This window comes from Mustela lutreola, chromosome X (genome assembly GCF_030435805.1).
Source record: "Mustela lutreola isolate mMusLut2 chromosome X, mMusLut2.pri, whole genome shotgun sequence".
Lineage (NCBI taxonomy): Eukaryota > Metazoa > Chordata > Mammalia > Carnivora > Mustelidae > Mustela > Mustela lutreola.
In genome coordinates this window covers 81,582,511-81,654,599 of record NC_081308.1, presented here as the reverse complement: position 1 = coordinate 81,654,599, position 72,089 = coordinate 81,582,511, and the positions used below count along the sequence as shown (strand labels likewise).

The following is a 72,089-nucleotide window of genomic DNA, read 5'->3' as shown; positions in this document are numbered from 1 at the left end:
TTTTAACAATTTTTTACTTTTAAATTTCTTTCAACACAGAGATAATAAGACACCAAATGCATTTACATAATAATTTTATTATGCAAACATTTATTATTTTTAATAAAATTTTTTTGAGGTTTAGACAAGAGAAACCAATTCTGGCTAACTTAACTTTTAAAAAGGCAATTTACTGGAATGATATTGAGCTAGTTCATGAAATCAAAAGAATGGAGTAAGGTAGCATCAGGAAGGGGAGCTTCAGAGATCTTAGAAGAAGGCTTGAACTGCTGTTAATATGCCTGACCTTTTAAAACCTCCAGCCTCCATCTTTCAAGTTTCACATTGCTGGGAGAGACAATCTGATTGACTCAGCTTGTATTAGATGGATCAGTTAGCTGTGGCTAGGCACAATGTAACCTCTATGTATCAGAGTTATTCCCAGAGAAGGGAGAATCATCATGAACTAAAAGCCATCTCAATACACCTATCTTCAACATATAGCATCCGGGACAATTGCATGAGATCTTCTGAAGCATAAACATGAAGTTCGATCTATGTATTAATGCTCAGGCAGTATTTCCCAACTACCTGGTTGATAAATGTCATTTACTTGATACTCTCTGGTCTGTCGCAAGTCTTGCGACAAATTCAAAATATGCTCATAATATGATTCAATATTGATTTATTAATAATAAAAATATTTATATTACACTGATTTTTTTTGTTTTGTTTTCGGACCAAAAGAAAGATTTTTCTAATTTTTAATATAAAAAATTTCAAACATATGTAAAAGAGAAGATTTTAATAAATCTCCATGAACTCTCATGCTTTCAATAATTTTCAACATTCTAAAACTCTTCCATTCTTGTTTCATCTATTCTCCTGTTCCACATACCTTTTTTCTTCCCCTGGGGTATTTCAAACAAATTCTCTCACTATATTTCATATGGAAATGTTTCTAGGAATTTTTTTTTTAATTTAGTGATTCATCAATTACATATAGGAGCCAGTGTTCGTCATAATAAGTGCCTTCCTTAATACTCATTACCCACTTAGCCAATACCCCACTCACTTCCCTCCATCAACCCTGTTTTTTCTCTACCATTAAGAGTCTCTTAAAGTTTATTTCCCCCTCTCTGTTTTTCCTTCCCATGTGTTCATGTTTTGTTTCTTAAATTCCACATATGAATGACATCACATGGTATTTGTCTTTCTCTAACTGACTTATTTCGCTTAGCATAATACACTCTAGCTCCAACCACATCCTTACAAATGACAAAATTTCATTCTTTTTAATGGCTGAGTAATATTCCATGATAGAGACATATCACTTCTTCTTTATCGAAAGGATGTTTGGGTTCTTTCCATAGTTTTGTTATTGTTGATAATGCTGCTATAAACATAGGGGCGCATGTACCCCTTCAAATCTATATTTTTGTATCCTTTGGGTAAATACTTAGAGCAGAATAGCTGGATCATAGGGTAGTTCTATTTTTAACTCTTTGAGGAAACTTCATACTATTTTCCAGAGTGACTATACCAGTTTGAACTCCCACCAACAGTATAAGAGTGTTGCCCTTTCTCCACATCCTTGCCAACATCTGACATTTCCTGTGTTAATGATTTTAGCTATTCCGACAGGTGTCGGGTGGTATCTCATTGTGCTTTTTTGTTTCCTTGATGATGAGTAATGTTGAGCATCCTTTTGTTTGTCTGTTAGTCATCTGGAAATCTTATTTAAAATGTCTATTCATGCATTCTGCCCATTTTTTAACTGAATTATTTGGTTTAGGGGTATTGAGTTTGATAAGTTCTTTATAGATTTTGAATACTAACTCTTTATCAGATAATTCATTTACAAGTATCTTCTCCCATTCCATAAGCTGTCTTTTAGTTTTGTTGATTGTTTCCTTCTCTGAACAAAAGCTTTCTATCTGGATGGAGATGCAATATTTCAAAAGCAATAAATAAATAAATAATAAGTTTTTACTTTTATCTCCTTTGCCTCTAATAATGTGTCTTAAGAAGTTGCTGCAGCAAAGATCAAAGTGGTTGCTGCCTGTGTTCTTCTCTAGGATTTTAATGCTTTCCTGTCTCAAGTTTAGGTCTATTATCTATTTTGAATTTATTTTTGTATATGGTGTAAAAAGTCATCTGGTTTCATTCTTCTATATATTTTTGTGTAGTTTTCCCCACACCATTTCTTAAAGAGGCTGTCTTTTTTCCATTGGATATTCACTCCTCCTTTGTCAAAGATTAGTTGACCATATAGGTATGGGTTCATTTCTGGGTTTCCTATTCTGTTCCATTGATCTATGCATCTGTTTTTGTGCCAGTACCATAGTGTCTTGATTACTACAGCTTTGTAATATAGTTTGAAGCCCAGAATTGTAGTGCCTCTAGCTTTTTCTTTTTCAAGATGGCTTTGGCTCTTCGAGGTCTGTTGTGGTTCCATAAATATTTTAAGATTGTTTCTTCTGGCTGTGTTAAAAATGCTGTTGATATTTTGATAGGGATTGTATTAAATGTGTGTATTGCTTTGTAGTTTTGACATTTTAACAATGTTTGTTCTTACAATGAGGTGGAAAGCCCAAAATGACCACCTCACTGAGATGAGGAGCCACTGAGGATGACTTGGCGTTTCCCCACCAAGTCACTTCCACATAGCTTTAAGAACTGCTGTGAGATCCCTGAGCCAATCAGCTGTGAGAAACCGTGAAAAATTCCTAGTTTGCCTATAAATACCTGTCCCAACAAAGGCCGGGTGCTCAGACTTTGGGAGTGATCCTGCTTGGCTTGCTGGTGATAATAAAGCTAAGTTTTCTCTCATTTCCTATGTGCCACTTGAGTTTCCTCAGTCACTTCAGATTTTCCACAACAATAATACATGAGCATGGAAAGTTTTTCCATTTCTTTGTGTCGTCTTCAAGTTCTTTCAACAGTGCTTTATAATTTTCACAGTACAGATCTTTTACCTCTTTAGTTAGGTTTATTCCTAGCCATCTTATTTTTTTTTTGGCACAATGGTAAATGGGATCAATTCCTTGATTTCTTTTTCTGCTGCTTCATTATAGGTGTGTAGAAATGCAAGAGAACTTCTGTACATTGATTTTATATTCTGTGACTGTGCTGAATACCTGTGTTGGTTCTAGACATTTTGTGATGGAGTCTTTCAGGTTTCCTACATAGAGTAGCATGCCATTTGCAAAGAGTGAATGTTTGAATTTTTCCTTGCCAATTTGGATGTCTTTTATTTCTTTTTGTTGTCTGCCTACTGAGGCTAGGACTTCCTCTACTATCCTAAATAGTAATGATGAGTAGAGATCCATGTCTTGTTCCTAACCTTAAAGAAAAAGTTCTCAGTTCTTCCTCATTGAAGATGATATTAGCAGTGGGTCTATCATATGTGGCCTTCATGATGTTGAGGTATGTCCCATTTATACCTACTTTGTTGAGGATTTATACCAAAAATGGATGTTACATTTATCAAATGCTTTCTCTGCATCCCTTGATAGGATCATATGGTTCTTAAATTTTCTTTTATTAATATGGTATATCACATTGATTGATTTGTGAATACTGAACTACTCTTGCAGCCCTGGAATAACTCCCAGTTGATTGTGGTGAATAATTCTATTAAAGTACTGTTGGAATCAGTTTGCTAGTATCCTGTTGAGTATTTTTGCATTCATATTCATCAGAGGTATTGACCTGTAGTTCTCCTTCTCAGTGGGGTCTTTGTCCGGTTTTGGAATCAAAGTAATACTGGCCTGGTAGAATGAGTTTGGAAATTTTACTTCCATTTCTATTTTTTGGAAAATATTGAGAAGAATAAGTATGAACTTTAAATGCCTGGTAGAATTTCCCTGGGAAGCCATCTGGCCCTGGACTTCTGTTTATTGGGAGATTTTAGGTTACTGATTTTTAATTTCTTTGCTGGTTATGAGCCTGTTCAAATTTTCTATTTCTTCCTGCTTTAGTTTTGGTAGTTTGTATGTTTCTAGGAATTTGTCCATTTCTTCCAGATTGCCCAGTTTGCTGGTATTTGATTTTTCATAATATTCTTTTATAATTTTATTTCTGTGGTGTTGGTTGTGATTTCTCCTCCTCCATTTGTGATTTTATTTATTTGTGTGCTTTCTCTTTTCTTTTCGGTAAGTTTGACTAGTGGTTTATCAATTTTATTAATTCTTTCAAATAACCAGTTTAGTTTCATTGATTTATTCTACTGGGTTTCTTTTTTTTAGCTTCTATAGCATTTATTTCTGTTCTAATCCTTATTCTTTCCCTTCTGCTGGTTTTAGTCTTTATTTTCTCTTCCTTTTCTAGCTCCTTTAGGTATAAAATTAGGTTGTATATTTAAGACTTTTTCTGCTTTGTGAAGTAGGCTTGTATTGCAATATACTTCCCTCTTAGGACCACCTTTGCTGCATCCCAAAGGTTTTAGACTGTTGTGCTTTAATATTCATTGGCTTCCAAGTTTTTTTGTTTGTTTGTTTTGGGGTTTGGGGGGTTTTTTGTTTGTTTGGTTGGTTGGTTGGTTTTTGTTTTTTTCCCATTCATTCCTTGTAGGATGTTCCTTAACCTCCATGTACTGATGGTCTTTTCAAAGTTTTTCTTGTGGTTGACTTCAAGTTTCATGGTGTTGTGGTCAGAATATATGCATGGTATGGTGTTAATCTTTTTGTACTTGCAGAGACCTTGATTTGTGACCCAGTATGTGATCTATTCTGGAGAATGTCCCATGTGCACTTGAAAAGAATGTGTTTTCTGTTGCTTTAAGATGAAATGTTCTGAATATATCTGTGAAGCCCATCTAGTCCAGTGTGTCATTCACAATTATTGTTTCCTTGTTAATTTTCTGCTTAGGTGATCTGTCCATTGATTTAAGTGGGTTGTTAAAGTCCTCTACTATTATTATATTATTATTATTATTATTATATTATCAATGGGTTCCTTTTTGTTTGTTATTAATTGTTCTATATATTTGGAACCTTTCAAGTTGGGGGCATAAGTATTTTCATTTGATTATTGTTGTGTAGTCCTCTTTATTATGATACACTATCCTTTTTCATCTCTTATTACAATCATTGTTTTAATATTTAGTATTTCTGATATAAGTATGGCTACTCTGGCTCTCTTTTCACATCCATTAACATAATAAATGGTTCTCCATCCCTTCACTTTATTTTTATTTTTTTTTGAGATTCTTTTATTTATTTGAGAGAGGGAGAGAGAGCAGAGTGAGAGGAAGAGAAAGAGAATCTCAAGGAGACTCCCAACTAAGGACAGAGTTGGATGCAGAGCTTGGTCTCATGACCCTGAGATCACTGACTGAGCTGAAATCAAGAGTCAACCACTTAACTGACTGAGCCATTAAGGTGCCCCTTCATCCCTTCACTTTCTTTTTTTTTTAAAATAAATTATTTTAAGATTTTTTACTTATTTATTTGACAGAGAGAGACACAGTGAGAGAGGGAACACAAGCAGGGGGAGTGGGAGAGGGAGCAGGCAGCCTGATGTGGGTCTCAATCGCAGGGCCCCAGGATCATGACCTGAGCTGAAGGCAGCTGCTTAATGACTGAGCCACCCAGGTGCCCCTCATCCCTTCACTTTCAATCTGCACATCTTTATGTTTAAAATGGTCTCTTATAGGCAGCATATAGATGGGTCTTTTTCTTAAATCACATTTTGATACCTTATGACTTTTGATTGGAGCATTTAGTCCACTTACATTCAAAGTGATTGTTAATAATAGATATTAATATATTGCCATTGTGTTACATGTGTTACATGTAATGGTGGTATTTCTGGTGATGTTCTCTGTTCCTTTCTAGTGTTTGTTGCTCTTGGTCTTTTTTTCCCCAAAGTGTCCCCCTTATTATTTCTTAAAGAGCTGGCTTAGTGATAACAAACTCCTTTGTTTTTGTCTGTCTGGAAAGCTCTTTATCTCTCCTATTCTGAATGAGAGCCTTGCTGGATTCATGCCATTCTCTTCTAACCTGCCAAGTTTCTGTGAGCAGATATCTATGAACCTGATCTGTCTTCCCTTTTAAGTTAAAGACTTTTTTTTTTTTTCCCTTGTTGCCTTCAGTATTCTTTTCTTGTCTGTGTTTTGTGAACCTGACTTTGATATGTCTTGGTGAAGACAGGTTTTTTGTTGAATTTAATGGAAGTTTTCTGTTTCCTGGATTTTGATGTCTGTGTCCTTCCTCGGATTAGGGAATTTTTCAGCTATAATTTGCTCAAATAAACCTATTGTCCTTTTTTCTCTCTCTTCTTCTGGGACTCCTATGATACAAATGTTGTTATGCTTTATGGAGTAACTGAGTTTCCTATATCTACATTCGTGATCCAATGCCTTCCTTTCCCTCTTGTTTTCAGGTTCATTAGTTTTCATAATTTTATCATGTAAATCACTGATCTGTTCCTCTGCTTCATCCATCCATGTTGTCATTGCATCCAGTCAGTTTTGTATCTAGTTATAGCATCTTCTATTTCAGACTAATTTTTAGTTCTTTAATCTCTGCAATCAGGGATTCTCTAGTGTATTCTAGCTTCCTCAAGCCCAGCTAATATCCTTAAATAGTTATTTTAAATTCTGCTGTAGGTATGTTACTTATATCTATTGATTAAATCCTGGCTGTTACTTTTTCTTCTTCTTTCTTTTGGGGTGAATTCCTCTGTCTTTTCATTTTTTCTAGGTCACTGTTTTGTGTGTGTGTGATTATTAGGAAAGCTGTTATGTTTCCTGCTCATTAGCATAATGGTTATATTAAGAAGAGATCCTATACTGTCTTGGTCCTTGTGCCTCAGAAGGTGTTTGTGCAATCTGCTGTTGTGTTTTGGCTGCTCCTTCCCTCAGGTCAGTCCTCTACAGTTTTTTCTTGCCTGCAGTGAGGGATGTTTGGACTTTGTCTACTGTGTGGCAAGTTTTAACTAAGTATGTTTTGTGCTGCTTGTTAAAAGAAGGTACTTCATTCCATAAGGTAGACGTTTTCCTACCTGTAGATGTGCAGTTTATTCTTTCAGTCTTTAGATTGATTTCTTGAGTGTTCAGAATGATTTGATGTTTATCCAGCTATGTTCCAAGAATGAAGAAAACTTAGGGTTTCCCTACTGCTTCACCATCTTAACTCCTCCCTTAGGTGCTTTTCAAAAGGCACAATAGTAACATAACAAAAGACACCTATATTGCTCTCATCACCTAGTAAATTCCAAGGATTTTAGAAGCTCCATGCCAGAAATGGGTATGAAGACCAAATATATATTCCTTGCTATAAACCATTGTATCCCAATTGATGAAGAGTATAGGGAAAAGTCTGGACCTCACTTTCCTCATCTAAAAACATTACAAGTTGTTGGAAGTTTTTCAAATCTTCAAAAACCACGGGAAAGTCAATGTTAATCTTACCAATACCTTTTAGTTCAACAAAGATTTCCAACATTTTGGGGCTGGGCCACAGAAAGCCACAAAAGATGTGTAAGCTACTTTAGGCAACATACCAAAGAAGGTGAAAATGTTTGTATTTCCTGATTATGTTCTCCCTGGTAAATCTGTGTCATCCAACTACAGACAAATATTTGGAAGCTGTTCCCCTGATGTGATGGAGGACCTTGGATTTATCCATCACCATTATTTGGTCATTTAGAATAACTCAAGTAATCAAAGAAACAGGTGGTTATACTCACTGGCCTCTTTAACTCTCCTTCATGTGCCATCCATCACACACCTTCACTAACACATACCATGTTTATACATACAATCACCCTTGACAAATGTAATGGAGGGAAAATTCCTCTCCATCCTCTTTGGTCTCTGAGTGGGCCTAAGATTAAACTTACACAAGAGTGATCAACAGGAGAAAAGCATACAAATTTTATTGAATTTTTACATGTATATGTGGGTCCTCACAAGAGAATAAGGACCCAAAAAAGTAACCAAAGCAGGAAGCTTTATACCCTTTAGATAATGAAATAAATCTGTGAAGAATTGAAAAAACAAAGGAGTTTGGGTTATGCATAGGAAATGGTGAGAAAGTAACTAGGTTTGTCTATATAGCTTTTTTAGCCTTAAATTCCCTGTCTCTGATGATAAGGATATCTCCTGTCCTCCTGATACAGTAAGGGTAACTTTTGCATAAGAGAATGTTGTAGAACCTGGACTGGATCCTGGCAGAAGAACAAAGTGGCACTCAGAGACTTTAGAGGATTGGAGGGTTGTGGTTTTTTTTTTTTTGTTTTGTTTTTTGTTTTTTGTTTTGTTTTTTTTTAACACAGGTGGTCTCAGACGAGGTTGTTCTCCAAAGGTCTGAGCCCCAAGCACAAGCAGGGAGGGGGATTTATACACTCCTCTGCTTCTGCATACTTGGTACTTTTGGTGTGCATGGGAAATGGGGTAGGAAAGAAGAACCCAGAAGGGCTTTGAGACAGGGACTGGAATTCCCTTGCTGTCTTGGTCAGCCATATTAGAGTAGTTTTTTCCCTATCATTGCACCCTTTGATGCCGCTTTAAACACCTAGTTTAGAGGGCATCATTATCATCTATTACCATGGCCCTGCAAGGCTAGTATTTGGGCAGTGGCTCGCCTGGTAATAATGTTTTCTATGATCTTAGCAATCCATCTTAAGGTTCCTAAGGCTGCCCAATAAGCAATAACAATAACAAGTTTCTAGGAGCAAGTCCAGTCAGAAGGGGGAGCAATGTAAAGTCCAGCTCATGAGGTGAGGGTGTCAGTGTCATGTTGACAATAACCAGGGACCATGGTGAACAGATGTCCATCAGTCAGTGGGGTCTCATCAAAGGTGGAGCCAGAGCAGGTCCATAGGATCTGGTTGGGCTTTCCACAGTATGATTCATCCAACCGGTGAGGCCCTTCTTTACTCTAGAGCAATGGTCCCATCTGGGGACACCTAAGACCATGAGGGCAGTAGGGGTGATTAGAACAACAGTGTGGGACCCTGTCCACCATGGTTTGAGGGGGTCCTTTCTAAAGTTTCTCAGGAGATGTGCTTTCAAGTTTTTCCTGGGGCTTGGAGGTGTTGGGACACCTCTAAGTTTCTAATCTGTTTGAGGTCTCCTCTAAGCCTACTTACTATGGGGGTGGCCTGCCATAGAGCCTTTGAGATGAATTATAGCTGTGACAGTCTTTTAAATCCAGTTGACTAGAATAAACAATATCAATGGCCTCCAACAGTTATGCTCTACAGAAGTACGACGTTCAGGTCCAGGCATAAGGGTAGATGGATTTTAAAGTCTGACAGGTTTTAGGTATTATTTCAGGTATCTCTATCAGTGTAGCCTGGTATTTAATAAGTTGGCCTCCATCATCCATCGGCGGTCTTTGGTTTCTAAGACAAATCTGGACCTGATGCGAAGTCATTATAGTCAGGGACTGTCCCATAGTGAACTTTGAGGCTTCTTTTATGAGGAGGGTTGCTCTATACTTAGCTAAAGCCTTTGTAATCGTACATCAACAAAGGTGGCTTCTGCGATACATATGACTAAGGGATGAAACCATTAAGAAGCCCTTTTCTTGAGTGCTCTAGACTTAAAAATATCCCAAATACAAAGCATCAGTGGCAAGTGGGAGAAAACTTGACAAGAGATAAGGGGAGTCCCACATGCATCATCCGATCCAATCATAAAGAAAGTGGGTTCATCTATTACCTCCACAAGTTCACAGTTAATCCTATGGGGTGGGGTATTCTTCTGGCTTTTAGGCAATTTCATTATCCTAGCTCCACAGAATTATCTAAGGTGATAGTTAAGTTATACAATTGTTGGGGAATCAATCCCAATTTCCAGTTGTTTAAATAATTATGTGCCTATGGGGTTCTGTTATTGTCCCCCCAAAATAATCTGCAGAAGATTGTCTATATATGAGTCACTGTGGTAATTTCTCTTAAGTTTACCTCTAGTTGTCTAGCTTAGTAAACAACTAACATTTAAAGACAGTCAAATCTAGAACTTAACATCCACAAAGCTGTGTTATTGAAACGTATTTTTTCTCACTAAAATAACACTCATTTCCAGAGATAGCCAAATTAGGAATAATTTATTTGAAAAACAAGTCCAGTTTAAACAGACTTGGCCTAATTATTTACATAAGCTCAGCAAGAACAGTAAGTGATCTTATAGAGCTTTTATAATCTGCTTTAATTCTTTTAGAATCTGCTTTGCTTAAACTTCTTATAAGGAATCTCTAGGTTGAACTTTCAGTAGCCTCTCCAGACCAGAAGTCAAGGAAGTCTTTGCCATCAGACATGCCTGCAATACCTGCAGATTTAGGCAGATTACTCTTCATGCGATCCCCAAAGTATCCTGAGGTTCCTGCACCTGCCAGGAATTGACATTCTTTACTCACCTGGTGAGGCTGCTGGGAACTCTGTAAACAAGGTGTCAGGCCAGAAGTTCCAAGGTTTCATAAAGTCAACCTTAGTTCCTTAAAGCTGTCTGGTCATATCTGAGTCTATGCATGTCTTTCTCAAATATGACATTCCAGTCAAAGTCTTGGTAAAATAACCAGTTTCCAATAGTGTCCTGTTACAAGGAGAACAGATTCTTCTTCTTTTTTTTTTTAATATTTATTTGACAGACAGAGATCACAAACAGGCAGAGAATGAGGGGGGAAGCAGGCTTCCCGCTGAGCAGAGAGCCTAATGTGGGGCTCAATCCAAGGACCCTGAGATCATGACCTGAGCTGAAGGCAGAGGCTTAAACCACTGAGCCACCCAGGCACCCCCAGGAGAACAGATTCTTATTGAACTTATGGAAATTACTAAGATTGCCATGGAAGAATACTTACTGAGGCTTTTTGAGTTTGAGGGTTCTGGTAGAGAGAAAAATTGAATGCTTTGATTTGTTTACAAATAAGTATTTTTACATTACTGTAAGTCACAGATAACTTTTTTATTTTTTATTTTTCATTAATTCTTTCTTGGTCATCAGCTCCAGACCTCACCTCACTGGACCTCACTTATATTCTAAAACTTCATCATTTCATGCCCGAACATGGGGCTGTGACTCTTTACATTTGAACTCTGAGCTTCAGTGCAAAAATTGGTGAGTACTTTCTCTCCTTTTCCTTTAGTCTCATTTCAGGGGCTTTTCAAGGAGTCTAGTCTTATTGGAACACTTTCATGTCGATTGCTCAGACTGCAATCCTCTAGCCTGTGGCTACTCTATGGGGAGGAAAATGTCTGACTTTGGGCTGGAAGTTAGTACCCTGGCTAGAAAGGCAATAATACATAGAAACTCAATGCCCTATCTTTATTCCTGTTCTTATATACAGTTGTCTGTCTTGGGCACGGGACAGCCACCTAAGTCATCAAGACGGCTGCCAATCTCAAGACTCCCATGTGAGGTTTCCTCCTGATTGATCTAATGTGATCCTCTCCACATCCCTGGTTTAGCCACTTCTGATGATGGGACCTCCACTGAGAGCTGGCTGAAATCAGTACCTGATTGAATTAAAAACGCAACTGGGGACAATTTCCTAGGGAAGTTGGCTGTAAAGACCACATGTGTTGAAATGTCGCTTAGACCATGATGGACTTCCGTCTTTACTGTTTCTTGTCAGTGTCCTCTACTAACTACATAGAGCTACAAAATTGGGTAATTTTACCTTGCCAAACTTTTGTAGTATTTCCATGGGTTAAAAGGGCAAAACAGTATGCAACCTTCAGGGCAGATGATGGCATGGCATGGCACGTTATTTTAGTCCATTCACCAGGCACCCATCTGCAGCTAGGATGTGATGGGGTAGGGGAGGAGTGGTGGCACCCCTCCAGAGTATTTTACTGCAGGAATGCCTTCACAGGAAGGCAGGATCATAAACATTAGCAATGTTTTATGTGAGGGACACCTCCAGTTGCTTTTGACATATGAGAACTTCTGACATATCCTACATGGGACACCACCCAGGAGTCAGGGGGATTTGATAATGGACCTTCTTTACTTTTCTGGGAGCATGGCCTCAGTAGGCTTCTTTGGTTCCCAAGGACTCTATCTTCTCTACTTTGGAGTGCCTTTTAACCCACTGGAAACAAACTGCATCATAAAACTTAGGGAAGGAAGAAAGGGCGTAAAAAGAAGTTCATTAAAAAATTTAAAAAGAAAAAAAAACTAAACAAAAAAGTATATAAAAATATAGATAGATATATATAGATATATTAAACTGGTGAATAGAACAGGTTCACCCACTTAATTTTGGGAGTATTTTGGTCTCTTAGAAGAAACTACCTCCCCAAATTATAAAGAATGTAAAACATATATAAGGGTAAAACAATGAAGGGATGGAATATGACTATGAAGATGAAAAAAATTTTTTTTAATCTTCCAGAAGAAGAAAGAGAGAGGGAAGTAGAAGGTATATTGGAGAGAATTATTGTAGGAATTTCCCTAATATGCCAAAGGGAACAACCATCAAAATCCAGGCCATGCAGAGAAGCCCCCTCAAAATCAATAAGAATAGGTCCATACCCCATCATCTAATAGTAAAATGGACAAGTCTTACCAACAAAGAGAAAATCCTGAAAGCAGCCCAGGACAATAAGTCTGTAACATACAATGGTAAAAATATTAGACTAGCAGCAGACTTATCCACAGAGACCTGGTGGGCCAGGAAGAACTGGCATGATAGATTCAGAGCACTAAATGAGAAAAACATGCATCCAAGAATACTATATCCAGCTAGGCTATCATTGAAAATAGAAGGAGAGATAAAAAGCTTCCAGGACAAACAAGAACTGAAGGAATTTTCAAACACCAAACCAGCTCTACAGGAAATATTGAAAGGGGTCCTCTAAGCAAAAGAGAACCTAAAAGTAGTAGATTAGAAGGGAACAGAAACAATATACACTAACAGTCACCCTCCAGGCAATACAATGGCACTAAGTTAATATCTCTCAATAATTACCCTGAATGTAAATGGGCTAAATGCCCCAATTAAAAGACACAGGGTATAAGAATGGACAAAAAAATAAAACCCATCAATATGCTGTCTACAATAAACTCATTTTAGACCCAAAGACACCTCCAGATTTGAAATGAGGAGGCGGAAAGCAATTTAACATGCTAATAGACATCAAAAGAAAGCTGGGGTGGCAATCCTTATATCAGATCAATTAGATTTTAAGCTGAAGAGTACAATAAGAAATGAGGAAGAACACTATATGATACTCAAAGTGTCTGTCTAACAATTTTAAATATCTATGCTCCTAACATGGGAGCAACCAACTACATAAACCAATTAATAACAAAATCAAAGAAACTCATCAACAATAATACTATAATAGTAGGGAACTTTAACACTCTCTTCACTGAAATGGACAGATGACACAGGCAAATGATCAACAAGAAAATAAAGGCCTTAAATGACACACTGGACTAGGTGGACATCACAGATATATACAGAACACTCCATCCCAAAGCAACAGAATACACATTCTTCTCTAGTGCACATGGAACATTCTCCAGAATAGATCACATCCTGGGTCATAAATCAGGTCTCAACTGGTATCAAAAGACTAGGATCATTCCCTGTATATTTTCAGACCACAATGCTCTGAAGTTAGAACTCAATCACAAGAGGAAGTTTGGAAATAACCCAAATACATGGAGACTAAACAGCTTCCTTCTAAAGCATGAATGGGTCAACCAGGAAATTAAAGAAGAATTGGAAAAAATTTATGGAAACAAATGATAATGAAAACACAGTGGTTCAAAATCTGGGGGACATAGCAAAGGCAGTCCTGAGAGGAAAATATATAGCTGTACAAGCCTTTCTCAAGAAACAAGGAAGGTCTCAAATACACAACCTAACCCTACACTTAAAGGAGCTGGAGAAAGAACAAAAATGGAAGCCTAAACCAAGCAGAAGAAGGGAAATAATAAAGATCAGAGCAAGAACCAATAAATTAAAAAAAAAAAAAAAAAGACAATAGGACAAATCAACACCCAGAAAGACCAGGCACTCCCAGCCCCAGGCCAGCAGGAAAATATCAGTGTGCCATCACTGCCTGGAACCTCTCTGGTGGTCTGGAGCTGCCCAGACCTACTCCCTTCTATTTAGTTCAGAGTGACATATATACCTCATTTTGCCTGACCATCTTTGGAATTTCCACATCTGTGTGTGATTTCCCCATATATGTGAAATTAAGTTTGGTTTTCTCCTGTTAATCTGTCTCATGTCAACTTGATTCTTACTCCAGCTGGAAAGACCTTAAGGGGCAGAGGGGCAGAAAGCATATGCTCCAAGTTATCACACATATACAAACAACATTCAAGGAGAGGAAACAGTGATGTCACATCATCATCAATCTTTTTATTTGTTTACATTTTGAGTCTTTCTTGACTTGCTTACTTTTCCAACTCATACAGTACATACAGTATGGCATAGCATGGGGATAAAGGGCATGTGTCTTGTCCAATTCCAGTTTCTCCTTGTCCCAACCGTTAGACTTTAAGCAAGTTACTTGATTCTGTGTTACTTAGTTTCTCCATCTTTAAAACAATGAATAATAATGATAATGGGCACGTAAGGCCATGGTGGTGGTCAAATAAAATAATATTAGTCTGGGCTTAGCAGAGAACCTAACACTTGCTAAGTTCAAGAATACTAATCATTATGACCCACAATATGGATTCAAAAATTGAGGAGAGCAGAAGTCTAGAAGAATCCAAAGATGATCTAATTCAGACCCTTTTAGGAAATAGAAATGGAGAATTTATGTGAGGCATCCACAGTTAAGAAGCTAGTTAGCTACAGCATGAGACTAAAATCCAGGTCCTTGACCCCTAGATCAGGGTTTTCTGATACAGTGACTCTGATACAGTGGTTGGGGAAGAGGTTAATTTTTCCCCTGTGGGATATTTGGCAACATCTGGAGATATTTCTGGTTACGATATTGGAGAATGCTTCTGGTATGTAGTGGGTAGAAGCCAGGGATGTCACTAACATCCTGTAACCCACAGCGTAGCCTCCCCTAAGACAAAGAATTTTCTGACCCCAAATGTCAAGAGCATGGAGGTTGAGAAACCCTGTCATTGCAATGGAAAGACAGAGAATACCAACCTAAACTGAATATTCCACAAACAATTCATATAGTACCACAACTTTATTGACCTGGCCAGATCTGTCAATATAACTGATCTATAATGTAATCACTGGACTGCTATGAACTGTAGGCGTGACATCAGCTATGATATACTTCACTAATTTACACAGTTGCCTATGCTAGCTGCCCAGAGAACCGCCACTGCCGTGGTTTGGGGTACAAGCAGAAGATCCTGCATCCCCAGGGACTGCGACTCAGAACCTGCTCTGCCAGTGGCCAAGGGGGAATTTAGATGGGCTCTACAGCACCCACAGGGGACCAGGCTGAGGCTTATCTCTGAAAGGGAGGTCAGGGTGCAGTTTGCTTTCCTCTAAACCTACAAAAATCATCAAAAGTGGTCAAGGCGAGAGAAAACAAAAAGAAAAGTGAGCAAACATAAAAACCTCCAGAGAACAAAAGCCTGAAAAAAACAGTTTCCTCAGAGCCCAACCCCTTGAGGAGGGTGGGAGGACTTAACTCAGAGAACATCATTGACTGAAAACCCACGTGGCAGACCCCTCCCCCAGAAAACCAACCAGGAAAGGAAAAAAAAAAAAAAAAAGACTACAAGAGAACCACCACCACTACTTCATAGGACAACTTTAATTTTTAACTCGTTCCCACTATTCTGGTTCATTTTTTTTATATAGATAATTTTTAACCTATTTACCATCACACTGAGATGTCCAGTACATCAAATTCCATAATAACCTTCTAACCAGAACTTTTTTTAAAATATTTTATTTATTTATTTGACAGAGAGAGAGAGAGAGATCACAAGTAGGCAGAGAGGCAGGCAGAGAGAGAAGGGGAAGCAGGTGCAGGGAGCCCGATGTGAGGCTAGATCCCAGGACCCTGAGATCATGACCTGACCCGAAGGCAGAGGCTTTAACCCAGCTGATTTTGATTGCCTGATATAATGCTAAAATATATAAAAATAAAAGAATTATAAATATAATAAAATATATTTTATTTATTTATTTGACAGACAGAGATAACAAGTAGGCAGAGAGGCAGGCAGAGGGGTGGGGGGGAGCAGGCTTCCCCCTGAGCAGAGAGCCCGATGCAGGGCTCAATGCGGGGCTTGATCCCAGGACCCTGAGATCATGACCTGAGCCGAAGGCAGAGACTTAACCCACTGAGCCACCCAGGCGCCCCTAACCAGAACTTTTTGATACATATACCTGTGTTTTTCTTTTGCATTTCTATTTTTAAATTTTTTTTAAATTTTAGGTTAGTTTAGTCTAGTTTATTCCTCTTTTATTTTTATTTTCTAATATTCATACAGCATTAAACTTCAAGGTAATCCCCTTTCCCAGTCAAGGCTACCTCTATAGGTAAACCAATTTTTAATCCCCTTTTATCTTGGGAAAGTTGACTCCTTTAACAAAGATATCAAAATACATCCAGGGAGAATCAAAACAAATTTCCTCGCCCACACTGAGAATTTAAAACCACTCTCCCATCTTTTCTACTGCCACTGTTTATGTGTATTTGTGTCTGTCCTGATAATATATAAATCTTATACTTGGGGTTCTTTTTGACGAGGTTCTTCCTTTCTTTGCTTATATGTATGTGTATATATACATATACATATATATATAATTTTTTTTCTCTTGTCATATACTTTTATCAGTCTTTTTATTTGTCTCCTTTTGTTTGTATACTTCTTCAAAGGTACCTTGGGGCCCACTTGGGCTGAACCTTCTTTTTTATCTTCCCTTTTTTTCCTGTCTCTATCTCTCTTTATTTTCTTTTTCTTTTCTTTTTTCTCTTGTTTAGGTGGGTAATCCTGATTGCGCAGAAGTGTTCCAGGGTGCACCTTGACTGTACTGCGGTCGATACACCCAGCTACATCCATTCAGTCATCTCTCACCAAAATGACTAGGAGGAGGAATGTCCAACAGAAGAAAAATACAGAGGATGGGGCTTCTTCACCAGAGCCAATGGCTATCAACATAGAAAATATGTCAGAAAGAGAATTCAGGCTGACAATTATCCAGGAATAGCTAGGTTGGAGAAAGCCTTGGGTGACAAAACAGAATTGATTAGGGGAGAACTGAGAGTGACCAGAGATGATGTTCACAATGTTAGGGCAGAACTAAAAGCTACCGGGGATGAGGTTCACAATGCTCTCAATGAGTGCCAATCTAATCTAAATTCTCTCAAAGCTAGGGTAACTGAGACAGAAGATAGAATTAGTGATCTGGAGGACAAACAGATAGAAAGGATCAGGAGGAAGCCTGGAAGAAAGAGCTTAAAAGCCACAAAAACAGAATCAGGGAAATAAATGATGCCATGAAACTTCCAACATCAAAATTATTGGAATCTCTGAAAGGGAGGAGAAAGAAAGAGGTCTAGAAGATATAGTGGAACAAGCGCTTCATGAAAATTTTTCCCAATCTCCCAAATGGAACCAGCGTTCATGTACTAGAGGCCGAATGGTCTCCACTAAAGATTATAGATTCCAAAAAAAACATCAAGGCACCTGATAGTCAAATTGAGGAATCATAATTGTAGATACAATCTCTTGAAAGACGCTAGGACAAAGAGGCTCCTGACTTACAGACGAAAGCCCATCAGAATAACGTCAGACCTATCCACAGAGACCTGGCAAGCCAGAAGGGTCTGGCAAGATATATAAAGGGCAATAAATGAGAAGAACATGCAGCCAAGAATACTTTATCCAGCAAGATTGACATTCAAAATGGATGGAGAGATAAAGAGTTTCCAAGACCAGCAAGGCTTAAAAGACTATGCAACCACCAAGCCGACACTGCAGGAAATATTAAGGGGAGTTCTATAAAAGAGGAAAAATCCTAAGAATAGCATTGAACAGAAATAGAGAGACAATCTACAGAAAGAAAGACTTCAAAGATAACACGGTGTCAATACAAACGTATCTATCAATAATCACTCTCAGTGTGAATAGCCTAAATGCACCCATAAAACAGCACAGAGTTGCAGATTGGATAAAACGACAGGACCCATCCATATGTTGTCTACAAGAGACCCATTTTGAACCTAAAGATACACCCAGACTGAAAGTGAAGGGATGGAAAAGCATCTTTCATGCCAATGGGCCTCAAAAGAAGGCTGGGGTAGCGATTCTCATATCAGATAAATTAGACTTTAAACTAAAGACTGTAGTCAGAGATACAGAAGGATACTATATAATCCTTAAAGGGACTATCCACCAAGATGATCTACCAATTGTAAATATCTATGCTCCCAATATAGGAGCAGCCAATTACTTAAGAAAACTGTTAATCAAGATAAAGAGTCATATTGATATGAATACAATAATCGTAGGAGATCTTAACACGCCTCTCTCAGAAATAGACAGATCATCGAAGAAGAAAATCAATAAAGAAACAAGAGCATTGAATGACACATTAGACCAGATGGACCTCATAGATATATACAGAACATTCCACCCGAAAACAACAGAATACTCATTCTTCTCAAGTGCACATGGAACCTTCTCCAGAATAGACCACATACTGGGTCACAAATCAGGACTCAACCGATACCAAAAGACTGAGATTATTCCCTGCATATTCTCAGATCACAATGCTTTGAAACTGGAGCTCAATCACAAGGAAAAGTTCAGAAGGAACTCAAACACCTGGAAGCTAAAGACCACCCTGCTTAAGAATGCTTGGATCAACCAGGAGATCAAAGAAGAACTGAAACAATTCATGGAAACCAATGAGAATGAAGACACTTCGGTCCAAAACCTATGGGATTCAGCAAAGGCTGTCCAGGGGGAAATACATAGCCATCAAAGCCTTTCTCAAAAACAATTGAAAAATCCAGAATACAACAGATGTCTCTAAACCTTAAAGAACTGGAGAATCAACAACAAATCAAACCAACTCCACACATAAGAAGGGAAATCATCAAGATTAGAGCTGAGATCAATGAGGTAGAAACCAGAGATACAGTAGAACGTATCAATGAAACTAGAAGCTGGTTGTTTGAAAGAATCAATAAGATCGATAAACCATTGGAGACACTAATCCAAAAGAAAAGAGAGAAAGCCCAAATTCATAAAATTATGAATGAAAAGGGAGTTATCACAACGAACACCAAGGAAGTAGAAACAATCATCAGAAGTTATTAGCAACACTTATCTGCCAATAAGCTAAGCACCTAGATGAAATGGATGCATTCCTGGAAAACTATGAACTCCCAAAATTGAACCAGGAAGAAATTGACAACCTGAATAGACCAATACAAGTAGTATCTAGTAACAAGATTGAAGCAGTGATCAAAAACCTCCCAAAAAACAAGAGCCCAGGACCTGACAGATTCCCTGCGGAATTCTACCAAACTTTCAAAGAAGAAATAACAGCTATTCTCCTGAAGCTGTTTTAAAAAATTGAAGCAGAAGGGAAACTTCCAGACTGTTTCTAGGAAGCCAGCATTACCCTGATCCTCAAACAAGGCAAAGACCCCACCAAAAAGGAGAATTTCAAAACAATATCATTGATGAATAAGGATGCTAAGATTCTCAGCAAGATACTGGGATACAGCATCCAACAGCACATTAAAATGATTACCCACCATGATCAGGTGGGATTCATCCCTGGGCTACAAGGATGGTTCAACATTCTCAAATCAATCAATGTGATAGAACAAATTAATATGAGATGAGAGAAGAACCACATGGTCCTCTCAATTGATGCAGAAAATGCATTTGACAAAATCCAGCATCTGTTTCTGATTAAAAGTCTTCAAAATATAGGAATAGAGGGAACATTCCTGAACTTCATCAAATCTATCTATGAAAGACCCACAGCAAATATCATCTTCAATGGGAAAAAGCTTGTGTTCTTCCCTTTGAGATCAGGAACATGGCAAGGATGCCCACTCTCACCACTCTTGTTCAACATAGTATTAGAAGTCCTAGCAACAGCAGCCAGACAACAAAGAGAAATAAAAGGTATCCAAATTGGCAATGAAGAAGTCGAACTTTCTCTGCTTGCAGATGACGTGAATCTTTATATGAAAAACCCAAAAGACTCTCCCTCAAACTACTAGAACTCATACAACAATTCAGCAACGTGGTAGGATACAAAGTCAAGGTACAGAAATCAGTGGCTTTCTTATACACTAACAATGAAAATAAAGAAAGGGACATTAGAGAATCGATTCCATTTACTATAGCATCAAGAACCATAAAATACCTTGGAATAAACCTAACCAAAGAGGTAAAGGAACTGTACTCGAGGAACTACAGAACACTCATGAAAGAAATTGAAGAAGACACAAAAAGATGGAAGACCATTCCATGCTCTTGGATCAGAAGAATAAACATTGTCAAAATGTCTATACTGCCTAGAGCAATCTATACCTTTAATGTCATTCCGATGAAAATTCCACCACATTTTTTTTTTCAAAGAGCTGAAACAAACAATCCAAAAATTTGTATGGAATCAGAAGAGACCCCAAATTGCTAAGGAAATGTTGAAAAACAAAAATAAAACTGGGGTCATCACGTTACCTGATTTCAAGCTTTACTACAAATCTGATCTCCAAGACAGCATGGTATTGGCATAAAAACAGACAGATAGACCAGTGGAACAGAGTAGAGAGCCCAGATATGGACCCTCAACTCTATGGTCAAATAATCTTCGACAAAACAGGAAAAAATATACAGTGGAAAAAAGACAGTCCCTTCAATAAATGGTGCTGGGAAAACTGGACAGCTATAAGTAGAAGAATGAAACGCGACCATTCTCTTACACCGTACACAAAGATATACTCAAAATGCATAAAAGACCTCAATGTGAGACAGGAATCCATCAGAATCCTAGAGAAGAACATAGGCAGTAATCTCTTTGATATCAGCCACAGAAACTTCTTTCAAGATATGTCTCCAAAGACAAAGGAAACAAAAGCAAAGATGAACTTTTGGGACTTCATCAAGATCAAAAGCTTCTGCAAAGCAAAGAAAACAGTCAAGAAAACAAAGAGGCAACCCACGGAATGAGAGAAGATATTTGCAAATGACAGTACAGACAAAAGGTTGATATCCAGGATCTATAATGAACTCCTCAAAGTCAACACACACAGAACAGACAATCATATATAAAAATGGGCAGAATATATGAACAGACATTTCTCCAATGAAGACATACAAATGGTTATCAGACACATGAAAAAATGTTCATCACCACTGGCCATCAGGGAGATTCAAATTAAAACCACATTGAGATATCACCTTACACCAGTTAGAATGGCCAAAATTAGCAAGACAGGAAATAACGTGTTTGGGGGGGATGTGGAGAAAGGGGAACCCTCTTCCACTGTTGGTGGGAATGCAAGTTGGTGCAGCCTCTTTGGAGAACAGTGTGGAGATTCCTCAAGAAATTAAAAAAAAAAAAAAAAAAAGATTCCCTATGGCCCTGCCATTGCACTCCTAGGTATTTACCCCAAAGATATAGATGTAGTGAAAAGAAGGGCCATCTGTACCCCAATGTTTATAGCAGCAATGGTCACAGTCCTCAAGCCGTGGAAAGAACCAAGATGTCCTTCAAGGGACAAATGGATAAGGAAGATGTGGTCGATATGCACTATGGAGTTATGCCTCCATCAGAAAGGGTGAATACCCAACTTTTGTAGCAACATGGTCAGGACTGGAAGAGATTATGCTGAATGAAATAAGTCAAGCAGAGAGAGTCAATTATCATATGGTTTCACTTATTTGTGGAGCATAACAAATAGCATGGAGGACAAGGGGAGATGGACAGGAGAAGGGAGTTGAGGGAAATTGGAAGGGGAGGTGAACCATGAGAGACTATGGACTATGAAAAATAATCTGAGAGCTTTGAAGGGGTGGAGTTGGGAGGTTGGGGGGAACAAGGTGGTGGATATTAGGCCAGGCAAGTATCGCATGGAGCACTGGGTGTGGTGCAAAAACAATGAATACTGTTAGGCCGAAGAGAAATAAAAAATTTTTAAAAATAAAATAAAAATTAAAAACCAAGGACTTTATGGGGAACAAAAGAATTAATAACGTTGATAAGCCCCTGGCCAGACTTTCCAAAAAGAAAAGAGAAAAGAAAAAGAGAAAATGACCCAAATAAATAAAATCATGAATGAAAGAGGAGGGATCATAACCAATACCAAAGAAATACAAACAATTCGAAGAACATATTATGAGCAACTATAAGCCAGCAAATTTGACCATCTAGAATAAATGGATGCATTCTTAGGGACATATAAACTACCAAAACTGAACCAGGAAGAAATAGAAAACCTGAACAGACCCATAACCAGTAAGGAGATTGAAGCAGTCATCAAAAATCTCCCAATAAGCAAGAGCTCAGGGCCAAACGGCTTCCCAGGTAAATTCTACCAAACATTTAAAAAAATAATTAATACCCATTTTCCTGAAACTGTTCCAAAAAATATAAATGGAAGGAAAACTTCCAAACTCATTTTATGAGGCCAGAATCACCTTGATTCCAAAACTAGACAAAGACCCCATCAAAAAGGAGAATTAGAGACCAATATCCTTGATGTACATAGATGCAAAAATTCTCACCAAAATACTAGCCAATAGGATACAACAGTGCCTGAAAGGGATTATTCACCACAACAATGTGTGATTTATTCCAGGGCTGCAAGTTTGTTTCAACATCTGCAAATCAGTCAGTGTGATACGATATGTTAATAAAAGAAAGAACAAGAAGCATACAATCCTCTCAATACATGCTGAAAAAGCATTTGACAGAGGACAGCTTCATTTCTTGATCAAAACTCTTCAAAGTGTAGGGATAGAAGGTACATACCTCAATATTATCAAAGCCATCTATGAAAAACCCACAGCGGATACCATTCTCAATGGAGAAAAACGGAAAGCTTTTCCGCTAAGGTCAGGAACACGGCAGGGATGTCCATTTTCACCACTGCTATTCAACATAGTACTAGAAGTCCTAGCCTCAGGAATCACACAACAAAAAGAAATTAAAAACATCCAAATCGGCAAGATGATATGATACTTTATGTGGAAAACCCAAAAGACTCCACTCCAAATCTGCTAGAATTAGTACAGGAATTCAGTAAGGTTTCAGGATATAAAATCAATGCACAGAAATCAGCTGTATTTGTATACACCAACAACAAGACAGAAGAAAGAGAAATTAAGGAGTCAATCCCATTTACAATTGCACACAAAACCATAAGATACCTAGGAATAAACCTAACCAAAGAGGCACAGAATCTATACTCAGAAAACTATAAAGTACTCATGAAAGAAATTGAGGAAGACACAAAGAAATGGAAAAATGTCCCATTCTCATGGATTGGAAGAACAAATAGTGTGAAAATGTCTATGCTAACAAAAGCAATCTACACATTTAATGCAATCCTTATCAAAATCCCATCCATTTTTTTCAAAAGAATGGAACAAATGGAAGAAATAATCCTAAAAGTTATATGGAACTAGAAAAGACTTCGAATAGCCAAAGGAATATTGGGAAAAAAAAAAAAAAGAAGCCAAAGATGGTGGCATCACAATTCCAGACTTCAAGCTCTATTACAAAGTTGTCATCATCAGGACAGTATGGTACTGGCACAAAAACAGACACATAGATCAATGGAACAGAATAGAGAGTCCAGAAATAGTCCCTCAACTCTATGGTCAACTAGTCTTCGACCTGGCAGGAAAGAATGTCCAGTGGAAAAAAGACAGCTTTTTCAGCAAATTATGTCGGGAAAGTTGGACAGCCACATGCAGAAAAATGAAAATGGACCATTTCCATACACCACACGAGAATAGACTCCAAATCAATGAAGGACCTCAATGTGAGAAAGGAATCCATCAAAATCTTTGAGGAGAACACAGTCAGCAACCTCTTTGTCCTCAGCCACAACAAATTCTTCCTAGGAACATCGCCAAAAGCAAGGGAAGCAAGGACCAAAATGAACTATTGGGATTTCTTCAAGATTGAAAGCTTTTGCACAGCAAAGGAAATAGTCAACAAAACCAAAAGACAACTGACAGAATGGGAGAAGATATTTGCAAATGACATATCAGATAAAGGGCTAGCATCCAAAATCTATAAAGAGCTTGGCAAACTCAACACCAAAAGAACAAAGAATACAATCAAGAAATGGGCAGAGGTCACAATTCCATTTTTATATATTGTATAGATATTATCATAGATTTATAATTATTGTTATACTTGTCTCTTAAATCCTATAGAAAAAATAAAAAGTAGAGTTATATAAAAAAAAAAAAAAAGAAATGGGCAGAGGACATGAACAGACAGTTCAGCAAGGAAGACATCCAGATGGCCAACAGACACATGAAAAACTGCTCCACATCACTCGGCATCAGGGAAATACACATCAAAACCACAATGAGCTACCATCTCACACCATTCAGAATGGCTAAAATTAACAAGTCAGGAAATGACAGATGCTGGCGAGGATGCAGAGAAAGGGGAACCCTCCTCCACCATTGGTGAGAATGCAAGCTGGTGCAACCATTCTGGAAAACAGCATGGAGGTTCCTTAAAAAGTTGAAATTAGAGCTTCCCTATGACCCTGCAATTGCACTACTGGGTATTTACCCCAAAGATATAAATGTAGTGATCCGAAGTGGCACGTACACCCGAATGTTTATAGCAGCAATGTCCACAATAGCCAAACTATGGCAAGAACCTAGATGTCCATCAACAGATGAATGGATGAAGAAGATGTGGTCTATATATACAATGGAATACTATGCAGCCATCAAAAGAAATGAAATCTTGCCATTTGCAATGATGTGGATGGAGCTAGAGGGTATTATGCTGAGGGAAATAAGTCAATTGGAAAAAGACAATTATCATATGATCTCACTGATATGAGGAAGTCGAGAAGCAACATGGAGGGTTTGGGGAAAGAATAAATGAAACAAGATGGTATCAGGAGGGAGACAAACCATTAGAGACTCTTAATCTCACAAAACAAACTGAGGGTTGCTAGGGGGAGAGGGGTAGGGAGAAGGTGGTGGGGTTATGGACATTGGAGAGGGTATGTGCTATGATGTGTGTAAACCTGGTTATTCACAGACCTGTGCCCCTGGGGCTAATATTACATTATATGTTAATAAAAAAATAAAATTTTTTTAAAAAATAAATAAATAATGCTTAACATTATGGAACTAAATAAAACCACTCAGAAAGGGAATGTAGATAGAGAAGTAAATTGAAGTTGACCTCTGTGATACTCAATATTTTATTTATTTGTTTATAAATAAATAAAATATTTATTTATAAGGATTTTATTATATAAAGATTATATTTATTTATTTGACAGAGAGAGATCAGAAGCAGGCAGAGAGGTAGGCGGGGGGAGAGAGAGAGCGGGAAGCAGGCTCCCTGCTGAGCATACAGCCCAATGCAGTACTCAATCCCAAGGACTCTGAGATCATAACCTGAGCCAAAGGCAGCAGCTTAACCCACTGAGCCACCCAGGCACCCAAGGAGTGATTTCATATTTATGAAAGATTAAATGTTTATTTTTTTAAGTTTTTTTTATGTATTTGAGAGAGAGATTGAGAGAATGAGAGAAAGAGAGCATGAGAGAGCACAGGTCAGAAGGAGAAACTGACTGCCCGCAGAGGAGGGAACCTGATGCGGGACTTGATACTGGGACTCCAGGGTCATGACCTGAGCCAAACGCAGTTGTTTAACCAACTGAGCCACCCAGGTGTTATTCAGTATTTTAGAAGTTAAGAAGACAAAGACAAAGCAGGTAAGGAGAACCAGAGATATAGGAGGAGAGCTAATAGAATGGTGTTTAGGAATCATGTGAAAAAAAATAGGGTTTCATAAAGTAGCGATCAATTGAGCCAAATGCTATTGATAAGTAGAAAAATGAGAACTCAGAATGATCTTTGGATAGAGCCAGCTATATAATTTTCTGAGTCTAGTGAAAAAAATAAAAATTTGAGATCTCTTGTTCAAAAGTTTCCAAGAATTTCAGGATGGCAATAACTGAACATTAAGCCAAGCCTTTGGTTCCTCTAAGTACGTAGTCTCAGTGTGACTATGCAAGTCACAAGCCATAAAACAAGACCTGCCTCAGGACTGTACATGTGGGGGTTATTGATGACAATTGCTAGAGCAGTTCTGATAAAGTTGTAAGAACAATAGCTTAACTGGATTGGTTTCTAGAGAGAATGGAAGAAGAAAGGATCTACATATCAAGGTAGATAACTTTCCAGATTTTTTTCTCTTTTTCTTTTTTTTCTTTTTGAAATTTTAGTAGAGAGATGGGATAGAGGCTGAAAACAGTGTTGTGCTCAAGGAAAAGTTTTAGATGAGAGAACAACAGAATACGAAGAGATACTAATTAGAATGATCCATTAGAGATGTAAATTTTGATCCTAGGGAATAGCTGGATCGATTATTAGAATGATGTCCTGAAAGAGGATGAGATTCAGGATACACATGAAGGGGTGAACAGGCCTTCCATTTTAACAGAATGAAAAGCAGAATAAATAGTATAGGGTGTAGAGAGACTAATAAATTTGAAAGTGGAACTGTGATTAAGTTCTTTTTGGGTTGTTTCTGTTTTTTCCCAGACCATCAGTTGAGAGTAAGAAAGAATGAGGTGTTGGAGGTATGAAGAATGAGGAGAAGGTATATTTTCTTTAAGGTTGTACAATCTATATTAGCATAGTGTGTGGTATATATTAACCATAACTACACATAAGATGTCATCAAATTCTGTTCTTTGTACTCTCAGGATTTCTCTTGACTGTTCCTTTCTTCCCATTCTCATGCTAACTACCTTGTTTTAGGAATGCACTTTTCCTTTCCTAACTTTTCTCCAATCCTTAGTTTTCTCTCCTCTAAATTATCCCCCCAAATGAGATATTATTATACTTGTTTTCCTCAATAAGATAATGTGGAATGAATAAATAAATAAATGGTTATACAAACATTAACATTTGACAATTATACACACAATGGGTTTCTTTACAGAGAAAAGGCAAACTTAATGTGAAAAGGGAGATGTCAAGCTTGGGTTTTCAGAACTGTCAAGTATAAGGGTCATATACCTTGAGAGAGGAGATAAAAAGTGTAAAAAAAGTAAAATTCTGTCACTCTAAACTCTTGACAAAGTAATTTTTGTTTGTCTCTAGAAAAATAAACATAATCGATATATGTCAGCATATGTTCTTCATCTGAAAATAAGCAGAAGTTTTAAACTTTAACATGTTAAACAAAAGTTTGTTATTTTTTTTTTCAATTTAATTTAATTTAAGTAAGCTTCATGCTGGGCTTGACATGGAGCTTGAACTCATGACCCTGAAATCAAGACCTGAGCTGAGATCAAGAGTTGGATGCTTAACCAGTGAGCCACCCAGGCGCCCCTTATTATTTTATAATAACAAAACAAATATATGTTTATTGTAGAATACTTGAGAAATACAAAAATGTGTAAAGGACAAATTAAAACCACCACCAGAGATACTTATTAACATTAATGTTCATCATTTTTAGTTATTTATTTTAAATTGTGTTCCAAGTCATCATAGTTTTGTATTCTGTGTTTTTTATTTGGTTATTTTATAAACAATTCCTCTGTTATTAAGTATTCTTTTAAAGCACTTGTTATAGTGGTCACATCATGTTCTATTATACAAGTATATCATAATTTAAGCATTTCTTTATTGTTGGTCATTTATATTAAATATTTTTTTAAGATTTTATTTATTTATTAGAGAGAGAGAGTACACAAGTGTAGGGGAGGGACAGATGGAGAAGCAGATTCCCCACTGATCAGGAAGCCCAATATGGAGCTTGTCCCAGGACCCTGAGATTATGACCTGAGCCAAAGGCAGAACTTAACCAAATGGCCACCCAGGCACCGCTATTAAATCTTTCTTTTTGGATAAGCTAAAAATATCATGAGACAAAAATGCATTCATGAGATGTGTTCAAGATGGTATCATAGGGAGATCCTGAACTCATTCCTTCCCATAAATATAACAAATATAAATATATAAATAAACATATAAATATAAATATAAAAAATATACAACTACATATGGAATAATTCCTCCTGAAAAAGACCAGAAAACCAGATGAACATAACCTCTATAACAAAGGACAAAAAGGGCAGCATTAAGATGGGTAGGAGAGGCAGAGACATCATCTTGTCAAATATACCCACTCCAGGTAGAGCAAACCACAATTAGGAAGGATCCCCAAAATATGGAACTTTTTTCTGAGTAGTGAGGGGTTCGTGCCACCACAGGCACCCAACCCATGGATCCTACACAAGAGGGATAAGTCCCCTAACTGCCAGGCTTTGAAAACCAACAAAATTATGTAGAAAACCCAAAGAATAACAGGGGATAGAGAACTTCCTCTTAAAGGGTTTGCACACCGACTCACTTACCCTAGGACCCAGTGCAAAAACAACTCCTTGAGAAGCACCTAAACCATATGTGAAGGAGACTCACTTACTAATATTAAAGTGCCTATTAGAGAGGCAGGAAACCATTGGTACTTTCTCCAAGGAGAGCAAAATATTAGCAACCTCATTCTACCTTGCTAATATTGACACTGGTGGGTACCATTTACAACTATCCCTCTAACCTATTAGAACTGGGGTGGGCACACAACACACAGCACAATGATGCATCAAAGCCAGGCCAGATTATAGCCCAGCCCAGCACTATGCCCCAGTGGAGTCAAATGTTGCAATTGTCCAGGCAACAGCCCCACTAATCCCCACGCTCCAGCAAAGATGCATGTTGCACCCAGGGTGGGTGCCAGCCCTATCCACCCCTACACTGTAGCCACACTGTGTAGCTGGGCCAGGTGCCAATCCCACCCATTCCACAGATGCAGCTCTGCCACAATCCACACAAGGGGTGTTTTTGTGCATCTAACTTCAGTGGTCAGAAGGGATTGCACTCCTGGGCTCAAATGTCATCTCTTACACAAGACCATAACTTGAAGACTAGAGAGGCCATTGATTTGTCTGATACATATAAAGAAATAAAGAGTCAGGCAATATGAGGAGACAGAGGAACATATTCCAAATGAAAGAACAAGACAAAATATCAGGAAAAGAATAGAGATAAGCAATCTATCTAATAAATAGTAATGGTCAAAGTGGTCAAAATAATGGTCAAAAAGATAGTCATCAAACTTGGGAGAAAAAAATGGATAAACACGGTGAGATTCTTGATAAAGAGATAGAAAATATGGGAAAGTTCCAAACAGAAGTTACAGAGCTAAAGAATACAATAACTGAACTGAAAAAGGGGCTCAATGGCAGACTGAATAAAGCTGAGGATCACATCAGTGATCTGGAAGACAATGTGATAGAACTCACCCAGAGAGAGCAGCAAAAGAAAAACAAACAAACAAACAAAAACAAAAAAATGAAGAAAACTTAAGAGAACTTTCAGACATCAAGCAGAATTTTCATTTACATTATAGAAGTCCCAGAAGGAGAAGAGAGAATAGAAGGGCCAGAAAAGTTATTTGAAGACATAATGATTGAAAATGTCCCTAATTTGTGGAAGGAAATAGACATTCAAATCCAGGAAGTTCAGAGAGTTCAAAATAAGATGAACCCAAGGATCTAAACTAAGACATATTATAATTAAAATGGAAAAAGTTAAAGATGAAGAGAGAATTTTTTAAAAAGCAAGAGAAAAACAAATTATTCCATAGAAGGGAAATCCCATAAGGCTATCACCAGATTTTATATCAAAAACTTTGCAAGCCAGAAGAGAGTAGCATGATATATTCAAAGTGATGAAAGGAAAACAAAACAAAACAACACAAAACAAAAAACTTCCAAGCAAAAATTCTCTACCCCACAAGGTTATCATTCAGAATCAAAGGGGAGAATAGGAGTGTTCCAGATAAGCAAAAGCTAAAGGAGTTTGTCTCCACTAAACTGTCCTGACTGGAAATATTAAAGGGAATTCTATAAACTAAAAAGAAATAGCACTATTAACAAGAAAACATGCAATAGTAAAAATCTCATCAGAAAAGTAAATATATAGTAAAAATAGTGGATCGATCACTTACAAAACAAGTAGAAGGGCAAAAAGTAAAAGTCACTAAAACTACAATAATTATGTAAGGGATGCATAACATAAAAGCAAAATATGACATCAAAAATATAAAATGATGAGGGAGAGAAAAATATAAGTTTTTGAAATGTGTTAAGATTTATTAACTCAAAACATACCATTATATACAGGGAAGTTATATGTGAACCTCAGAGCAACCACAAAGCAAAAACTTATTGTTAATACACAAAAGAAAGTGGGAAAGAAATCTAGACACAATAGAGAAAGTCATCAAACCATAAGGAAAGAGAGACAGAGAAGAAAGAAGGAACAAAGAAGAACTACAAACACAGCCAGAAAACAATGAACACCATGGCTATAAGTACATACCTATCAATGATTGCCTTAAATGTAAATGGACTAAACTTTCCAATTAAAAGACATAAAATGGCTGAATGAATTTAAAAATCCATCTATATGCTGCCTCTAAGAGATTCACTCTAGAAGTAAAAACAAACACAAACTGAAAGTGAAAGAATGAAGAAAGATATTCCATGGAAATGAAAAAAAGGTGACGTAGCTATACTTCTAACAGAAAAAATAAACATTAAAACAAAGACTGTAATAATAGACAAAGAAGGGCATTATATAATGATAAAGGGGCCAATCCAACAAGAAGACATAGCATTTATAAATATATATACAGCCCACATAGGTTCACTTATCAATAGCAAATATCACTTATCAAAAGCAAATATCAATAGACCTAAAGGGAGAGACTGATAGCAATACAATAGTAGGAGATAGTAAGACCCCAATGGTATCAGAGAATTGATCATACAAACAGAAATTTAATAAGGAAAGACTGGCCTGATATAAATGACACACTAGACCAGATGGACTTAATACATTATATAGAACATTTGATCCAAAAGCAAAAGAATATACTTTCTTCTTAAGTGCACTTTTAAAATTCTATAGACTAGATCACATGTTGGGTCACAGAACAAGTCTCTATGAATTCCATAAGTTTGAAATCACATAAAGCATATTTGCTGACCAAAAAGGTGTGAACTAGAAATCAATTAAAAGAAGAAAACTGGAAAAACAAAACAAAAAGACACCCAGAGACAAATGAAAACAGAACCATGACATGCCGAAATCTTTGTGATGTAGCAAAAGTAGTTCTAAGAAGGATTATCATGGCACTACAGGACTATCTCAACAAATAAAATCTCAAATACACAATCTAACTTTTACTATAAAGGAAGTAGGAAAAGAGGAACAAAGAAAGCCCCTCAAGACAAAACAAATGAATAAGCAACAAAAACAAACAAGAAAACAAACTCACAGATTGGTGGTTACAAGAGGGGATCAGGACTGGGGAATGGACAAGTGGGTGAATGAAGTCAATTGTATGGTGATGGGTTATTCCTTTGTAGTACATGCAGATGTCAAATTATAATGTCATATACCTGAAACTTATATAATGTTATATACCAATAAAAATAAGTACAATTATAATCTTTATCTTTCTGTCAAATTTCATTCAGAGGAATGGAATTCAGTGGTCAGTTATGAGCTTTATTTTTACCTCTTGATCTTATTACCTTTTTATCTTCTATCTAATATAAAGCTTATACCCTTTCTTCTAAAAAATATTTCCAGGGAAGCAGTCAGCATTTTTTAAAACATCCGATCTCAAGAGCAGATGGTTTTGCTACTCTCATCCTTTCTTTTTTTTAATCCTTTAAGATAACAGAGCAGGGACAATACACTTGAAATAAAAATAAGGGCCATCTGTACCCCAATGTTTATAGCAGCAATGGCCACAGTCACCAAACTGTGGAAAGAACCAAGATGCCCTTCAACAGACGAATGGATAAGGAAGATGTGGTCCACACACTATGGAGTATTTTGCCTCCATCAGAAAGGATGAATACCCAACTTTTGTAGCAACATGGATGGGACTGGAAGAGATTATTCTGAGTGAAATAAGTCAAGCAGAGAGAGTCAATTATCATATGGTTTCACTTATTTGTGGTGCATAACAAATATCATGGAGGACAAGGGGTGTTAGAGGGGAGAAAGGAGTTGGGGTAAATTGGAAGGGGAGGTGAATCAAGAGACTATGAACTCTGAAAAACAATCTGAGGGTTTTGAAGGGGCAGGGGGTGGGAGGTTGGGGGAGCCTGGTGGTGGGTATTAAGGAGGGCACATATTGCTTGGAGCACTGGGTGTGGTGCATAAACAATGAATTCTGTTACACTGAAAATAAATTAAAAAAAAGAAAAAAGTATTGGTACAAAAGCTACACAATCTTTTTTAGATTATGCTCCTAGATCTCTTTTGAAATTAGACTCCACTTGTACTTTACATTTTGTTGTAGCTGAATTAATTAAGATCCCATGAGGTTGGAAGTAATATGGGGAGCTAACAGTAGATATTTCTTACTTTCCTTGTCTTTATTTTTATTGCAGGTGACTTAGAACTCTGCAAATTTAGAGAAATAAAACTTTGCATTACAGAGGTTCTGAATCCCCAGAACACCTGTTTTAAAAACGTTATTCTGTTGATGAATCACCCAAGCTTTATAAAATGATTTATCATTAATCATCACTAAAAATAGGCTTAACAATTCATAAGCTCAAAATAATACTATTAGCAATATATTTATTAAAACTATATAACAGGGGTGCCTGGGAGGCTCAGTGGGTTAAAGCCTCTGCCTTCAGCTCAGGTCATGATCCCAGGGTCCTGGGATCAGCCCCCCATTGGGCTCTCTGCTCAGCGGGGAGCCTGCTTCCCTTCATCCTCTCTCTCCCTGTCTCTCTGCCTACTTGTGATCTCTGTCTGTCAAATAAATAAATAAAATCTTTAAAAAAAAAACTATCCATAGTTTGGCTATTGTGGACATTGATGCTATAAACATTCGGGTGCATGTGCCCCTTTGGATCAGTACGTTTGTATCTTTAGGGTAAATGGATAAAGAAGATGTGGTGTATATACACAATGGAATACTATGCAGCCATCAAAAGAAATGAAATCTTGCCATTTGTGACAACATGGATGGAACTAGACCGTATCATGCTTAGTGAAATAAGTCAAGCAGAGAAAGACAACTATCATATGATCTCCCTGATATGAGGAAGTGGTGATGTAACATGGGGCTTATGTGGGTAGGAGAAGAATAAATGAAACAAGATGGGATTGGGAGGGAGACAAACCATAAGTGACTCTTAATCTCACAAAACAAACTGAGGGTTGCTGGGGGGAGGGGGGTTGAGAGAAGGGGGGTAGGGTTATGGACATTGGGGAGGGTATGTGCTTTGGTGAGTGCTGTGAAGTGTGTAAACCTGGCGATTCACAGACCTGTACCCCTGGGGATAAAAATATATGTTTATAAAAAATAAAAAATTTAAAAAAAACTACATAACAGACTGAATCTGGAAACAGAAAATTCAAAAGTTTACTCCTGGAAATGACAGACCTTTTTATTCCTTCAACGCTTTATTTTGCTCTATCTATCAAGATGATATTGATTAGCAAGAAAAATCTGTTTAATGGATTTTTTTTTTTTCCTGAAGGGGAATAACATTTCTAGGTCTTTGGTCCACGTTCTTGCGTAGAGTATATATTTGACTCCATAGAGAATTGTGCTTTGCTATACATCAAGTATGAGAGTCTAGATTCTTAAAGTTTCCTGATACCTGGGTATGTTTTGAAGTATTACAAGTCTCCATTTCTAAGTCACAGATAAGAAAACCGAGGCCAGCATCTTTCATTAAGTGAGATCAAGGTCACATCTACGATTGAACAAAGCTCACAACTCCTGAGTTCCCAAACTCTTGCTGAGACAGTGAATAACTCTGTGTTTTTCCAGACACATTATATTTCAACTCTGCTCTGCCACACCTCTGCCACACCTGCCTGGGGCTTTTTCTAATCGGTGTCAGACCAGGAGTTTTAATGTTAATTCCCACAGACTAGCATATGTCTTTACTTATGTGACCCAGAAGCATGTTACATACAAGGGAAGCTGTATACTGGGGTGAATATATAGGACTCACTGAGCTTTGTAACCACATTGGAGTAGCTATACCACTTAATGGGAACAAAACGCTTAACCTCTTGGAGACTTAGTTGCCTCATATTTAAAATGGAGTTGTCTAAGTTCCAATGTCTGACTATTTTGTAGTACTTAATAAGTTAACATTTTTATGACAACTAACACCATGCCTGGCACATAAAAAGTACTCTGTGTTTGCTCTAAAGGAATATGCATACTACTGTGCTGACAATGCTTTATACTGCAAATCCATCTTTTTTGTTGTTCTGTGATCAATTTATGAAGGTTATTTTGGTGTTTTCTATCATATGAATTGATGAGGAACTTAATTCCAGGATTAACATGGGAGGAGTAAGAATCTTAAATGCAGTTATTATTCCAGGAGCTTAATGTAATTTTCAAAATTGATTTCAAAGTTACCCTGGGTGGGGGGGAATAGTAATTGTAGAGCTTCTCTCTCATGCTTTTGTTTCATTAAGCATGAAACTAGAAATATAGGAAACTCTAGGAGAAAACACTCACTCATTTTATTGAAGCTCCCACGCCCTGCCCCAGGTTGGCTTCTAACTGTTTCTTGAATAGCTCTAGTGAATTGCTTTTAAAGATGTGACTTTGTCTTTATAAAGGAATTTTCCATATCTGTGACTGTGAAGGATATAAGGTTATACCAATTTTATACTGGCTTTTTGCTTAAAGCATGAGCTTTGCACACAACAGATATACATAGAAAGAAAGAGCAGGTCCCAAATCAGAGGGAGCTCAACCACTTTATCACTGCACCTTGCTGTTAGCTGCCTTGGACCCTGGGTAATTTCTCTTAAGGGAGAGAACATCAGAGCTACAAGACATAGGATTAATTACTTTAACCTACTTCTATTTACAAATGTACAATTCCTGTGGACTGCTTTCAACCCCACTGCTTCTGAATAACAAAACAGCATAATTTAGGTGCACCCAATTAAGTCCTGTCCTCATTACTTCAAACTGGACCAAGAACAATTCTGGTCCCAATGATGGCCTTTTCTTGGTCGTTTTGGTATTGTTTCAAGAAGATATTAAGATAATTTTTCAGTAATTGTCAAAAGACACTTTATAATTATTTCAAATTCTATACTAAAAAGAATGTATCAAACTCTTCAAAGGAATGGAACCTTAGAGTGTATAGCTACTGAAGATATAAATTAGTAAGTATGTGAAGGTGGCAAGGAAAATTCCCTTGCCAAGCAGATCAGTAAGGATGAAGTTTTAGAATATAAGTGAGGTTCAGTGGGGTGAGGTCCAGAACCGATGAACAAGAAAAAATTCTTGAGACATCATTGGTGCAAAATTGTGGTTTATTAAAACATGGGGACAGGACCCAAGTGCAAAAATTTCTGCTGCCCCAGGGTTCTGAAGGGTGGCAGGTTATGTACAATGGGGATAGAGGAGATAAGGAAAAGGGAGGTTTCAATAGAACTTACTTTTTTTCTTTTCTTTTTAGCTTTGGCGATATCCCAAAATTTTTATATGTTGTGTTTTATTTTACTTCAGTTTAAGATACTTTTTAAAAATTAACATATAATTTATTATTAGCCCCAGGGGCACAGGTCTGTAAATAACCAGATTTACACACTTCACAGCAATCACCATAGCACATACCCTCCCCAATGTCCATAACCCCACCACCTTCTCCCTACCCCTCTCTCCCTAGCAACCCTCAGTTTGTTTTGTGAGATTAAGAGTCTCTAATGGTTTGTCTCCCTCCTGATACCATCTTGTTTCATTTATTCTTTCCCCAAACCCTCCATGTTGCTTCTTGACTTCCTCATATCAGTGAGATCATATGATAGTTGTCTTTTTCCAATTGACTTATTTCCCTCAGCATAATTCCCTCTAGTTCCATCCACATCATTGCAAATGGCAAGATTTCATTTCTTTTGATGGCTGCATAGTATTCCATTGTATATATAGACCACATCTTCTTCATCCATTTATCTGTTGATGGACATCTAGGTTCTTTCCATAGTTTGGCTATTGTGGACATTGCTGCTATAAACATTCGGGTGTACGTGCCACTTCGGATCACTACATTTATATCTTTGGGGTAAATACCCAGTAGTGCAATTGCTGGGTCATAGGGCAGTTCTATTTTCAACATTTTGAGGAACCTCCATGCTGTTTTCCAGAGTGGCTGCACCAGCTTGCATTCTCACCAATGGTGGAGGAGGGTTCCCCTTTCTCCGCATCCTCGCCAGCATCTGTCATTTCCTGACTTGTTAATTTTAGCCATTCTGAATGGTGTGAGGTGGTAGCTCATTGTGGTTTTGATGTGTATTTCCCTGATGCCGAGTGATGTGGAGCAGTTTTTCATGTGTCTGTTGGCCATCTGGATGTCTTCCTTGCTGAACTGTCTGTTCATGTCCTCTGCCCATTTCTTGATTGTATTCTTTGTTCTTTCGGTGTTGAGTTTGCCAAGCTCTTTATAGATTTTGGATGCTAGCCCTTTATCTGATATGTCATTTGCAAATATCTTCTCCCATTCTGTCAGTTGTCTTTTGGTTTTGTTGACTATTTCCTTTGCTGTGCAAAAGCTTTCAATCTTGAAGAAATCCCAATAGTTCATTTTGGTCCTTGCTTCCCTTGCTTTTTGGCGATGTTCCTAGGAAGAAGTTGTTGCGGCTGAGGTCAAAGAGGTTGCTGACTGTGTTCTCCTCAAAGATTTTGATGGATTCCTTTCTCACATTGAGGTCCTTCATTGATTTGGAGTCTATTCTCGTGTGGTGTATGGAAATGGTCCAATTTCATTTTTCTGCATGTGGCTGTCCAACTTTCCCGACATAATTTGCTGAAAAAGCTGTCTTTTTTCCACTGGACATTCTTTCCTGCCAGGTCGAAGACTAGTTGACCAGAGAGTTGAGGGACTATTTCTGGACTCTCTATTCTGTTCCATTGATCTATGTGTCTGTTTTTGTGCCAGTACCATACTGTCCTGATAATGACAGTTTTGTAATAGAGCTTGAAGTCTGGAATTGTGATGCCACCAACTTTGGCTTTTTTTTTTTTTCCCAATATTCCTTTGGCTAGTCGAGGTCTTTTCTGGTTCCATATAAATTTTAGGATTATTTGTTTCATTTCTTGGAAAAAAATGGATTGGATTTTGATAGGGATTGCATTAAATGTGTAGATTGCTTTAGTTAGCATAGACATTTTCACACTATTTGTTCTTCCAATCCATGAGCATGGGACATTTTTCCATTTCTTTGTGTCTTCCTCAATTTCTTTCATGAGTACTTTATAGTTTTCTGAGTATAGATACTTTGCCTCTCAGAGTGTGATGGTTTAGCTATAAAATTTTGTGGCTGTCCTACCTTTAGATATCTCAGATTTAGGATTTCCAAAAAAATGAAATCCTGATACTCTTGTACATGCCTCCCACACTCTTCTTTATCTCAGTAAAGGACATCACTGTTCACATAGTTTCTCAGAAGCAGAAGTGGACTTACTGTGTAGGTAATAAAGATTCATGGTTTCTTATTTCTATGGGTCTTCCTAAGACTTTTGGTTTGTCCAAATATAAAAAGTACTCCTTCTGTCATGTTAAATTTATTTATTAAAGCACAGAGGAAAAAATCAGATAAAAAATTAATAAAATATGAAGCAAAATTCATAAAGATGAGTGACAAAATCAAAAGAAATTATTCTGACATTGAGAAGTGAATAAAAAATTTTTTTCCAGATTATTTCCAAGCCTGTACCTCATTAAGAGGAAGAGATATATGTTAAAAAGAAGTAATGAATAGGCTATTGGATTCTTTAAGAATAAATAGGCAAAATAAGGAAAAGATTTAAATTTCTTGCTGATTTGATACAAAATACTGAAATTGGTAAAGATAACATAAAATCATCATAATAATGTTATTACAATGAGTACATCAATGCAAAACTTATTAATGAGTATTTTCAATTCAAATAGTATTTAATATTAGTCAAGAAAATTTTAAATACTCTGAAATCTTACAGCTCAATACATAAATAAATTTGATAGAAGTTTCCAGTTTTATAAAAATCCTAAAACTGTATATAACATTACTAATAAAATGTTTGGAAGATGAAAGAAATGTGTGAAACTGTCATTTAAACATCGATTAATCATGCTACAGAAGAATGACTTCTCAAACAATTTGCAGATGGATACTATAGGGAAAAAATTAATATAATAGTGTACCAGGAGATTAATTGAGGATGTTATTTTCCTGATTTTTTAAAAATTAAATTGATTTATTTATTTTCAGAAAAACAGTATTCATTATTTTTTCACCACACCTAGTGCTCCATGCAATCCGTACCCTCTATAATACCCACCACCTGGTACCCCGACCTCCCACACCCCCGCCACTTCAAACCCCTCAGATTGTTTTTCAGAGTCCATAGTCTCTTATGATTCACCTCCCCTTTCAATTTACCCCAACTCCCTTCTCCTCTCTAACTCCCCTTGTCCTCCATGATATTTGTTATGCTCCACAAATAAGTGAAACCATATAATTGACTCTCTCTGCTTGACTTAGTTCACTCAGCATAATCTCTTCCAGTCCCATCCATGTTGCTACAAAAGTTGGGTATTCACCCTTTCTGATGGAGGCATAATACTCCATAGTGTATATGGACCACATCTTCCTTATCTCTTCATCCGTTGAAGGGCATCTTGGTTCTTTCCACAGTTTGGCAACCGTGGCCATTGCTGCTATAAACATTGGGGTACAGATGGCCCTTCTTTTCACTACATCTGTATCTTTGGGATAAATACCCAGGAGTGCAAAGGCAGGGTCATAGGGAAGTTCTATTTTTAATTTCTTGAGGAATCGCCACACTGTTCTCCAAAGAGGCTGCACCAACTTGCATTCCCACCAACAGTGGAAGAGGGTTCCCCTTTCTCTACATCCTCTCCAACACATATTGTTTCCTGTTTTGTTAATTTTGGCCATTCTAAGTGGTGTCAGGTGATATCTCAATGTGGTTTTAATTTGCATTTCCCTGATGGCTAGTGATGATGAACATTTTTTCATGTGTCTGATAGCCATTTGTATGTCTTGATTGGAGAAGTGTCTGTTCATATCTTCTTCCCATTTTTTGATATGTTTGCCTGTTTCATGTGTGTTGAGTGTGAGGAGTTCATTATAGATCCTGGATATCAACCTTTTGTCTGTACTGTCATTTGCAAATATCTTCTCCCATTCCGTGGATTGCCTCTTTGTTTTCTTGACTGTTTCCTTTGCTGTGCAGAAGCTTCTGATTTTGATGAAGTCCCAAAAGTTTATTTTCGCTTTGGTTTCCTTTGCCTTTGGAGACATATCTTGAAAGAAGTTGCTGTGGCTGATATTGAAGAGATTACTGCCTATGTTCTTCTCTAGGATTCTGATAGATTCCTGTCTCACATTGAGATCTTTTATCCATTTTGAGTTTATCATTGTGTATGGTGTAAGAGAATGGTCGAGTTTCATTCTTCTACATATAGCTGCCCAGTTTTCCCAGCACCATTTATTGAAGAGACTGTCTTTTTTCCACTGTATATTTTTTCCTGTTTTGTCGAAGATTATTTGACCACAGATTTGAGGGTCCATATCTGGGCTCTCTACTCTGTTCCACTGGTCTATGTGTCTGTTTTTATGCTAATACCATGCTGTCTTGGTGATCGCAGCTTTGTAATAAAGCTTGAAATCATATAACGTGATGCCCCCACCTTTATTTTTGTTTTTCAACATTTCCTTAGCGATTCGGAATCTCTTCTGATTCCATACAAATTTTAGGATTATTTGCTCCAGCTCTTTGGAAAAAAAAAAAGCGGTGGAATTTTGATCAGAATGGCATTAAAAGTATAGATTGCTCTAGGCAGTATAGACATTTTAACAATGTTTATTCTCCCAATCCAAGAACATGGAATGGTCTTCCATCTTTTTGTGTCTTCTTCAATTTCTTTCATTAGTGTTCTCTAGTTCCTCAAGTACAGATCCTGTACCTCTTTGGTTTGGTTTATTCCCAGGTATCTTATGGTTCTTGGTGCTATAGTAAATGGTATCGATTCTCTAATTTTCCTTTCTGTATTTTCATTGTTAGTGTATAAGAAAGCCACTGATTTCTGCACTTTGACTTTGTATCCTGCCACGTTGCTGAATTGCTGTATGAGTTCTAGTATTTTCCTGATTTTGTGTCATGTTTGTGATATTTTTTAGCTTTAAAAAAATGTGATTTATTGTTGTATCTTTTCTTATCCTGCAACATATCTCTTTTGCTGCATAACTATCTTCAAATTTAGTGTCTTAAATAATAAAAAATGTGTCATTTTATAATATCTCTGGGTCAAAAATTAAGAAGTGTCTTAGTTTGGTAGTTATTCCTTGGGTCTTTTATGAGGTTGGAAATAAGATGTCATCTAGGGCAATAGTCATGTGAAGGCTTATCTAAGGCTGGAATATCCACTTCCAAGATGGCACACTCACGTGGCTGGCAAATTATGTTGGCTGTGGGTAGAAAGCCTCAGATTGTCCCCATGTGGACCTCTCTATAGGGTTTCTCATAACATGATGACTGATTTCCCCCAGAGTGAGTAGTCCAAGAAAGAACAAGGTAAAGTCACAATGACTTTTATAATTTAGCCTCAGAAATCACATACTACCATTTCTGCACTTTTACTGTTTACACAGGTCAACCCTGTCTAGTATGCAAAAGGACTATTCAAAAGCATAAATATTAAGAAGCAAAAGTCTTTAAAGATCCTTCCTTTACAAAAAAATGTACTGTTTCTTTTTCAGGTCCCCCAAATTTTAATAGCATTCCAGCATTAGCTCAGTGTTTAGAATTGCCTCATCTAAATCATTTTCTAGTGTGGATGTGGCTCCTTTATTATAGTTTCAGAAGCAGAGCTCTCATAAACAGTTCCTCTTGGTCCAAAGACCTGTGATATTCTACTTGTTCTCCAAACACCTAATATACAACAGCAAGAGACGCATAGCTATGATCACTGCTATAGACACTCTCATTCAGGAGGGGAGAAAATGGGAGGCAAAGTCTCCCATTACATTTGGAAATTAAGCTAGACAAATATTGGACATTATCTGATTAGGCCTAAATCCCACTCCTGCCCAGGAATTAGTCTGCATGGCTTTAACTGTGTATCCTGCATGTGTCATTGGTGCTACCCTGTGAGTCCATGTGTGGAGCTGCATAGTTCTCTCAAAGTGTTTCTTGCTTGTAAATGTTTTGGGGGCCCAAATTCTTGTTTTCTACTTTTCTGTCCTTTTCAGTATGAACTAGCAGTATTTCTTCCAATATAATTCTTTTTAAAATTCTGTGTATATACTGTGAATCTTATCAAGGGTTCACACCATTAAAATCTTGACATAAGCCTTTTTCTAACTTGGGCTTTTACTGAGACTGCTGAGAAACAACACTCTTAGGTTTCTTACAAGCCTTATTGTGTAACTAAATGAATCTGTGAAACACTTTTACATGTTTCTGAGGTGTTAACAAAGAATTTTACAGCTAGACTCTGATCTTCATCTTTTTATCTTGTTTATCTAACAGTGATCTCGATTTGATCCTTGCCATTCTTCAATTTTAGCAGTATCTACCATCTAGAGAGGGGAAATTTTCAGAACCTGTAAGACTGGCTTCTTTATCTCACCAGTTTTATTGAGATATAATTGGCATGTATTAATCCAGTGTATTCAACATAATAGTTTGATATATGTATATATTGTGAAATAATTACCACAGTAAGTTTAGGTAACATCAACTACCTCACATAGTTATGAATTTTTTTCTTATGGTGAAAACTTAAAATTTACTCTCTTAGCAATGTTTAAGTTGCAAGACTGTCCCCTTTTTGTTAACAGTCTTTCCTTAAGCTTACCAATGTCTTGTTGCATTTTATTATCAACAGTAAGAAGAAGCCAGGAGGCACTCTCAACACTCTTCCTAGAAATCTCCATAGCTAGATAGCATTGTTTATCTGGCTTATTTTCTAATTTCACCATTAACACAGGTGACAGTGTTGCTAAATGTTCAGCCCCTATACAACAAGGATCCCTTTTCTTCAGTTTTTAATAACACTTTACCACTCTTTTAAGCCTTCATCTGCAGCTTCTTTCGAGCTCAGCAGGATTTTAGTAACAGTTTTGCCAATGTTCTTTAGGCTTTTTCTAACATCTCCTAAAAATCCTCTACTTTCTGCTAACTACCAAGTTTCCAAGCTTTTCTACATTTTAGGGTTTTATTATGCTAGCACTACATCCCTAGCACCAAAATCTGCATTACATACATTTTCTGGAAAACAAATTAGCCCAAAATTTAGGATCTTAAAATAATAAACATTTATTACCTCACACAGATTCTGTGGGTCAGAAATTCAGGAATGGCTTAGCCAGGTGGTCTAGCTTAGGATCTCTCTTGACATTGCAGTTAAGAAATTATGAAGGCAGGCTATAACACATTCAAATAAATATTTACCTTCATACAGTACCTTCATTTATAATTTTATATTCTTAATATGTGTAATTTTGTGTTTCCACAACATCTGTATCTCCAATAACTCAGACCAAAAATCTTGATTTATCTCCTTGTCTCATACCCACAGTTGGTCTGTTAGTAGATCCTGTCAGGTCAATCTTAAAAATGTATCCCCAATTCAGTCACAATCTCACACTGTTACCACACTTTTTTTTTTTAATTTTTTTTAAGACTTTATTTATTCATTTGACAGAGAGAGATCACAAGTAGGCAGAGAGGCAGGCAGAGAGAGAGAGAGGAGGAAACAGGCTCCCTGCCGAGCAGAGAGCCCGATGTGGGACTCGATCCCAGGACCCTGAGATCATGACCTGAGCCGAAGGCAGCGGCTTAACCCACTGAGCCACCCAGGCGCCCCTGTTACCACACTTTTTAAAATCAGTAAATACTGAGATTATTACAATTGTCTTTTCATTGGTCTTTCTGATTCTATGTTTCTCCTCCTATAGTCTACAGGCAACATAGAAAATGATTATATAGAATAAAAGCCATATTGTTACTCTTTTGCTCTGTGAATATGCTTTTGAGAAAGAGAATAATGAAAGAAAGGGAGGGAGAGGAAGAAGAATGGGAGGACAGAGGAAGGGAATAAAAGGGGGTTGGAGAGAGAGACAGAGAGAGAGAGAAAGGGAGAGAGAACTAGGAGAGAAAAGCTAGTGCCAGTGTAGTGGTTAAAATCTTAGCCTTTGGAATCAGATCGTTATGGATTCAAGTCCCAGCTTCACCACTAAATACTTGCATGTTTTTGGAGAAAGTTACTTAAATTCTGGAGCCTCAGTTTTCTCTGTCTATTGGAAATAGTAACATTACCTACCTTATAAAGTTGATGTAAGGATTAAATTAAGTAATTCATGCAGAGTTGAGTTTGGTAAACTTTCTGGAATACAGTAAGAGCATAGCAAGTTTCAGCTTAAGAATAAGTGCCTTTAAAAATGTTACAGGGTTGAGAAGGGAAGTTTTGATATTTTGGTGTTATTTGAGATATGGGGAAACTTGACCATGCTTAAAAGCTAAGGGAAATATGTAAGTGGTAGGAAAGATGTTAAGAAGTATGCAGGTGAACAGAAGTGGACAATTATAGATAGTCCTAAAAAGTGTGGAATTGAATTAAAAGGGTTTCCTTCTAACATTGAAGTATGTAAGGATGAATGGTTGACAGGGATAAATTTAAAGGAAGAAGTAAAGGTGTCTTCTATTTCATAAAATAGAAGGGATCAGGGCATCTGCTGAGTAAATGAAGACGTGGGGTTCCAAATTTCACCTCCCAAATTTGTCTTTGCTTTAAAGGCTCAGACATTATTTCTGCTAAAATGTACCCACTTATTCAGTGTTTTTCAAAGTCTCCAACACAACTGGATATTATCTTATACCTGTCTTTGCAGGAGAGAAAACATTTTAATTACCCTTTTAAAAGATAATGCCTATAATCTGGCAGATATATATGTACAAAGTGTGAATTGCTCAGAATGAATCTCAAAAATAATTTTAAGAGGTTTTTATGTCTTTCACATTGGGCTGTTGATAAATCACAAATGGATAGGTAGATTATTGGGCGTTGTACTGCATCAATCAACATGGTGATTGTATGGTAAACATTTTCTATTTGGGTTGCTAAAGTTAGTCTATCTACCACTTTGTTGTTGTTTGTTTGATATTAATGGAATGAGTTTCTCCTGGATTGAGACTGGAAAAGTATTAAGAGCAGAGAGCACTGGTAGTCACACTGTCACTACAGAAGGGTAGTCACACTGAAATGATGACATTGAACAGAACTGCCACTCTACATATGACACTGAAGGTTGGTTTAAAAAAAAAATTAGAGCTCCCTGGTGACAATACTTTACTCCAAAATTAAGTAGCTCCATTTGTAGCTTTGAATAAACTCAGGGAATTAGGAGGGGGTGAAGAGGAGAAATGGTGGGTCAATCTTCAGATTTAAAAATTTTTTTTGATCTGAAAAGACCATCATATTAACAATAACAAACACTTGTTGAATACTTAGTACTTTGAAAGTAGCTCTAAGATTAGCAGAATGATTTTGAATGTCACTGCTTATTGTTGGGAGATTTATCAAGAGAAAAAGAAGACACTACTTGAATATTACTTGGATGGATTTTTAAAAACAATTGGATTGTCTAAGTCATTTCATCAAGTCTCTTCTAAATTCTAAGAGGCCAAGAAAATATCATTAATTTAATATGGAATATGTATTGTATGTTTTAACACCTTTGACTTCAATAGGATAGAAATACTTGCAGTTTTTAGAAGTTAAAAAAAGATTCCAAAAACATTTAGAAGACATAATATTGATTATGTGTCATTGCTTAAAGCAATCACTTTATTGCTATTGAACCATTAGTAATTGAACCTCAATAATAATTGTTTCTGTAGAAAATTTAATTGATTTGATGATATTTTAAGGAACAGAATGCTACAAATGATAAGGAGAGCATATATTGTGTTTCTATTTCAAAATTTGTCCTAAAATCCCCACCTTAAAGTTATTTACCAAACCAAGTGTCTTGATTGGAATCAGCTGAAGAATGGTACCATCCATGAAGGCAAAGAGTCAAATACTAGACAAGTATAGGCTTATTATAAGCTCTGGTACTTAAGAGATTTGCTTGGGGAACATGCTGCAGAAAGACTCTCATAATGAAGCACAATGCTGGGGGGGAAAGTGCTAGAAAGGAGGTCATATTTCAACAATGGCTTCTTAAAAGGAGGGCCCTTCAGAATGTTCCAGGAAGAGATTATTCTGAAACGTTGTAGAAACTGCTGACCCTTCTGAATGAATCTCAACAGAGTGATGAACAAGTAAGTAGTATTAAATTTGATTCATAAGAGACATATGAGTGGCTGAACTACCCAAAGCATGCTCTGTATGGTAAAGTGGCCCCAAGTATGCATGCTACATAGAATTTGACTTAAATTTCAGTTTTGTTTCCTGTTTTTTGGCTCTGTATTTTAGTGTTTAGATTATTTATTTGGGGTTCATAAAGTGAGTGAAAGAATTAATATAACTAGTTCACTGAAAGTTTCAGAGAAGAGAAATATTGGGTTGGAGTAGAAATTAGTAAACCTTTCTGCAGGAAATTTGCACTGATTTTCGATGACCTTAAAAATATTTGTAGGCTTCCAGCTACAAGAAATCTTAAAGAAGGACACCCTAGAAGTGGATAAATTCCCAGAAGCATATAACCTACCAAAACTGAAGCAGGAGGAAATAGAAAATTTGAACAGACTGATTACAGCAAAGAAACTTAATCAGTAATCAAAAGACTCTCCCCCCAAAACTCAAAAATCCAAGACCACATGGCTTCATAGATGAATTCTGCCAAGATCTTAAAGAAGATTTAACACCTATTATTCTCAAACTATTCTAAAAAACAGAAGAGGGAGGAAAACTTTCCAATTCATTTTAAAAGGTCAGTATTACTCTGATACCAAAGCCAGATAAAGACACCACACACACACACACGAGAAATAAAGGCCAATATCTTGATGAATATAAATGCAAAAATCTTCAAAAAATACAAGCAAACCAAATCCAACAATACATTAAAAAATCATTCACCACAATCAACTGGAATTTACTTCTATGATACAAAGGTGATTCAATATTTGCAAAGCAATGAATGTGATAAATCACATCAATAAGAGAAAGTGCAAAACCATACAATTATTCCAATAGATGCAGAAAAATCATTTGACAAAGTACCATATCTATACATCATAAAAACTAACAGCAAAGCAGATCTAGAGGAAACATACTTCAACATGATAAAGGTCTTATATGAAAAACCCACAGAAAACATCATACTCAATAGGGAAAGACTGTGAGCTTCTCCCCTAAGGTGAGGAACAAGACAGATGTCCACTCCTGCTGCTTTTATTCAGTATCAATCAGACAACAAAAAGAAATAAAAGCAATCAAAGTTAGTTAGAAAGAAGCAGAATTTTCACTATTTCCAGATGACATGATACTCTATATATAAAAAAAAAAAAACCCTAAAGACTCAACAAAAAACTGCTAAAACCGATAAATTCAGCAAAGTCTCAGGATGTAAAATCAATATACAGAAATCTGTTGCCTTTCTAAACAGTAATAATGAAGCAGCAGAAAGAGAAATTAAGCAAACAATTTGATTTAAAATTGCACAAAAATAATAAAATACCTAAGAGCACATCAAACCAAAGAGGTGAGAGTCTTGCACTCTGAAAACTATACAACATTAACAAAAGATATTAAAGAAAACATAAAGAAATGGAAAGACATTTTTTGCTCATATGTTGATAGAATTAATAGTTAAAATGTCTATATTACCCAAAGCAATCTGTACATTAGAGGCAATCCCTATCAAAATACCAACAGCATTTTTCAAAGAAATGGAGCACATAATTCTTTTTTCCCCAATATTATTTATCTATTTACTTATGATTTATCAGTTGCATATAACACCCAGTGCTCATCACATCACGTGCTCTCTTTAATGCCCATCACCCAGTTACCCCACAACCCCACCCAACTCCCCTCCAGAAACTCTGTTTGTTTCCTATAGTTAAGAGTGTCTCATAGTTTTTCTCCCTCACTGATTTCTTCCCATTCAGTTTTCCCTCCCTTCCCCCATTTCCCCTTTTCTGCCCTGTTTCTTATATTCCACATTTGAGTGAAACCATATAATAGTTTTTCCCTGAATGACTTATTTCACTCAGCATAATACTCTTCAGTTTCATCCACATTGATGTAAATGTAATATCCATCTTTTCTGATAACTAATATTCCATTGTATTTATAACCACATTTTCTTTATCCATTCATCTGCCATCATGGACATCTCACCTTTTTCTGTGGTTTGGCTATTATGGACATTACTGCTATGAACATTTGGGTGCATGTGTTCCTTTGGATCACTACATCTGTATCTCCGGGGTAAATACCTAGTAATGCAATTGCTGGATATTGGGGTGGCTCTATTTTTAACATCTTGAGGAACCTCCATACTGTTTTCCAAAGTGACTGTACCAGCTTACATTCCCACCAACAGTGTAAGAGGGTTCCCCTTTCTCCAGAGCTAGGGAGTATAATGCTAAGTGAAGTAAGTCAAAGAAAGATCAATACCATATGATTTCACTCATGTATGGAATTTAAGAAACAAAACAAGTGAACAAAGGAAAAAGAGAGAGATAGAAGCCAAGAAGCCAAGAAACAGACCTAATTATAGAAAACAAATGGAAGGTTATCAAAGGAGAGGTTGATGGGAGGATGGGTGAAAGAGGTGTACACTTATCATGATGAGCACTGAGTAACATATAGAATTGTTTAATCACTGTATTGTATATCTGACATTGGGTATATTGGAATTAAAGCAAAAAAAAAAGAACTTTAAAAAATCATCCATACAAATTATAATCAAACTGATAGATTAATTTTGAATGTTTTTCTCATTATGCAAATGAAGTTATACAGAATGTGTGCATTTGTATCTGGTTTCCCTAATGCATTATAAGATTCATATAGCTGGAGATTGTTCTTTTTCCTACTATATAGTATTCAATTGTGTGACTATACCACAATTTATACATTCTACAATGGGTATTTAGAAACATCTCATCTGGGGGCTGGTGGACATATGAATACAGTTTGTTATAAAGCTCAGAGAGGAATTGCTATGTCATAGAGCATACATATAATTTGTTTAAGTTGATACTGCCAAACCATTTTTCTGAGATGATTGTAACTATTTCAGTCCAACCAGCAATACAAGTGAGAATTTCACATCCTCTATATATTTGTTGCTCTATAGCTTTGTCAAGACTTGTTATTTTCTATCTTTCTCATTTTAGAAATTTTGGTGGGTAGACTAATAATTTTTTATACATTTTTACCTGAAGTATAGCTGACATACAATATATTAGTTTCAAATATATGATAAAGTGATTCAACAATTATAAATTACAAAATGCTCATTGTGAGAAATGTAGATATCATCTGTCTCTTTACAAATGTATTACAATACTATTGACTATATTCCCTATGCTGTACCTTCATACCTATGACACCTATTTTATGACTGGAAGTTTGTACCTGCTAATTCATTCACATATTTCTCCTATCTCCCCACCCTTTTCCCCTCCGGAAATCACGTTTATTTTCTGTATTTATGAATCTGTTTCTATTTTTTGTTTGTTTTGCTTAGATCCCACATATAAGTGAAATTATTAAGTATTTGCCTTTGCTGACTTATTTCACTTAGCATAATAACCACTAGGTCCATTTATGTTGTTGTGAATGGTAGGATTTCATTCTTTTGTATGGCTGAGTAATATTCTATTATATATATACCACATCTTCTTTATCCATTTTTCCATGGACAGAGGCTGCTTCCATATCTTAGTTATTATAAATAATGCTGCAGCAAACATAGGGATGCATATAACTTTTTAAATTAGTGTTTTCATTTTTGAGAAAATATACAGAAATGGAATAACTGGATCATACGATATTTCCACTTTTAATTCTTTGAGAAACTGCCAAACTCTTTTCCATAGTGGCTGTACGAATTTACATTCTCACCAACAGTGCACAAGGGTTCCCTTTTTTCCACATCCTTGCCAACACTTGCATTTCTTGTCTTTTTCATTCTAATCATTATGACAGGTGTAAGGTGATATCTTATTGTGATTTTAATGATGATGAGTAATGTTGAGCATCTTTTCATGTTTGTCATCTGTGTGCCTTCTTTGGAAAAATGGCTATTCAGGCTCCCCACACATTTTTAAATCAGATTATTTGGGGTTATTTTGGTATTGAGTTGTATGAATTCTTTACATATTTTGCATATTAACCCCCTTTCAGAGTTATCATTTGCAAATATCTTCTTTCATTCTATAAGTTGCCTTTTTGTCCTATTGATGGTTTCTTTAATTATGCAAAAGTTTTTAGTTTAATATAATCCCAATTCTTTATTTTTGCTTTTGTGTCCTTTGTCTATGGAGACAGATTAAGAAAAATATTGCTAAAGCTGATGTCTAAGAGATTACTATGTTTTCTTTTAGGACTTTTAAGATTTTGCATATCACATTTAGTTCTTTAATCACTTTTGAGTTTATTTTTGTATATGGTGTAAGGAAAAGGTCCAGTTTCATTCTTTTGCATGTAGCTGCCAGCTTTTCCCAACACTTTATTAAAAGACTTTCTTTGCCTCAGTGTGTGTTCCTTCCTCTTTTGTCATACGTTAATTGACCATATAAGCACAGTTTATTTCTGGGCTTTCTATTCTGTTCCATTGATATAATGTGTCTATTTTTGTGCCAATAGCATATCTTTTGATTGCAGTAACTTTGTAGAATAGTTTTAAATCCAAGATTCTGATTCCTCCAGCTTTGGTCTTTTTTCTCAACATTGCTTTGTCTATTAGGGGTCTTATGGGATTCCACAGGAATTTTACAATTACTTGCTCTAGTTCTGTGAATAACACTATTGGTGTTTGATAGGGATTGCATTAAATCTATGTACTGCTATGGGTTGTATTGACATTTTAACAATATTAATTCTTCTGATCCATGAGCATGTTATATCATTCTATTTATTTGTGTCATCTTCAATTTTTTTCATCAATGTCATAGTTTTCAAAATACATGCCTTTTACTTCCTTTATTAAATTTATTCCTAGGTATTTTACTTTTTTTGATGCAGTTGTAAATGGGATTGTTTTCTTAGTTTATCTTTCAGCTACTTTTAAAATTAGTGTATAGAAATGCCATAGATTTTTGTATATTGACTTTGTATCCTGCAACTTTACTTATTAATATTTATTAGAATTTATTTATTAGTTTTAATAGATTTTCTTGGAATCTTTAGAGTTTTCTCCATAGAGTATTGTGTCATCTGAAGATAGTGACAGTTTTACTTCTTCTTTATGAGTGTGGCTACCTTTTATTTATTTTTTTTTTCTTGTCTGATTGCTGTGGCTATGACTTCCAGTACTATGTTGAATAATTGTGGGGAGAGCTTGTATCCTTATCTTACTCCTGATCTTGGAGGAAAAGCTTTCAGCTTTTCACTATTTAGTATGTTAGCAGTGGGTTTGCCATATATGGTCTTTATTAAGTTGAGGTATCTTCCCTCTATACCCACCTTGTTGAGACCTTTCATCATGAATAGATGTTGAATTTTTTCACATGTCTTTTCTGCATCCACTGAGGTGATTATATTACTTTTATTCTTCATTTTGTTGATGTGATTAATTGATTAGTGAATATTGAAACATCCTTGAAACATCCTTGCATTCCTGGAATAAATCCCACTTGATAAGTGTGAATGATCCTTTTAGGGTATGGTTAAATTCAGTTGACTAACACTTTGTTGCAAATTTTTGCATCTATATTTATCAAGGACATTATTCTGTAATTTTCTTTTTTTGTGTGTGGCATCCTTTTCTGGTTTTGGTATCAGGGTAATGCTGGCTATATATTTAGAAGCATTTCTTCCTCTTCAACTTTTTGAATCATTTGAGAAGGACATGTATTAACTCTTCTTCAAATGTGTGGTTGACTTCACCTTCAAAGACATCTGGTCCCGGAGTTTGGTTAGTAGGTACTTTTTTGATTACTGATTCAATTTCATTACAAATAATTAATCTGTTCAGGGTTTCTATTTGTTCCTAATCCAGTCTTGGAAAATTGTATGTTTCTAGGAATTTATCTATTTCTTCTTGATTGTTCAATGTGTTGGCTTACAATTTTTTGTAGTAATCTCCTATAATGTTTTGTATTTCTGTGGTGTCAGTAGTAACTTCTCCTTTTTCTTAATAAGTCTGACCAAAGGTTTATCAATTTTGTTTATCTTTTCAAAGCTCTTAGTTTCATTTTTTTTAGTCACTATTTCTTTTTTTTTTTTTTTTGTCACTATTTCTGATCTTTATAATTATAGCTACAATAATAATTATTTAAGAAAGTGTTTTTTATAGCAGCAATGTCTACAATAGCCAAACTATGGAAAGAACCTAGATGTCCATCAACACATGAATGGATAAAGAAGATGTGGTATATATACACAATGGAATACTATGCAGCCATCAAAAGAAATGAAATCTTGCCATTTGCGATGACATGGATGGAACTAAAGGGTATCAAGCTTAGCGAAATAAGTCAAGCAGAGAAAGACAACTATCATATGATCTCCCTGATATGAGGAAGTGGTGATGCAACATGGGGGCTTAAGTGGGTAGGAGAAGAATAAATGAAACAAGATGGGATTGGGAGGGAGACAAACCATAAGTGACTCTTAATCTCACAAAACAGACTGAGGGTTGCTGGGGGGAGGGGGGCTGGGAGAAGGGGGGTAGGATTATGGACATTGGGGAGGGTATGTGCTATGGTGAGTGCTGTGAAGTGTGTAAACCTGGCGATTCACAGACCTGTACCCCTGGGGATAAAAATATATTATATGTTTATTTAAAAAATAAATAAAAATTTTTAAAAAAAGAAAGTGTTTTTTAAAAATATTCCCAGCTGGGGCACCTGGGTGGCTCAGTAGGCTAAAACCTCTGCCTTTGGCTCAGGTCATGATCCCAGTGTCCTGGGTTCAAGCCCCGCATCAGGCTCTCTGCTCAGCGGGGAGCCTGCTTCCCCCTCTTTCTCTCTGCCTGCCTCTCTGCCTATTTGTGATCTCTGTCTGTCAAATAAATAAATAAATAAAATCTTAAAAAAATAAATAAAATAAAATAATTCCCAGCTGTATATTTTTCTTTAAATTTTTATTAAATCCTAGTTTTATCACATTCTGATTATTTAATATGGTCTTTTTGGAATTAGTTTTTTTTTAGAATCTAATACATGATCAATTTTGTAAAAGTAAAAGGATGGTTGGGAATAATATATATTTTCTGTAGTGTTTTGTTTGTCATGATAACCTGCTTAATATTAAATTATATGCTATTTTTCCACTTAATCTGGCTAAAATAGAAAGGTTTGATTAAAATTCAATTCGTTCAATTATGTTTTTCTGTTTTTCTTGGAGGTAGTACACATAATTCAGTGATTCTCAAATGTTAGCATGTATAAGTATCAACTGGAATACTTACTAAAATGCAAACTTCAGAGCTCTAGAATATATCAGAGATGATATCAGGAGTTTACAGTTTTAATAAGCATTCTGATGCAGGTAATGCAAAGACTAATTTTTCAGATACATTAATGTAGTGTGTCTGAGGTTCTCAAGTTATAATGACTTGGGCCCAAATCTCAGTTATGCCCTTACCAGTGATAACCTTGAACAAGTTATTAAACCTCTCTATGCTCAGTTGTTTCACATCTAAAATGAGAATGGCCATGTCTGCCACACAGTGTTATTCTGAACATTAAATTAGCTAACACATGTGAAAATGATAGTGTAGTAGTACAGTATCTCACCACATTGTTCATTATTTTAAAGGCCCATGTCTTTTATTTTTCTTGACCACACACTATTTCATCAATGTCAAATAAACTGTGCTTCACTTATTGAAATCACATTGATACTATTAATAACCATCTATGCATTTTAATTACATTTTTTCTGTTAAGAAATATTTTTACATTTTTTGAAGATTTTATTTATTTATTTGACAGAGAGAGGCACATAGAGAGAGGAAACACAAGCAGCAGGAATGGGAGAGGGAGAAGCAGGCTTCCCACTGAGGAAGGAGCCTGATGCAGGATTCAATCCCAGGAAACAAAAGCAGAAATAAACTATAGGGACTTCATCAAAATAAATGTCTTCTGAACAGCCATGGAAACAGTCAACAAAACTAAATCGCAACCTATGAAATGGGAGAAGATATTTGCAAATGACATAAAAGATAATGGGCTGGTATCCAGGATCTATAAAAACTTATCAAACTCAATAGCCAAAAACCATATAATCCAGTCAAGAATTGAACAGAAGATATGAACAGACCCTTCTCCAAAGAAGACATACAAATGACCAACAGACACATGAAAAAAATGATCCATGTCACTTGCCATTAGGGAAATACAAATCAAAACCACAGTGAGATACAACTTTACTCCAACTAGAATGGCTAAAATTAACAAGCCAGGGAACAATAAATGTTGGTGAGGATGTGAATAAAGGGGAACTCTCCTACACTGTTGGTGGGATCATGACCTAAGCCAAAGGCAGACTGGTTAACTGACTGAGTCACCCAGGCATATCAAAATATTTTTACTTTTTAAAGGACTTTATTTTAGATATCCCTTATAATTTGCAAATAGTTGTATTTTTCTTCTGTTGGTTGAGTCTGAAACTTTGTTGTTTAGTTTTTATTTTATAATCATAAATCTGCAATCTAGCTAGACTTGGAGAGGAGTAAGGAAAACATGGATCCCATAAAACTGCAATGAGGGCCCAAAGATTTTTGGTTATTTTGAGTAGATGGTGGTGAAAAGGTGCTCTCCTGAACTACAGAAGGAATGGTCTGGTAGTTAAGATAAAACACAAATCAAATTTATTAGATTTGCCCACAATCAGCAAAGGAGATATTGCTGGTCTTGCCATTCCTGGATCCAAAGCACTTCATGGCTTCCACAATATTCATGCCCTCTTTCATTTTGTCATGCCCTCTTTCATTTTGTCAAAACCACATGCTTGCCATCCAACCACAAAGTCTTGGCAGTGTAGATGAAAAACTGGGTACCATTTGTGTTGAGCCCAGTATTTGAGATGGATAAGATGCCAGGAACCTTATGCTTTATGATGAAATTCTCACCATCAAGTTTCTCCCCATAAATGGACTTGCTGCCAGTGTTATCATGGCATGTGAAGCCACCACTCTGGCACATAAATCCCAGAATAATTCTGTGAAACCAGGAACATTTATAACCAAATCCTTTCTCCTCAGTACTCAGAGCATGAAACTTTTCTGTTGTCTTTGGAAATTTTACCTCCAAACAGCTAGAAGGAGATGCAGCCCAAGGGCTCACATCCATGGTGATGTCAAAGAACACAGTGGGGTTGACCATGACTGGGTGGTGGTATTTGCAAGGCCAAGACTGAACTTTTATTACAGCACTTAACTTTTTTTTACATTGGCTTTATCTTCTCTAAACTCTTTTGCTTTATTTTTTCATATTTTCATGCTTTATACCTTGTTTTATTTTATATACAATATTTTTCTTTCCTTTTTGTATTTAGGTATTTGGAAGAAATCAACCACTCCTTAAATTTACATTTGTGTTTTAAAAGTTGTACCTATATTTATCTTTTCAATTTTTAAATTTTTTTTTGTTTTTTTTCCTCTCTTATCAATGTTAAGTTAAAAAAATGATATTTCTTGATTTCTCCCCTTCTCCTGAAACTATCCCTACTATAAATACAGTAACATTTTACATAGCTAGATGTTCATAAGACTTATTTTTCAACTTTGAATTTTAAAAGTTTAAACCAGGACATTTCTGATCCTGCTTACCTCATTTATTTTGTATTATGTTGAACTCTTTCAGCTCAAAGTTTTCTACTAAAGTTGGGTTTTTGTTTTTTTTGTTTGTTTGTTTTCTGTTTTTTGTTTTACTTTACTTGATCTGTTCTTCATGTGATTGGGAAGTTTGGATTTCCTAGATCCATTCTCTGTATTGTATTACATTTTTCCCATTTTGTACTCTTTTCTATTTTTTATTTTTTTAGTTTTTGATGTAGTGTTCAATGATTCATTAGTTCCTTATAACACCCAGTGCTAATCATATAACAAGCTCTCCTTAATGCCCATCACCCCACTCACCTCCCTTTCCACAGTCCTGTTTGTTTCTCCAAGTCAAGAGTCTTTAATGGTTTCTCTCCTTCTCTGATTTCTTCCCATTCAGTTTTCCCTCCCTTTCCCTATTATTCCTTATATTCCACATATAAATGAAACCATTTGAAAATTGTCTTTCTCTGATTGACTTATTTCACTTAGCTCCAGTGCCATCCATGTCTTTGTATATAGTCATTCTTTCTGATGGCTGAGTAATATTCCATTACATATATGAATCACATCTTCTTTATTCATTCATCTGTTGAAGGACATCTTGGCTCCTTCTTCAGTTTGGCTATTGTGGACATTGTTGCTATGAACATTGGGCTGCAGATGCCCCTGATTTTCACTACATCTGTATCTCCAGGGTAAATACCCAGTAGTGCAAATTCTGGGTCATAGGGTAGCTGTATTTTTAACTTCTTGAGGAACCTCCATACTGTTTTCTAGAGTGGCTATACCAGCTTGCATTCCCACCAACAGTGTAAGAGAGTTCCCCTTTATTCACATCCTCACCAACATTTGTTGTTCCCTGGCTTGTTAATTTTAGCCATTCTAGTTGTGGTAAGGTTATATCTCACTGTGGTTTTGATTTGTATTTCCCTAATGGCAAGTGACATGGAGCATTTTTTTCATGTGCCTGTTGGCCATTTGTATGTCTTCTTTGGAGAAGGGTCTGTTCATATCTTCTGTCCAATTCTTGACTGGATTATATGGTTTTTGGCTATTGAGTTTGATAAGTTTTTTATAGATCCTGGATACCAGCCCATTATCTTTTATGTCATTTGCAAATATTTTCTCCCATTCCATAGGTTGCCATTTAGTTTTGTTGACTGTTTCCATGGCTGTTCAGAAGACATTTATTTTGATGCAGTTCCAATAGTTCATTTCTGCTTTTGTTTCCTTTGTCTTTAAAGAAATGTCTTGCAAGAAATTTCTGTAGCTGAGGTCAAAGAAGTTACTGCTTATGTTCTCCTCATGGGTTTTGATGGATTACTGTGTCACATTTAGGTTTTATATCCATTTTGAGTTTATCTTTGTGTATGAAAAAGAGAATGGTCCAGTTTCACTCTTCTGCATGTGGCTATCCAATTTTCCCAGCACAATTTATTGAAGAGAATTTTCTCCATTGGATATTCTTTCCTGCTTTGTCAAAGATTAGTTGACCATAGAGTTGAGGGTCCATTTATGGGCTCTCTATTCTGTTCCATTGATCTTTGTGTCTGTTTTTGTGCCTGTACCATGCTGTCTTGATGATCACAGCTTTGTAATATAGCTTGAAGTCAGGCATTGTCATGCCCCCAGCTTTGGTTTTCTTTTTCAATATTATTTTATGGTTCCATACAAATTTTAGAATTGTTTGTTTCAGCTCTGTAAACGATATTGATGGTATTTTGATAGGGATTGCATTGAATGTGTAGATTGCACTGGGCAGCATAAACATTTTCACAATGTTTATTCTTACAATCCATGAGCATGGAATGTTTTTCCATTCTTTTGTGTCTTCCTCAATTTTTTCATAAGTGTTATGTAGTTTCTAGACTAAAGATCCTTTACTCTTTGGTTAGGTATAATCCTAACCAAAGTTATTTTATGATTTTTGGTGCAGTGGTAAATGGGATCAACTCTAATTTCTCTTTCTTCAGTCACATTGTTAGTATGTAGAAATGCAACTAATTTCTGTGCATTGATTTTGTATCCCGTCACATTGCTGAATTGCTGTATGAGTTCTATCAGTTTTGGGGTAGAGTCTTTGAGCTTTCCACCTAAAGTATCACATCATCTGCAAAGAGAAAGAGTTTGACTTCTTTGCCAGTTTGAATGCCTTATGTTTCTTTTTGTTGTCTCATTACTGAGCCTAGGATTTCTAGTACTATGTTGAAGAATAGTGGTGAGAGTGGGCATCCCTCTCGTGTTCCTGACCTTAAGGGGAAAAGCTCTGTTTTTCCCCAGTGAGAAAAATATTCAGTGTGGGTTTTTCATAGATGGCTTTTATGGTATTGAGGTATGTTCCTTCTATCTCTATATGCTGGAGGATTTTTATTAAGAAAGGATGTTGTCAAATGCATTTTCTGCATCAATTGAGAGAATCATATGGTTCTTGTCTCTTCTTTTGTTAATGTTATCTTTCATGTTGATTGGTTTGTGAATGTTGAACCAACCTTGCAGCCCAGGAATAAATCCCACCTGGTCATGATGGATAGTCTTTTTAGTGTACTGTTGGATTTTGTTATCTGATATCTTCTGAATATTTTGCCATTCATGTTCATTAGGTTTATTGGTCTGTAATTTTCCTTTTTGATGAGGTCTTTGTCTGGTTTTGGAATCAAGGTCATGCTGGCCTCATAGAACAAGTTTGGAAGTTTTCCTTCCATTTCATTTTTTGAAACAGCTTCAGTAGAATAGGTATGATTTCTTTTTTGAATTATGTAGAATTCCCTGGGAAGCCATCTGGTCCTAGACTCTTATTTGGGGGGACGTTTTGATTACTGTCTCAATTTCCTTTCAGGTTATGGTCCTGTTCATATTGTCTGTTTCTTCCTGTTTCAGTCTTGGCAGTTTATAAATTTCCAGGAATGTATTCATTTCTTCCAGGTTGCCTAATCTGTTAGCATATAGTTGCACATAATATGTTCTTACAGTTGTCTGTATTGCCTTGGTGTTGGTTGTGATCTCTTCCTTTTCACTCATGATTTTATTAATTTTGGTCATTTTTCTTTTGGATAAGTCTGACCAGAGGCTTATCAATTTCATTAATACTTTCAATGAAACAACTTCTAATTTCATTGATCTGTTCTACTGTTCTTCTGGTTTCTGTTTCTTTGATTTCTGATCTAATCTTTATTATTTCTCTTCTCCTACTTGATTTAGGCCTTATTTGTTGTTCTTTCTCCAGGTCCTTTATGTGTAAGGTTATCTTGTGTATTTGATTTTTTTTTAAATTTTTTGGGAGAGGGTTGTATTGCTAAGTACTTCTCTCTTAGGACCACCTTGGCTGTATCCCAGAGGCTTTGAACCAATGTATTTTCAGTCTCATTACATTCCATGAATTTTTTAGTTTCCATGAATTAATCTTCTTTAATTTCTTGGCTGACTCATTCATCCCTTAGCAAGGTGCTCTTTAATTTCTAAGCATTTGAGTTCCTTCCAAATTTCCTTTTGTGATTGAGTTCAAGTTTTAAATCATTGTAGTCCAAAAATATGGAGGGCATAATCTCAGTCTTTTGGTATCTGTTGAGACCTAATTTGTGACATGATATGTTATCTATTCTGGAGAAATTTCCAGGTGCACTCAAGAAGAATGAGTATTCTGTTGTTTTAAGATGGAATGTTCTGCATATATCTGTGAAGTCCATCTGGTCCAGTATGTCATTCAAAGCCCTTGTTTCTTTGTTGATCTTCTGTTTAGGCAATCTGTCCATTGTTGTGAATGGGGTGTTTAAGTCCTCTCCTACTGATGTATTATTATCAATATGTTTCTTTACTTTGGTATTAATTGGATATTTATATCATTGTCTGCTCCCATGCTGGGGGCATAAATATTTACAATGGTTAGATCTTATTGGATAGACCCTTTAAGTATGATATAGTGTCCCTCTACATCTCTTACTAAAGTCTTTGGTTTGAAATCTAAATTGTCTGATAATGAGGACTACTACCACAACTTTCTTTTGAGGTCCATTAGCATAGTAAATTGTTCTCCACCCATCACTTTCATTCTGGAGTTGTCTTTAGGTCTTATTATATGAGTCCCTTGTTGACAGCATATGGGTGGTTCTAGTCTGATCCCCTGTGTCTTTTGGATGGAGCGTTTATTCTTGTAAATTCAGAGTAATTATTGAAAAAGTTGAATTTAGTGCCATTGTATTGTCTGCAAAGTCCTTATTTCGATAGCTTGTCTCTTTTTCTTTCTGGTTTCTGTCTGTCCTGGAAGCCCTTTATCTCTCCTTCCATTCTGAATGACAACCTTGCTAGATAAAATATTCTTGGCTGCATGTTCTTCTCATTTAGTACACTGAAAATGTCTTGTCAGCCTATTTTGGCCTGCCAGATTTCTATGGATAGGTCTGATATTATCATGATGTTCCTCCCTCTGTATGTAAGGGATGTCCTCTCTCTGGCTGTTCTCAGGTAGCTTCTTTTCCTCTACAATTTGCAAGCTTTACTATTATATGTCAGGGTGTTGATCTATGTTTATTGATTTGAGGTGGAGTCCTCTCTGCCTCTTGAACATGAATGCTTGTTTCTTTTCCCAGAATAGGGAAGTTCTCAGCTATGATTTGTTCAAATATACCTTCCAGTCCTTCTCTTTCCCCAGCCCCAATAATTCTGACATGGGTTCATTTCAGGGCCTAATTAATCCCTCAAAGCCTTTCTTAATGGGCTGTTAGATGTTGCTCCCTCTTTTCCTCAACTTTCTTTCCATCAGCCCATCCTCTAGATCACTTATTCTCTCTTCTGCCTCATTCACCCTAGCTGTTAGAGAATCCAATTTAGACTGCATCTCATTCATAGCATTTTTAAATTCGGCTTGATTTGATCTCATTTCTTCCCTTAGAGAGTCTGTACTGTTATTTATGCTTTTTTCAAGCCTAGCTATTAATTCTATAATTGCTATCCTGAATTCCACCTCTGACATCTTATTTATATCCATATCAATTAGCTCTGTGGCAGAAAACATTGTCTCTGGTTCTTTCTTTGGTTGTGAATTCCTCCTTCTAGTCATTTTGCCCAGAGAAGGATGGGTGAAAAAATGAGCAGAGTCCAAAATATCACCACAGCCCAAGCAAAGTACACCCTAGACAAATCTGAAGCAGTTGGAAACCACAGCAGAAAAGCAAACAAAACCAAAATGAAACAAGACAAAAGGGGGAGGTTGGAGAGAGTATAATCTCAAAGAGTTCACAAAGCAGGGTGATTCAATTGTTTCTGATTGAATTTGTCTCTGGGTTAGAAGACATTGCATCCCAAAACTGCAAAGAAAACAAAACTTATGTATATATTTTTAATAAAGCTTAATATAGTGAAAAAAGGACTAAAATGAAACCTATATCTATAAAATGTAAATGTAAAAGTTAAAAGCAACTTTAAAACACAAGTTGGTAAAATAAGAATCTAGTTGGAATGTAGAAAAAGTAAAAACAAAAAACAAACAAAAAAAGAAAGAAATGGAAAATTTTTGACTGAAAGATAAATGAGTTGTGAGAAAACACCTGAAGGCTCAATATACTATTTTCCCCTGTTACTGGAGTTTTACAGTCTTGTAGGATCCATAAAGTTGTAGTCTACCTGTTCTTCCAGTCTGTCTTCTGGGGGAGGGGCCTGCTGTGTGTTGCTTCTCAGGTATCTTTTCCTGGGTGGAGTTGCCCCACACCTTTTCAGGGGGCTGGGCTCAATGTTGCTTTTTTTCCCCTTGAGGTTGTCTGAGCTTCTGCAAATGATTAGAGCAAGGATGGCTGTGACCAGATCTCTGGCCCAGAGCCAAAAGATCATGGTCCCCTCTCTTTAATAAATTCCTGGGGCAGTTTTCACTTTTTTGAGTGCTGAACTCTACACACTCTTGATGTGTGTGCCCACTGCAATTCTACGGAGGAAGTCCCAGGGACCCATGAGTGCAGCTGCCCTTTGTGTCCTTGGGACGTGAGCAGTTTTGGGCTCATGCACACAGCCTGTTATACTGTTCCTGGATCACAGCTGGGTGCTGCCCAGCTGTCTTTTCTGGGGTCACCACCACCCTGATAGCTGTTGCCCAGCTGTGGGTGCAGCAGTGGTTTGGCCCCTCCTAGGGGATGGTAAACAGCCTATATGTTCCAGTCCTTTTCAGGATGTTCAGGCAGAGCAGTCACCCCAGTGGCCTGTCTCATGGATTATGGCAGCCTGAGCTGAGAGTCCTTCCTGGGCTTGCTGACCATAACCAGTTTCCCACTCCACTGCTTGGGCAATTTCTCAGTTCTGGTGTCCCCATTCATTCTGTGTCTCCTTGGATTCTGAGACCACAATGACCCACCTAGAATTCTGCCCTTTTCTTTCCTTGAGCCCCATTGAGAAAGGGATGTTTCTCACTAGAGCAGATCTCAAAGATTTCCAATTTGTGTTCCATGTTATATAACTTTCCAGTAGCTCATGGAGTATCCCTCCCCCCTCTATTTATCTTCTTATATTTCCTGCAGATTCATGACTCTGTACCACTAATCTTTCAAAAAGCAGTAGTTTTCTACTTGTAAAGTTCCAGATATATTTCCATACATCTCACATTGAATTCATGGGTGTTCAGAATGGTTTGGTAGATACCCAGCTAAATTCAAGGGACCAGATGAAATGAGGTCCCCTACTCTCCCACCACCTTGCCTCTTCAGTTCATTTTGTAATACTTTTTTAAAAAGTATTCTTGGACATGACTCTGACCTCTAAACAAGCCCTCCAGTATTATTTTCCACATCCACTACTGTACTCAAAAGGCATTTTCTCAACCTTCACAAAATATATAACTTATCTCTGATGTGGAATGTATGTGGATAAAATGGAGCTAATTAAAATCACAATAAACATTGACCAACATGTAGTTCCTAAAAAGGATCAAAATTGGTTTTTATAATAATGAAGTTTTAAATGTCATAAACATGCCTTGTCTTTCTATCTTTTAATGTCTGCCTACTTGGTGGAAGAATATCTTTTTTTTCTTATTCTTTTTTTATTTTTTGACAGAGAACACAAGTAGGCAGAGGGGCAGGCAGAGGTGGGGGGAAGCAGGCTCCCTGTTGAGCAGAAAGCCCATTGCAGGGCTTGATCCCAGGACCCTGAGATCATGACCTGAGCCAAAGGCAGAGGCTTAACCCACCGAGCCACCCAGGCACTACTTGGTGGAAGAATTTCTATATGGATGCCTTGAGCTTGGTGTGTTGCCAGCAGAAATAAGGTTGGCAGGATTTTGTCTACTTCACTTCATCTTGTTCCACTCTGTAATTTTGTTATACTGAATTTCTTTCACTCTATCAAATGCTCTATCAGTTATAATGATTTTGATTTTAGGTAATAGAAAACACTGACTCAAACTAGCTCATGTAAGGTGGAAATGTATTAACTTAAAACTGGAGGTCTAAATGTATGATGAGCTCTAGCTATAATAGAAAACAATAGCTATCCAATTATTGTTATGAAACCCTTCAACTCATTCCAGTTCTGTGCCAAGGTCTCTGCACTCTGACTTCATTCTAAGACTGGTTATCTTCTGTTAAGCAAGATGATTAAAAATAAGAAAATAAGGATTACAAGTTGTTTGTTGTTGTTGTTTTGTTGATCATTTCTTTTGCTGTGCAGAAGGTTTTTTTGTTTGTTTGTTTGACATAGACTCGCCTATTTTTTATTTTGTTGCTTGTGCTTTAAGTACCATATTCAAAAAATTATTGCCAATTCCCATGTCAAAGAACTTTTCTCTTTCTTATTGTCTAGGATTTTTATGGTTTTTACTCTGACATTTAAGTCTTTACTCCATTTTGAGTTATTTTTTGTGAGCAGTATAAGGTAAGGTTTTGTTCTTTTGCTTATTAATATACCCTATTTTTGCAGCACCATCTGTTGAAGAGATTGATTTTTGTATATTAAGTATTCTTGACCCCTCATCAAATATTAGTTAACTGAGTTCCCATACATTGATGGGGTCCGTGATCAAAGGAGCAAGACTGATACAAAGCGAAGGTTAAGCAAACTTTATTTCCATGCCAGGCATCAGAAACCAGACTGACCAGTCAGGGCCACCTTGTAAGAGAGCGACCCTGCCCTGATCTTACAAGCTAGTTTTATAGGGCATAACCACAGACCTCAAGGTATGTGGCTTCTATTGTTAGGGCATTTATTCCTGGAATCGATACCCGGAACTGATACCCAGAACCGCTGAGGCATTTATTCCCAGAATGAAGTCCGTGCATGTAAACAACAATATGGCTAACTTGGCAATATGGAGTCACTCTGGCTAAGCAGGCCCTAATAGTTAAACAGGTTTTAACATTAAATTGGCCCTAACAACATAATTCTCTGATCCATGCAAACTCTATTAGAGATGTTGGGGTTTAATCTCTATTTGAGATTTTGTAGATTAAATGTAATTTTGTGGATGAGGGGTATGATTAACATAGCTCCACAGTTTTAGAAATAGTTGTTCCTAGAACATATCTCAGGGTAGAGGCAACACTGTGCTATATGGCTTCACAGGCTTTGCCATACAATTGAATGATACCTCTCTTACTAGGGCCAGGGGCTCAGCAAACTATGATCAATGGTCCAAATCCAGCTCATTACCTCATTTTGTAAGTATAGTTTTATTTGAGTACAAACACATTTATTTATGTAGAGCCTACAAAGCTAAAATTATTTACCATGTGTCACTTTAAGGGAAAAAATGCTATCCTCTGACTTGGACAACACAGAGACCTTGTCTTTAGGCTTTGTCTTCCTGGGAGAAGCTACACGCAGAGAATTGACTTGAGATTACCTACCCTCACTGTAAACAATGGAAATGTAACAGGGTTCTTTGGCTTCTTTTACTTGTACTTGGTGAGCATTCAGACAAGTAACCATAGTCTTCATAATAATTATGGGGAAGAGAAAGTGAATGGGACAGGAACAACTATGGGATTGAGAAAAATGAGTTATTCATATTTTTGGGGGTTCCTCATACCATGCTGTCATCAGCACTTGTAACTCACTGTGGAATACCGGGAGAACAGGGCCTATGAATCCATCTAAATTCATGCTGTTTTATATTCTGTTCCATGTAGTAGTTTCTGAATAGATAGGTTTATGTATCTGTAACATTTAAGAGCACTTAAATAAACTTAATATTCTTTAACTATATATGTGTATCCATCAATCACATTACTGGACTAGAGTGTAACAGTAGGTTTGTCAATCTATATTGATGGCTAAGGGTATTTTGGGGATGTAAGGTATGAAAGTATTACGTAGAAAACCCAAAAGACTCCATCCCCAAACTACTAGAACTCATACAGCAATTCAGCAACGTGGCAGGATATAAAGTCAATGTGCAGAAATCAGTGGCTTTCTTATACACTAACAATGAAAATACAGAAAGGGAAATTAGAGAATCGATACCATTTACTATAGCACCAAGAACCATAAGATACCTGGAAATAAACCTAACCAAAGAGGTAAAGGATCTGTACTCGAGGAACTACAGAACACTCATGAAAAAAATTGAAGAAGACACAAAAAGATGGAAGACCATTCCATGCTCTTGTATCAGAAGAATAAACATTGTTAAAATGTCTATACTGCCTAGAGCAATCTATACTTTTAATGCCATTCTGATCAAAATTCCACCAGTATTCTTCAAAGAGCTGAAGCAAATAATCCTAAAATTTGTATGGAATCAGAAGAGACCCCGAATCGCTAAGGAAATGTTGAAAAACAAAAATAAAGGGGGGGGGCATCACATTACCTGATTTCAAGCTTTATTACAAAGCTGTGATCACCAAGACAGCATGGTACTGTCATAAAAACAGACACATAGACCAGTGGAACAGAGTAGAGAGCCCAGATATGGACCCTCAACTCTATTGTCAATTAATCATCGACAAAACAGGAAAAAATATACAGTGGAAAAAAGTCTCTTCAATAAATGGTGCTGGGAAAACTGGACAGCTATATGTAGAAGAATGAAACTCGACCATTCTCTTACACCGTACACAAAGATAAACTCAAAATGGATAAAAGACCTCAACGTGAGACAGGAATCCATCAGAATCCTAGAGGAGAACATAGGCAGTAACCTCTTTGATATCAGCCACAGCAACATTTTTCAAGATATGTCTCCAAAGGGAAAGGAAACAAAAGCGAAAATAAACTTTTGGGACTTCATCAAAATCAAAAGCTTCTGCACAGCAAAGGAAACAGTCAAGAAAACAAAGAGGCAACCCACGGTATGGGAGAGGATATTTGCAAATGACAAAAGGTTGATATCCAGGATCTATAATGAACTCCGCAAACTCAACACACATGAAACAGGCAAACATATCAAAAAATGGGAAGAAGATATGAACAGACACTTCTCCAATCAAGACATACAAATGGCTATCAGACACATGAAAAAAATGTTCATCATCATTAGCCCTCAGGGAGGTTCAAATTAAAACCACATTGAGATATCAACTTACACCAGTTAGAATGGCCAAAATTAACAAAACAGGAAACAATATGTGTTGGAGAGGATGTGGAGAAAGGGGAACCCTCTTCCACTGTTGCTGGGAATGCAAGTTGGTGCAGCCTCTTTGGAGAACACTGTGGATATTCCTCAAGAAATTAAAAGTACAACTTCCCTATGACCCTGCAATTGCACGCCTGGGTATTTATCCCAAAGATACAGATGTAGTGAAAATAAGGGCCATCTGTACCCCAATGTTTATAGCAGCGATGGCCACGGTTGCCAAACTATGGAAAGAACCAAGATGCCCTTCAACAGATGAATGGATAAGGAAGATGTGGTCCATATACACTATGGAGTATTATGCCTCCATCAGAAAGGGTGAATACCCAACTTTTGTAGCAACATGGACGGGACTGGAAGAGATTATGCTGAGTGAAATAAGTCAAGCAGAGAGAGTCAATTATCATATGGTTTCACTTATTTGTGGAGCATAACAAATATCATGGAGGACAAGGGGTGTTAGAGAGGAGAAGGGAGTGGGGTAAATTGGAAGGGGAGGTGAATAATGAGAGACTATGGACTCTGAAAAACAATCTGAGGGGTTTGAAGTGGTGGGGGTGTGGGAGGTTCGGGTACTAGGTGGTGGGTATTATAGAGGGCACGGATTGCATGGAGCACTGGGTGTGGTGAAAAAATAATGAATACTGTTTTTCTGAAAATAAATAAATTGAAAAAATTTAAAAAGAAAAAAAGAAAAAAGAAAGTTGTATCTTATTTCTTTTTCCAAATGGTGAACTTATTGAAATCAGGGATCATACCTTATACTAATTTTATCTAGAAGAGTAAGTGCTAGGTTGCTTAATAAGTGCTTGTGAACATGGAATAGTCTAGATGGGCAATCAAGCAAGATTGAATGCTTTGGTTAATTTACTTAATTGTTTTAAGGAGGGAGAAATTTAAAAACACTTTCTACTTCCAATAGTTGTCTGTTCTCTTATAAAAAGATGTACGTGAAATAGTGACAAATCCAAAATAACTGAAACTAGAATGGTCTATTTAGTGTTAAAAGCACACATAAGGACTATTAGGGTAGACTGTATCCTTGATCTGTAGTCATAACTTTATTCATAAAAGGCTCAGGGACTTAAGCATGCTTAATAAATTTGATAACTTAAAAAATGTTTAGAACCAAAGGTAAACTGTGATTCCAGTCTACAAAGTTGGCTCATAAATGGTAGCAAAACTAGGATAATGTCAACTATATAACTGAATATGGAGCCCTCATTTTACTTTGGTTCCCGACTCATTAGCAAAATACATAAAACTAAAAGAATCCAATCATTACTTCTTCCTACCATGTGCCAAACACCACTCAAGGCTCTGCAAGTATAGTGTTCAATAATGCAAACAAAGTCTATGCCCTTAGTGAGTTTTTATTCCATTGGGACAACACATAATTAATCAGATGCACTGCAATATTGAGATCATATAATAAGTAATAAATAATAACCTAGGTAAATACTGGGTGTTCTAAGAGCACAGAGAAAAAATATTGAAACCAGAATGAGGAATCAAATATCTCCTTGACTATTGTGGACATTGCTGCTATAAACATTCGAGTACACATGCCCCTTTGGATCACTATGTTTGTATCTTTAGGGTAAATACCCAATAGTGCAATTGCTGGGTCATAGGGCAGTTCTATTTTCAACATTTTGAGGAACCTCCATGCTGTTTTCCAGAGAGGTTGCACCAGCTTGCATTCCCACCAACAGTGTAGGAGGGTTCCCCTTTCTCCGCATCCTCGCCAGCATCTGTCATTTCCTGACTTGTTGATTTTAGCCATTCTGACTGGTGTGAGGTGATATCGCATTGTGGTTTTGATTTGTATTTCCCTGATGCTGAGTGATATGGAGCACTTTTTCATGTGTCTGTTGGCCATCTGGATGTCTTCTTTGCAGAAATGTCTGTTCATGTCCTCTGCCCATTTCTTGATTGGATTATTTGTTCTTTGGGTGTTGAGTTTGCTAAGTTCTTTATAGATTCTGGACACTAGTCCTTTATCTGATATGTCATTTGCAAATATCTTCTCCCATTTTGTCAGTTGTCTTTTGATTTTGTTAACTGTTTCCTTTGCTGTGCAAAAGCTTTTGATCTTGATGAAATCCCAATAGTTCATTTTTGCCCTTGCTTCCCTTGCCTTTGGCGTTGTTCCTAGGAAGATGTTGCTGCGGCTGAGGTCGAAGAGGTTGCTGCCTGTGTTCTCCTCAAGGATTTTGATGGATTCCTTTCTCACATTGAGGTCCTTCATCCATTTTGAGTCTATTTTCGTGTGTAGTGTAAGGAAATGGTCCAATTTCATTTTTCTGCATGTGGCTGTCCAATTTTCCCAGCACCATTTATTGAAGAGGCTGTCTTTTTTCCATTGGACATTCTTTCCTGCTTTGTCGAAGATTAGTTGACTGTAGAGTTGAAGGTCTATTTCTGGGCTCTCTATTCTGTTCCATTGATCTATGGGTCTGTTTTTGTGCCAGTACCATGCTGTCCTGATGATGACAGCTTTGTAATAGAGCTTGAAGTCCGGAATTGTGATGCCACCAACGTTGGCTTTCTTTTTCAATATCCCTTTGGCTATTCGAGGTCTTTTCTGGTTCCATATAAATTTTAGAATTATTTGTTCCATTTCTTTGAAAAAGATGGATGGTACTTTGATAGGAATTGCATTAAATGTGTAGATTGCTTTAGGTAGCAGCAATGTCCACAATAGCCAAACTATGGAAAGAACCTAGATGTCCATCAACAGATGAATGGATCAAGAAGATGTGGTATATATACACAATGGAATACTATGCAGCCATCAAAAGAAATGAAATCTTGCCATTTGCGACAACATGGATGGATCTAGAGCGTATCGTGCTTAGCGAAATAAGTCAAGCGGAGCAAGACAACTATCATATGATCTCCCTGATATGAAGAAGTGGTGATGCAACATGGGGGCTTAAGTGGGTACGAGAAGAATAAATGAAAGAAGATGGGATTGGGAGGGAGACAAAACATAAGTGACTCTTAATCTCACAAAACAAACTGAGGGTTGCTGGGGGGAGGGGGTTTAGGAGAAGGGGGTGGTATTATGGACATTGGAGAGGGTATGTGCTTTGGTGAGTGCTGTGAAGTGTGTAAACCTGGTGATTCACAGACCTGTACCCCTGGGGATAAAAATATATGTTTATAAAAAATAAAAATATTAAAAAAAATATATCTCCTTGAGAAACTACACAGTGGGTTGAAGTTAAATCAACAGGGAGGGAGGTGGAGAGTTGGTGAGAGTAGTGGTAAAGAACATTCCAAGGAAAAGAAACAATAAATGCCAGCGTCCTGGGGTGGAAACAACTGGTAGGGGGGATTGGAACTTTAGATGGAATGGATGGTTTTCTAGAAAAGTGTATTTACCAAAAATAATTCAAGAATAGCATGAGATTAGGCTTAAGAGGTAAGCAGGTGTGACCTTATGAACTGCTTTGTTGATTGTGCTAAAGATTTTGAAGTATGTTAATTTTTTTTTATCATTTCTCGGCCTTTTGGCTAAGATCAAGAGAACTATGTTAACAATTTTAGAGGAATGAGAATTCATAAAAGGTATTTGAGAAAGATAATAATATAATCAGATTTATGTTTTCTAGAAAAAAAATTGTTGTATAGAAACTTAGAAGAAATAAACGCAGGTTGCCTTTATTGTTGGGATACAGATCATTTCTTTCCTTCCTTCCTCATGCTTTCATTTGTAAGGAGCATTGTACAGTGCAATAACTATTACTTATAAGCCAGTTAGTAATTTATTTGATTCTTTCAATTAGTCAGAAAAGCCAAGTATGCTTCAGTAACAATCAAAAACAAAACAAAATAAAACAAAAAACAAAGACAAAAAAAAAAAAAAAAAAAAAAAAAGGAAAGCTCCATGACTTAAAACAACAAAAGTTTGGTTTTTGCTTATGACACATATTCATCTTGGGTCAGCTGATAGACTCTGCTTCATGTTGTCCTCATGGAGACTCAAACTGACAAAGAAGTCATACTTTAGAGTGTTACTCATTGCTGGAGAATTCATTTTGGATTAAAATAGCAAAATAAAATAGTCACATAGTCAACTAGCACATTACCTCCTAGAGCTTCTACCTTAAAGTGATGATTATCACATCTAACATCAAGAAGTTATTGAGAAATGTAACCCTATAAAATAATTGAAAAGAGAATAAAATTATGACCAAGCACAACTTGGGCAATGAGAAAAAAATATTTGCAAATCATATATCTGATGAGTCTAGGGTCCAGAATATATAAAGAGCTCTTAAAACTCAAAAAAAAAAAACACAGCTCAATTTTTTTAAGTGGGCATAGGATTTCAATAGATATTTCTCTAAAAATATCTAGAAACAAAATTTGCCAAAGAGATAAAAGAACTGTACTCTGAAAATTATAAAACAGTGATGAAAGAAATTCAAGATGACACAAAGAAATGGAAAAACATTCCATGCTCACATGTTAGAAGAAGAATATTGCTAAAATGTCTATACTACCCAAAGCAACCTACATGTTTAATTCAATGCCTATCAAAATACCAACAGTATTTTTCACAGAACTGGAACAAATAATCTTAAAATTTGTATGAAGCCACAAAAGACCCCAAATAATCAAAGCAATCTTGAAAAGAAAAACAAAACTGGAGATGTCACAACTCCAGACTTCAAATTATATTACAAATCTGTACTAATCAAAACAATATGCTGCTGGCATAAAAAATAGACACATAAGTCAATGAAACAGAATAGAAAACCCAGAAATAAATCCACAATTACATGGTCAATTAATCTTTGACAAAAAAGAAAGAATATCCAGTGAGGAAAAGACCAGCTCTTCAACAAATTGTGTTGGGAAAACTAGAGAGCTACATGCAAAAGAATGAAAGTGGACCATTTTCTTATACCATACACAAAAATAAATTCAAAATGAATGAAAACCCAATATGTGAGACCTGAAACCATAAAACCCTAAAAGAGAACACAGAGAATAATTTATTTGACATTGACCAAAGCAACATTTTTCTAGATGCCTCCTGAGCCAAGGGAAATAAAAGCATAAATAAACTATGGGGACTACATCGAAATGAAAAGCTTTTGCCCAGTGAAGAAAACAATCAACAAAGCTAAAAGGCAACCTACTTGAATAGGAGAAAAAATTTGCAAATGAAATCTCTAATAAAGGGTTAGTCTCCAAAGTATAAAACTCAACAACCAAAAAAACAAATAATCCAGTTAAAAGTAGGCAGAAGTCATGAACAGATATTTCTCCAAAGAAGATACCCAGATGGCCAGCAAACACATGAAAAGATGTTTAATATCATTCATCATCAGCAAAATGCTGATGTTTATAGCTCATTATTTACAATAGCCAAGTTATGGAAGCATCCTAAGTATCTATCAATAGGTGAATAGGTAAGAAGAAGTGGTATGTATATGCAATGGAATATTATTGCGCCATAGAAAGTAATGAAATCTTGTCATTTACAACAACATGAATGGAGCTAGGGTGTACAAAGCTAAGTGAAATAAGTCAGAGAAAGACTGATACCATATGATTACTTTCATGTGTGGAATTTAAGAAACAAAAAAACAGGTGAAGGAAAAAAAAGAGAGACAAAGCAGGAAACAGACCTTAATTATAGAGAATAAACTGATGGTTACCAGAGGGGAGGTGATGAAGGATGGGTGAAATAGGTGTTGGGGATCAAAGAGTACTTTCATCATGATGTGCCTTGATTAATGTATAGAGTTGTTGAATCATTAAATTGTACACCTGTAATTACTATAACACTGTATGTTAAACTATACTGGAATTAAAATTTAAAAGTTAATTTAAAAAATAGATATTTCTTCATAGAGACTATACAAATGGCCAATATAAATATGAAAATATGCTCATTGTCATTAGTCATTAGGAAATCTAAATCAAAACCACAATAAGATAGCAGTTCAGACCCACTAAGATTATCAGAATTTATATATTTATTTTTAAAAGATTTTCATTTATTTATTTATTTATTTGGGAGAGAGATCACGAGAGTGGGCAGAGTCAGAGGGAGAAGCAGGCTCCCTGCTGAACAGAGAACGCAATGTGGAACTCAACCCTAGGACTTCCAGATCATGACTTGAGCTGAAGCAATGTTTAAATCACTGAGCCACCCAGGTACCCAAGATGGCGAGAATTTAAAAATAAAAACAAAAAATGGAAAATAATTAGTGTTACTGAGCATATGGATAAATCAGAAACTGTATAAAATTGTTCAGCTACTGTGGTTTCTCAAAAATCCAAACACAGAAGTACATCACCCATCAATTCCACTATTAAGTTTACATAACAAGGAAT

The 72,089-nt window shown here is 36.5% G+C and overlaps 1 pseudogene; it reads right to left on the bottom strand.

The window, feature by feature from the left end:
• Nucleotides 1-54,232: 54,232 nt before the first annotated feature.
• LOC131821004 (peptidyl-prolyl cis-trans isomerase A-like) lies at nucleotides 54,233-54,743 on the bottom strand (annotated as a pseudogene).
• Between the last annotated feature and the right edge of the window lie 17,346 nt (nucleotides 54,744-72,089).